Raw genomic sequence first — 72,089 nt, forward strand, 5'->3', positions numbered from 1 at the left:
TGTATCTCTGTCTTTCTCTGTCTCTCTGTCTCTGTCTCTCTCTCACTCTGTCTCTCTCTTCCTCTGTGTCTCTCTCTGTGTCTCTGTCTCTCTGTCTCTTTGTTTCTCTCTTCCCGCCCCTGTGTGTGTGTGTGTGTGTGTGTGTGTGTGTGTGTGCTTTTTCTTTGTTTTCTGTTGGCATTTTTTTCTTGTCTTACCCCTCTTTTGCTAGTTTGTTGTGATTTGTGTGTGTGTGTGTGTGTGTGTGTGTGTGTGTGTGTCTTTAAGGTTTTTTTCCTTCCTTTTTTGTTTTTGTTTTGAAAGAAAGAAATACAAAGTACATAAAATTGGGCGGCAAGAGAGGTGGGAAGGATCTAGGAGAAGTTGGGGGAGAGGAAAATGATCAAAATACACTATATGAAAGAAAACTCTTAAAATTAAAAAAAAAATGGGATTAGTATCCTGTGCAGAAGTCAGTGCCATAGAAGGAAGATTATTGGCTCCTGTTCCTAGGGAGACCTAGCAGTTGGATTGAGACAGTGTAGAGAGAGAACAAAGTCACATGAAAGAAGTGACAACTTGTCACAGCCAGAAAGGAGTGACTGCTGATGAGTAATATCTGTCTCTACAGGAGGGCATAGCCCAGTGGTTAGTGGAAAGAGCAGGAAGAGTCACTAGTGGAGCGTCTCATGCACCTCAGCCCAGACGTTCTGCTGTGATTTTTTTTTGGGAACTGGAGTCACTGCTAGAAATTTGCATTTGATTCAGGGACCAGGCTATGTGGTTCCATGCAAGTGAAATTGAGCTAAATTCCCGCTAACTAGAAATTCTGTGTGATGTTAATGTCACAGAATGGTCACTCATGCATCTTAACAATGGCAATGAAGCACCTCAAAGACATGATAGCACATAAGGATTATATAAAGCATATAACACTTGATAATGGAAGATTATCACAGGTAAGTATTTATTATATGATGCTATACTGCATTATAATTGTCCTAATATTCATATTTTTTAAACAGTACTGTAAAGTCAAACATAACAGCACAAGCCTGCAGTCCTAGCACTTGGGAAGATGAAACAGGAGGACCATGAGTTCAATCAGCCTAGGCTGCTGAGGAAGACATTGTCTCTAAAAAGGAAGATTTACATATACTGAGTATCCTGTAGCATCTAGCTTTTCTTCTTCTTCTTCTTCTTCTTCTTCTTCTTCTTCTTCTTCTTCTTCTTCTTCTTCTTCTTCTTCCTTCTTCTTCTTCTTCTTCTTCTTCTTCTTCTTCTTCTTCTTCTTCTTCTTCTTCTTCTTCTTCTTCTCTTCCTCCTCCTCCTCCTCCTCCTTCTTTCTTTCTTTCTTTCTTTCTTTCTTTCGTGTACTCTATGATAACTGCACTGGGACAAAATTAGTTGAAAAGACATTTCTTACAAACATCATTGCTATATGGTGACAAGAATCTGCGATGTCATATTATTTTGAAGCTGGATTGACTCTGGAATACATGTGACCCAGCTTCTGCCTTCAAACACTTGGCAGCTGAGTCTTAGAGAAAAACTCCCATCCATTTAGATCTATAGCTCTTAGAACAACAGCTCGAAGAATATAAGTCAAAACTCTATAGACCAGAATACAGAGTAACTTGGAGACCTTGTTAAAATGCTAACTCTGATTCAGTGAATGTGAGACAGGACGAAGGATTATATATACATATTTGCCTCCCAGATGATGATGTCAATGCAGCTGGTCCACACCTGAGACAAAGGTCATTGGAAATTTAGATTCCATATAGCAAACTGTGAGGTAACATTAAAGCTAATCCCTTGAGAGTCATGAAGACAGCGTTCTCAGGAAGAACCTGCAGTGCAGGAGGCAACTGCATTGATGATACTTAAAAAAAAAAATGCTCACCCTGACCTCATTTTATATAATCATGTAAAATATCAAAGTATCACTATTCTCCAGCATACACTTTGCAGTGAATGCATAGGCAGTATTTCCTATTCATTTCTGACTGTGTCCAAACCTAAGTCCTGCACAAAGCCAGGACCAGGACGCCATTGTCTCCAGCGGTATAGCTACAGGTGAGGCCCCCATGCTCCAGGGAGTAGCTCTACACACATGTGCATGTGGATTGAACTCAGTGGGTCACAAATCTGGCAAACAAACAGAGCAAAGCAAAGCATAAAAGCAAAGGGGGAATTGTCAGGAGGGTACTGGACAGTTGGGAGTGAGCTAATGAGGAGGAGGAAGGGATGAGTATGGCCAAAATGCATTACATACTATATCTGAAATCATCAAAGAATCAGTTATAATAAAAAATACAGTTTATAATAATGTATGAGTCCCTGACAAATTTCAGCCAGAAGCCAAATGAAAGTCAATTCTGGAGAAATGTCTTTTCACCACACAGACATGCAGATGTAGGATGACCGAACGAGCCAGTCACGGGACCACATTGCTGGCAGCTCAAACCTCTGTCTTCATGGTGGCCATCTAACTCCTGGAACCTGCCCTTCTAAAACACAAACAGCGCAGTGTTTGTTCTCCCCTCCACTTTTCTGAAGTAAGGCTCCACATTCCGTTGGTACATCTGGCCTCTGGTCTTTGCAACACTTTGCCTGACAGCAGCCTTCCTGATTCACATGACTTGAGCGCCATGAACATGCTGTCTCTTGGCACCAGAACTCTGTGAAGGGGTGTGGGTGAAATCACGGTACAGGTTGCTCAGCTTAGGTTTTCATGAATTTGTTTCCACCTGGCCATCTTGGTATGCTGGATTGACAGTTCTCTATGGTAAGCGACAGGGTCGCTGGCAGTATCTCTCCTTTCTGCTCATCAATGGCAATGCATCGTCATCCCAATCATAATGAAAAGTATGTCAAGAACTATCCCAAAGTAGAGCCTGTAGCAGTATATTATCCTTGGTTAAGAATTATTAGTTCCCTATAATTGAGCTGCAGATATTAAAATTCTAGCTGTGCTTTTCAGCTGAGGACTGGGTCCTATCACCTGTCTCCACATGCCAGTTAGTTCACCCTCCGAAGATGAGCTGGCATACTGATAGTGTTAGTGTTAATACTGTTACTACCTTACAAGATTGATCACTGGGATTACGCACGTATCATTCCCAGAGCAGTGACCAGACAGAATAGAGACCTATCTGCAATGACTATTACCTGTTACTGAATGACACCCATCACTCAAACTGCAGAACTTGTGGGCCCAGTGTGCCAATTTTACAAATTTCAAGAGTACTCTGCCTTTATCTAAGAGCAGGGCAAGGGATCAGCATAGGAAATGTTTCCCTTTTAGGTTCAAAAGACACTGGGAGAAAGAGAGCATTAGGAGTGTGAGTTGAATTCCCAAGAAGTAGAATGTGGAAGCTTCCTCTTATACCTTAGGATTTTACCGTCTACTTTCCTAGAAACGTGGATGGATCAACTATCCCAGCTTCGCAGAGAAGCTGGATACATTTCTGTACTTTAAGCAGCAGTCTAGAGTTGAATGGGAACATCCACTTCCATTCCTGGAGTGAGGTAACCTGGTTTAGACCAGGAATCAGCAAGAGGTATTCAAAATGTTGCTCAAAGTGCTCCTTCTAGTCTCCCAACTCCAGTCTGTCTGTCTGTCTCTGGTACACACTGTATTTCAGGAGAAGCCAAGAGAAGAAATGATCTAGATCAGTGGCTTTCAATCTTCCTAATGCTGTGACCTTATGCTGAAACCCCCAAACATAAAATTATGTCTGTTGCTACTTTATAACTCTAACTTTGCTACAGTTATGAATAGTAATGTCAATATCCATGGTTTTTGATGGAAGGTCCTAGGTCACCCCTGTGAGATGGTTGTTGTATCCCAAAGGCGTGGCCATGGGTTGAGAACCTCTGGTCTAAATCCTTGTTTGTTTTGCTAACCCTATCACTGATCTAAGAAGCCAGACTTTATCAGTTGGTTTTGAAGTTTCGAAGTAATTTTTAGTTTTTCATGAATTTGTTTAGAATCAGTGCCAGTCATGAGAGGCAGGGTGCTAGTGTTTGGGACAGTCTCATAGCTAGAAGACATTCGTGAGGCTCAGCCCTAAGGTTCTCCTCCCTCAGTGCAGAAGCTGTAACGTAACTGATGATGCTATGTTCCCAACAGAAGTTCCAGAAGGGAGTATCTCCTTCTATTGCATGCGGTGTAACCCAGCCCAGTTTAGAGCAGGGAACTAGGGACTGAAAGATGACACTAGAAACACTGTCTGTCAGCATTTCCATCACAAGGCAAGATGGAAAGCCAGGGGTATCTCAAAGGAGGCTGGAAAAAAGGAACACAATGACTGAATGTATTTTTTAGATGGGTAGAGAAAAAATAAAAAAAAAACAGGTTTAAGGATGATAATGGCCTGGGAATCCATATCAACACAATAAAAAAGAGATTGCCAAACTTGCATTGCAGGTTGGAGGTTAGGCAAATTCTTATACATAACAAACAAGCAATTTACATGTCTCATGGACAGTCTCTGAGGCACCATTTGAAGTACCACCTTGAATTTATTTTGCAGCAGTTGCCATGCCAACAGGAGGGCTGTATTCCAAAGGGTGAATGGACATTGCAATCCCATGTACCTTGCAACCCTCTGGCTCTATCTGCTTCCTGGGCGTGCCTTGTCTCTGCTCACTCTCTGAATATTGTCCCACCTTATCTCTAGGGTGAAATAGCCTATGCACTGTATCCTTCCTGATTTTGAACATTCTTTTGAATATCCCATCTTGAGGCAGATTGTATCTCCTCATTCTCGAATGCTAGGGAGTTTCAGTTAGCCCTCAAGTGTAGTCCACCGACTGAATACAGAAGATGGCATGAAAAATTGAGATGTGAATATAAAACAGACCCTCCTACATCACAGCTAATGTACTCTGGGGCTTTCCGGACATTGTTAACACATTGTGTGAGCCATCTGTCCATCAATAGAGTCTGGTTAGTGTGTGCTGGTAAACATTCAAAAGCCCATTTCCCAAAGGTGTCTCTGGTTACCTGTATATATAAGTTTTTCACAGCTTTTATTGATAGAAAAGATATGCAGCCTGTAGCATAGGGACAATAATGAAATAAACAAAAATCTTTAAGCTCTGATTCTCACAGAATGGTTTCCTTGTGTCTGTACAGGTTAACTAGAGTTCTAGCGAAAAGGCCATGTCAAAGTGTAAAAGCCGCATTGTAAATATTGAGTGCATCAAGTTCCAAGCCTTAGGCTTTGTCGTTTCCCTGATGTAAATACTCTCATCACAGCCCAGTCCAGGCCAGGAAAAGAATGTCAATGATTAAGAAATTGAGATTTGGCAGTGGTATAATAACTTATAGAACACCATACTTCAGCACAGAACATACATTTCATAAAATAGTCTACAGTATAGTAAATAAAGATGGATTTAAGTATACTCTCCATATAATAATATTTATAGCCAACATTTGTAGATTAAGTTATTTCTAAGTTCGGTTTCAAAGTAAAGCCATATTAAACAGGCTAATCACCTGCCTCAGTTTCAGTGTGGGCATCTGGAGGAGCCAGTTATACCACACTGGTACACCAGTGCTTGGGAGAGAAGTGGCTATCTGTCCCACTGCTCCATTTCCTTCGCCAAGGGACACTGGAAAGAGTGGATTCTCTTTTTTGACATCTCCTCACCTATCTGACCACACCCACTCCTTCCTCTTGCTTATCTATTCGTGTCCCCTCTCTTTTTCTTTTCTTCCTTTTCACTTCTTTTGTCACGCTGGAAGCCTGTGTCTTTGTGACCCACTCCTTGGATCACCTGAAGAACCCTTAAATTATCGTTATTTTTACTTCGACTCTTCTTTATGTCCTTCTCACTTTGCTTCCCAAATCCATTCTCATCACATGTTCTTTTGAGTCAGATTTTTTTTTTTTAATTTAAAACCTTCACTGGTCCTTTAATAGCATCAGAATTCAGTTTTGAATCCTTGGAAATTCTGAATAGGGGTGGTGACAATGGCTTGCAGGGCATAAAGATATGACTGATACCACAGAACTACATCCTTTAAAAGGACATGGAAACTTTTAGGCTAGGCATGTTTTACTGGAATTTTTACAAGTCATCAAAAAAGACAACCAAGGCCACAAAAAGTCTGCCCTGTCTTTGATTTCTTTCATTACTCATATTACCACTGACAAGTTATCCTCACTGCCATAAACTGAATGTTCCAACCCTGAGTCCACAAGCAGGAGTCTAATCTCCAAGGGATGATATCAGGAGGCAGGCTGATAGGGCCTTGCCACTGAGTCCTCATGCATGGGATTCAAGCACTTTGTGAAAGGCTTTAGAGAGCTGCCCCGCCTTTCTGCTATGTGAGAACACAGCCAGAAGATGTAGTCACTCCATGAACCAGGACACAGGCTCTCTTCAGAGGCTGACTTGGACTCTCCACACTTTCGAACTAGGAGAGAACAAATTGATCTCTATTGTTTAGACATTTTTTGTCATTAACTGTAGACAGCTACACTTAACTTTATAAAGTAAATAATATTAACACTACCATTTTGCTAATCAGAAAGCTAAGGAATAAATATCCAAGGAGGAACACATCTTATAGAATATTGATATGATACTGCAGAACTAGCAGATATAATAACTTGGCCAACACCACATCTCTTAGGCACCTCTCTATCCCAGAGCCAGGACGAGGATAAGTGATAAACTACTCCTTGAGTACAAATTTAAAGCCGAGGAAAATAACAGTGCATAGCAATATCTTAACAATTGGTTCTGACCAATGCTTTAACAATATGATATTGAATGACACGTCAAATTTTCAGAAAGGACAGGGTACGGCCCTCTCTTTTTTTCCTCATTTACGGCTGTCTCCTTCACAGCACCATCATGTTGAGCTGGACAACTACTGAACCCTCTCCTTCATCAAAGCAGCCTGGAGCCGCAGCCTTTAGCTTGCCATGCAGAGTTCTTAAAATATGCTTCCATAATACAATTTATTTTTTAATTAATTTAATCTATTTTTAATTAATCCTATTTTACTTCACAAATCATGCTGCCATTACATCTTGAAATCCATTGCAATGTTTTGGGATGTGTATGTATATAGAATGATGAACTCAAATATGTTTCATATTAATTAAGAATATCATTTATCATAATCACTGAATTTCTTAGAATCTTCTTATATTCTGTGTTGAGAACAAATATCTCCCTTCTCCCACCTTAGTCCTGGCCATAATACTGTCATCCAGGGAGGAAGGCCAATGTCAACCATTGACAAAGTCATAGCATCTCCTGCTGACCACCAGCCACCTTATGTAGGTACTGATGTTAATCATCTTATCAGTTTTCTCACGGGGAAATGGGGCTATTTGGGTACATGAGAAAATTATTTTAATATTATATAGCATTTATTTATTTGAGTGTGTGTGTTATGTATGCTGTATATGTGTAGGGGTCAGAGAACAGCTTGTGGAAATTGGTTCTTTTCTCTACCATATAAATCCTAGGGATTGAACTTAGATCTTCAGGCTTGGATGCAAATGCCTTTACCTGCTCAGCCATATCACCAGACCAAAGAGAACTTTTTTCAAAGGGGTGGGGTGGTATTTTGCCATTGTACTGCAATAGAACATTTCTAGAAGTTTATATATAATATAAAAAATGTTTTTTATAGCTTAAAGGTTATTGAGGAGTCTGGTTATCATTACAGTACTAGTAAAAGGTTTTGGCCTTTCTAACCAGTTTTTAGAAGAAAATGACAGTATCTACCGCTTAGATACTCTGCAAACATTAGCTCAACCATGATATATCCTTATTTATTCCTGAAGATTTAATCATTGGCTCCCAGTACTGATTAAATTGTAGAAACAGTGATAGTTATTCAATGTCTTATATTCCGAATAATCTGGAGACATTCTTAGCAAGGATCGTCTTTTGGATTATTTGGTGTTAAAATAAATCCTTGTGAGAAATTAATTTTTATATTTTGAGATGACCAAAAAATACCAAACATACGGACATACCTGGAATTCAAAACAACTTATTAAATAAATAAACTAGGGACCATGAATTTATTGTTACTTTACCAAAAGGTCAAAAATTATAGTTGTAACATTAAATTAGTTCGAGGCTCAGAGGTTTGAATAAGCAATTTTCCTGATCAGGTATCCGGTCCAAATTAACATGGGGTTAAGGAACCTCAGCATAGGAAATCAACCTGAAAACAAGCAAAAGAAAGTAGAAGAGAATGCAATATTCTCTACTGATAGCTTTGCAATACATGCAAGTCACGAGAAGGAAAGTTCCCAGATGAGGAAGTGAGCACAGTGCAGGACAGAGAGTCTGACAGAGTCTCGGGGATCCCACTGTCTTGCCTTAATAACGGGCATATGTTTTGCTTACAGAAACATTATCTGAGATGTAGTTCATCCCTGTACTCAGTCTTCAGAACGCTAAATGGAAATGTTTAAATATGAAAATAATGAATGAATGAAAGAAAAAAGAAAAGAAGAAACTGTTTACTATACTGCTCATATTCATAAGGTCTTTCTTCTTCATGAATTTTCTGATGTTTTCTAAGACCTGAGCAACAGTAAAGGGTTTGTTACTGTCAATACACTGAAAACTGTGTCTACAGTTTGAATTCTACAATGTCTTTTAAAGATCTCTAATATATAATTTGTTTCCCAGCACACTCATGGAACTACATGACATATTTTTATACCCAGTTCTCCAAACCCCGGAGACAGTATTTTGCCAACAGTGAAGCCAGGCCAGGGATGGTGCTAGTTTTCTCACTTACAAGAAATAAAATGATAACATTTCTAAAAACAAAATAAACAAGCAAACAAACAAACTAACAAAAACAAATTTAAACTCCTAATATACAGGAAATCCGGGGCTCAAGGCACAGTACTGAAAAAAGAAAGGAAAATAATTTTCTAGTGTGATGTTTCCTTCTTGCAACCCCAGCATTATAATATGCATTTATTTTCACAGATTCCAGTGATAAAAGACATAAAAGATTTGCAAAAAATGTCTCCAATCCTAGTCCCAACTCCAGTGACAAAGCCATTTTTAATAAGATTATTTGTACTGGCCAACAAAGTGCCAAGATAGAAAACCCAAGGATGTAACAGACAAGATAATTAGCATCTCCAGAACTATAAATATTCTCACTGAAGCTATGAAATAAATGTGCTTAAATTGCCAAAGATAAGAAGGTCATAAAAGTCCTAGAAAGGGATTAGAACATTATTTTTAAAAGACCATGAGGATTTGTAAGAGAACCAGGTATAATATTGACAATAGAATATGTAGTCAAGCACTGTGAATTCTATCAGCTGGTTGAACAAAACATATCAGATACATTTCCACAAAAAGCAGTTAGCTGGATTTGATGAAACTACCCACAATGCAGCACAAAGGGACAACTCTAAAGCAGTTAGGAGAGACTGACAAGCATAGGTCTACACTTAATTAATGCTCTAGAAGGGGATTCCAGGGAAGGGCAGTTTTCAACTACAAAGCTAATAATAATATTCTAGAGTGAACACACACATTTAATGTGTGAATATATGATCAGATCAATTCAACCTGGATAATTTTTTGCTTGGTTGACTTTTTGAAAAATTATTGTAAGAAAACCTTTTCCACCCTTGGCTGAGTATCTAGGATAAAGCCCAAGTTTGCATCTGTAACAGTGACCATCTTTCTTCATAGCAGCTTAAACCTAAAGGGCAGGACCCCAAGAGAAATAGAATCAACTGTGATTAATCTGTAGGCACAAAAAAAAAACATATTCAAGAAGGCACAACATTAATGTTAACACCAACTTGTTTTTAAAGTGCTGTTCAAGGAAGCATCTCATAAAACGCAAACCTGTATATAAAAATCAGAGGGGCTACTTTCCCAATGGCTTAACAACTAAGAATTATATTATTAGCATGCCTATAGTTGTGCTAAGCATGCTATAATCCTGTCTCCATTTAATCTTTATCTTCTTTTAAGAAGGGTGTATTTAAATATCTATGTCAAATATTGTTGATTAAATGAAGACTTAGAAAATGAGAGTATTTTGCCCAGGGTCTAAGTGAATATTGGAATGGGAATGTAAGTCAGATATTTGTGGTCATTTAAATGACTTCAACATTCCAAAGAAAGTAGATTAAGACATTGCTAGCATGTACAATACATGATATAATTCTGGAACAATCCATGTTACCTGTGAACATGGCCACTCTGAATCAAGCAGGGCATCTAGTGAAGGCTGGCCTTGCTGATGGTCAGTGACCTGGATTTGGGGGTCCGAGTAGATTTCTGAGAGCTAAAGACAGAGCCTTTGAAAGGAGAGAACAAAGGAGCTCCCGAGGCAGGACAATTGCTTGGCTGTGCAAACATATTAGCAAGCCTATTTCGAAGGTTCGTAAATATTGTTCAGCTATGAAAGGGAAAGACAAGTTGTTTATTCTGTGCAGGAAATCCGTTACATTCATTTTTTAAAAATGTCAGGCATATGTAAGATGTGCTTGTTTTTCTAGCAATATGCTTTTCACAGACAACAAGGAATTAAAAATAAATTTCTAATGGTGCCACAAGTGAATGAATCAGAAACAGAGTCAAGAAAATTAATGACACTGAGGCTTAGCAAATCTTAACTCACCGCTCCCCCAGAAGAGTCCCAAAGTTTAATACAAGCCAAAGAGGGCTTCTCAGTACTGGCAGTGCCGGGCACTTTCCCCCCAATAGTCTCTCTCCAAATATACAATAAGGACCATTTTGAAGTTAGTGCTTTTAGCAAGCCTCCTATTTTTCACTGTAGAAAAACCCAATTTATTCTTTGTTCAAAGTGAAAGCAGAATCGTAGCTATCTCTGAGAGAACTGATGAAAACATTGGCAAAAACTTTCAGATAAAAAAGATCAAATTGTTTTCCAAGAATGAATATATATATATATATATATATATATATATATATATGTATATGTTTCCATTTTATTTTCTCTAACAGATGCTTTGAGAAAACTGAGTGGGGGTAGGGTGAGAAGAGGTCCTCTCACTTTTTTTTTTCTTAGAGTGGGTAAACCTTTTTAAAAAGCAATTCAGCGTTTTAATCATCATACTGGGTTGTCTGAAGCAAAGTGTTTAACTTTCAGTTTGATTTTTCATTTCCTCCGTCATTCCATATAGTTCTGGTTCCTGTGCTGACAGAAACATATTTCTGGCCCTCCAAAAACCCTCAGGCATTCAAGGCCACATTCTGGCTTGCCCTTTGGGGGTAACATAATCAATGTTTTTAAAGCTCTCTCCTTTTGTGAGGGGCACCCACATGCTTGGGTGAGGATTATATTTTAAACTCCAGTGAAAGTAATTGGATTAGTTTGCCCTTACATTTCTGGTCAATACCTCTGTCTGTGGATTTGGGCTTCCCACTGGAGACTTTCCTAATGTGGCTTCAAGTGTACTCAGAAGGAAGGACAATAAATTACCAGTTTGGAGGAAAATGGGAGCAGACAAAAAATTTAAATGCCACTCTTAAGGTTTCTCTTCAACTTAAATTTCTAAAGAAATGTCAAGGGCTCTGCACCCACTCCCAGTTATCACATGCCACTATTTCTCAGTTCACCATGACCTCTGCTTTCATTCCAAAGGAAGTTTTTAGTATACAGTGCTTAGAATTTTGATTTTTCATTACCAGCAAATGATTATAGCAGGAAGCTGTAGTCTAATGAGGAAGGAGGCAAGAGATTTCCTCTGGTGCCCAGGGCATTTAAATTGCCCTTTTATGAAGTCACTTGATCTGGCAAAGGCAGATGTAAAACAGCTCAGCTCTTCATGGATGAGGCAACCAGCCCATTACCTCCTAAAAAGCCACCAGGATTTGATCAGACCACATGGCAAACCATGGCACATGTGAGACAACAATCAATCAAACATTACCACCCTCTAGTCTCTTCTCCAGTGACTGGAGACTGGACCTCCAGTGCTTTTCTGCTGTGTTCTCTGCACTTCTGTCCAGTAGGATTAAGGAAGCTTGCTCATTCCTCTCTGAAGGGTTCTCCTCCCCACTAGTTTTTTCTTTACCTTAAAAGGTGCCTATAGGTTTATAGTGGGGAAGGTCTACAATGGAGAGTGAGTGACTGGCCCAGTACCCCTACTCTGCCATCAGCTAAGTGTGTTTTCCTTGGCCAAATCATGTGCCTTTGTCTCAGCTCCAGGATCTTAAACCCAGAGTGAGTAGCTTGTGTTTGTTAAGAAGATATCAATTATGACTCAAGAACCCTCATCAAAGCCACAATAAGGCCTTGAGACCATGGCACTTGTTTTGTTTAAATGTTCACTGAGTCGTATGTGTAACTAGTTCCCCAAAATAGATGAAAGCAACAGCACGGAATAAAAGACAACTTTACCTAAAATCTCTGTAAAATTGATAGCATTTTCCACTATGTTGTCAACAGATACACCACATAAAATGGTATCCTTTGTCTTAGTTAGGATGCTTCTATTGCTGTAACAAAACAGCATGACCAAAAGTCAAGAGGAGGAGGGAAGGGTGTTTTCAGATTACATCTCCACCTCACTGAGGGAAGGCAGGTCTGGAACTCAAGCACGAGAGGATCCTGGAAAGACAAGCTGATGGACAGGCCATGGAGGACTGCTGCTTGCTAGCTTGTTTTGAAGGGCTTACTCAGTCTGCTTTTGTATAGAACCCAGGATCAGTAGCCCAGGGAAGGCCCAACCTACCATGGGCTGGGCACTCCCCCATTGTTCACTAATTGAGAAAATGCCCTTTAGTTGGAACTCATGGAGGCACCTTTTCCAAGGAGGCTTCCTCTCTGATGATTCTAATTTGTGTCAAGATGACACCTAAAACCAGTCAGTTCATTCTTTATCACCTCACGTCTCAAAATTTTCATCTGCTAAAAGAATAAACAAAAATACAAAGACTGTATTATGAGACTTGTGGGGAAAGCAGTTAAGACCAAGTAAGAAAGAGCCTGGCACAGGCCCCGAATGGCCCTGAAGTCAGGGTTCCACAAGCCAAATAGGGGTGTAAGACATACCTGGCAGTAGACAGAGGAGTATGTTACTTGGCCCGGGCACATTCTCTGCTTTCTCCCTTGGATAAGGAGGCTGAAGACTTCTTCAGACACTCTTGAATTAAACACTCAGGTAGTTTGAAGGCATAGTTTGAGAGTTGTAGCAATGACGTTATAAAAGTCCTAGCATTTCCTTAACTCCACAAGGACTATAGTTTCCTCTCCACCATCCTGTGGGTACGTTGTTTTCAGGCAGCTTCCATATTATTGGCTTCATAAAGTGAAATTTTATCTCTCAGGCTACATCTCTTTTAAAAAGAAGCTGTGTGACAATGACATGGGAGTGTTGTGTTCTATTATTAGTGAGGGCTCTACATTTTAAATTGTTTTCTATATTTTGGTTTGGGTTTTTTTTTTGTTTTGTTTTGTTTTTGTCTGTTTGTTTGTTTGTTTGTTTGTTTGTTTGTTTGTTTTTTGCACATACACGTAGGCAAGGTTGCCATGGTACCTGTGTGGAGGCCAGAGGACAATTTGCTTGCAGAAATTTGTTCTCTTCTTCTACGATCTGGGTCCTAGGAATCGAACTGAGGGCACCCAGCTTAGCAGCAAGTGCCTATTCTTGCCAAACTACTTCAGTTGCTCTAAACTTTCCAGCTTTTCAAAGGTTGGAAATCACAGGGGCAAATAGGATGTTTCTTCAAGTTCTACAGTATGACTTTAAAGTTAGGTATAGGCTTTATCCAAACAATGATTCCCAAGAGATCAGAGAACTGATGTGTCTTTCTGGTGAGGAAGCTGTGCCTCTTTACTTTGTTGTCACTAATCTTCATAATTAGGGTCACACATAGTGAGCATGCAAGGCTAGGACAGGCAGAGTAGGAATAGGCAGAGGGACTTTGTCATGGAAGTCAAGGCCCACCAGCTTTTCATCATGGCTACATGAATTGATTATCAATCCCTTTATATTGCTTCTAAGATTCATTACTCCCTTCCCATCCAAGCTCAAGCCCTATGCTATCACTATTCATCTTTCCAAGCCATTTTACAGTTTGCACACACACACACAAATCCATTTTAGTTCCAAGTGCTTAATGTCAATTTCCTTGAGATCATCCCAGCAGTGGGATATATACCGCAGTCCACACCACAAGTACACATGAGTTCTGTCCCACCTCATCCATGTATCTTGGTCCCTCTTTCTCCTTGGCATGTTGTATTTTGCCACGCAGGACACACCAAGATCTTTCCTAACTCTGCATATATTTTTGTAGAACTTCTCTCTGCCTGTAGTCACCTCTCCATCCACAGTTCTAGTCCACCTTCTTAGATATCCCTTCCCACCTCTTATAGAACTCAACTGTCTTACTACTTACTCTGTGACTCCTTCAAAACAGTGATTACCACTATAACCACTGATTATTTCCTCCACACAGAATCGCTTCTGCACATTAGAAGCACAGGACATGCCAAGGCTTTTATCACAGTGTTATCTTCATAACCCAGCAACGGTCTAACATCTAGAATGCTCTCAAGAAATACCTCCTCTCGGCTCAATAGATCTAATAGTATACTCTTTATTTCCATGGAGGAACAAACTTTATTGTAGGTTTTCACACACCATCTTTCCCACTAAAGAGGCTCTAAATGCCACATCACTTATACACTGACCAAAGGCTATCTCAATGATCACAAGAAGGTCTGTGGAGTAGTGGCACTGTGGTCATGACTCCTCCTGGAAGAAGTGATCTAATGACTTACTTGATTGACTCCTACTTCTAACACAGTAAGGAATAACATGGCTCTTCCTTGAGTTTGTATGTGGTTATTCTCCAGCATGAAATAATTTTATGTGAAGTCTCCATGGAGCTTGGCTTACCTGGTGAGAAATTGTGATTGACACAGAGAGTGAGCCTCCCACTGAGACATTTGAAAAACAGGAGGCACTCCATTCAACAGAGTTCTTTTTACTGCAGCTACAAAAGTCTTGTGGGAAATGCTAATCTTTTATTACTAGACTATTGTTTAATATTTATCCAGTACCAAAAGCTATGCTGAGGGTACACACTGAAGCTCATGTTGGGCTGCCTTTGGGGACATCCCATTTAATTAGACAGATGGGGAAAAAGTCTCCAAGTGTGGTTTCCAATCATATTTATGAACAATAAGCTGGATGTCTGCTTCTGGCAGGATGTCCTGCTGACAAGAAGAGGCAACGTATGTGCTACACGTCAAGTCCCTGGCAGTGTGGCCCAAGCCCCACTCACAGTCTGCTTGTAGCTCACCATCTCTTGTATACATGCAGTTTAGCGTTTAAGATTTCTGCTCCTGCTGAGATCTTCTTGCCCTGCCACTTTCCTCCTGATTTGATTTGATTTTTTTGCTCACTTCCCTTACAGTGGGGTGTAGTGATCACTGACCCTGTCTGAATATCAACTGGTCAACCTTGGAGGAACTGTGATCTCTTCTTTGTCAAGAGAGAGAAATGTCCTTAGAACCACAGGAATCAGAGGCCACTTTGCAGTATGGTGGGCTCCATGCACCATTTCGTCATCCTTGGAAGCTTCTAAGCATCTGTGTCTTTTCTCCAAAGAACCTCTTCAGTGCATCTACAGTAAGCTATGGACCTTTTCCATTTTAAGAGCTTGCTGTAACCAAATGCATATACTGTAAAGTTCATACACCTCATGCACACACACACACACACACACACACACACACACACACAAACACAAACACAAACACATGCAAACACACCAGAAACACACATACATATAGATACACACACATACAAACACATGCACAAACATCAAACACACCACACACACACACACACACACACACACACACACACACACACAAAACCTTACTGATACATGGAGAATTACATATCCTATCATCACAACCTGACTTTGGGATTAAAAAATCCTACATGTCCCTTTCAGTCAGTCCTCATACCCACCGTTGACGTAGTTAAGATTGGGCTGCTGACCCTTGTTGAGCCCCTGGTCCTGAATCCCCCTATTGATGGATCTGTCTTTTGGAGTGTTCTACACAGAGGGAATCCCATCACACATTGCTGTGTAGCTTACTTCACAAGTGACTTTGAGATTTATACCCGTCATTATAGATCAATACTCTGCTGGCTTTTGTCACACCACCTCATACTACTGCATGGGCTGGTTCACACTCCTTTCACAGAAAAAATGCCAATCGCATCAAAGTTCTCACTAAGAACTGTTTTGTGTCTTATTTACTTGTAGGAATCTCAGCTACTTTGTGTACGTGGTTGGGCGCATGTGTATACAGATTTGCATGTGGAGGCCAGAGGTCAATATCTTGTTCTGCTTTTTAAAATTTTGGGACAAGGTCTCGCACTTGGTCTGGAAGTTACCAACTAGGCTAGAGTGGCTGGCAAAGGAAACAGTGTTATCCCAGCACTCCTCTGGGAGATCCTTGACTCTTAAAGGTTCTATACAACCCTCCCCACCCCACGCAAAGAACCCTGCTGGCTGGGGAATAAACATCCAAAGGATGACCTTTTGGGGACATTTCAAATCCAGACCATAACGCCGGGTTATTTTTAATCTAAATCGGAAATATTTATAGGGAAAAATGGATTGATGAGGTTGGAGGATAAGGCTGAGCCTTTAGGATCTGCTTGCCTCCGCCTCCCCAGCACTGGGGTGACAAACCTGGCATTTCTTCTGCTCTGGCTTCATCGGTTGTCTGGTGTTTGCTGATACATAACAGCGTTTTCCTGGGAGGGATTATGCTAACCCAGACAGGAATGATCACTGTCAATAATGTCAGTCTCAATAAATGACTCTCTTTAGCCACAAATGACAGTGAATCTGGCATCAATAAGGTGTTAGAGTTTGCAATGACAGCATAAAAGATGGTACTTTCTCCGTCTCCAGGCATGTAGAATATGGATGGTGGTGTGGGTTATTTGTGATTACAAGGCCATGGGCTATCCTGTTCTGGAGAAGGAGGTTGGGTGCTAGGCTATCTCCATGGACTGTTTCCTGCCTTAATGGAGGAGACTACTTTCAGACCTCTTCCTAATTCTCTACTCTTCTCTGCCCTTTGCCTATATCTCCTACTAGAATCTTTCTTCCCGTCTGACTCCCATCTCATGAGGCTAGAGATGATCCTTACTGTGTTCTCAGCCTCATCAATTCATTTTCCCCTATAAATATTTCCAATTTAGCGTAAAAGAACACACCCTGCGTTATGGTGTGAACTTGATATATCCCCCAGAGGTCATGATTCTTTCTTTATTCCTCAGCTGGCAGGGTTGTTTTGGAGGGATGGAGCCTTGGAGCGTCAGGCGCTGCACTGAGGGATTCTGGGATAGTCCCCATGGTTCTAGTCACTATTTTCGCATACACTGTGGTGTGAGGCGCCCCTACCACATATCCCTACTCAGCTGTTCTGTCCTTCTTGTCCTGACACACAGAAGCACTCATAACCCACAATCATCTGATAATCCTCCCTCCTTTTCCTCTGTCAGCTCTTTTGGACTATGGTAATGCAGAAATGATGAATGTACTCCTTAAACAGGCTCTTGTCTGGATAAAACATCCCACTTTTCTTCTTCTTTCATGTAAGTGATGACTATGTAAATATTTGGGAGATAATGCCATTCACTCTGAACAAGAGAGTCCCACTATTTCTCCACAGTGCATATGCATACTTACGTGGTAGGGCAGCACTAGACAACACAGCATGTACGTGCAGGCTCTTTTCTGATCCAGCACGGCTGCTGACCCTGATCCTAAGGACAACTATTTGGGTTCTAATTCTAATTATCTCTTATTATTTACATGGATTAGTGAGCGCAGTTCACTGGACTCCAGGCAATTCTGCCCCACACTATACTTGACCTGCAAATCCTGAATCTTTTGAAACTGCCATTCTTTTACCACATTAGAGGAGGGTTGTTGCGGTTGGTCTGATGCTACTATGTATTCAAATGCTAAATTCTGGAGCCTAAGACCTGGCTGCCCCAAGAGAAGTGAATTCTCGGGTACACCAGCTTTTGTTGTGTAAACCTTGCGCCCCAGGTTAACTGGTCAATAAAAGGCTCCAGCCTGTGATTAGATTGTAGTCAGAGGAAGACAGGACTTTCTGGGAGGGAGAAAGAAACTCTGGGAAGAAGGTCTTTTTGCCAGGAGACTTGAGGGGAGACAGATGTGACTATAAGCCTGAAAGGTTCAGCTAGCCATGTGGCTGGATAGGACTAGGTGATCGGGTTAGCTTATATGAACTAATTGAGAGTTTGCCCAGCTCAGACCTAAGCCTTGAAATCCTAAAAGGCCTCTGTGAGTTTATTTGGAGTACTAGCTTGTTAAGAAATAACTGTTACCTTATTAATCTCCAGCTTTAGTTTGTACAGAAAATTAATTATTGTTTTACAGTGGGGAAGCTGAGATTTATGCTAAGCAACCTTGGTAAGGTTCCACAGTTAGTAGATGGTGGAGATAGGGTTTGAGATGAAGTTCCTTCTGATTCTAAAGGCACAACTGTTCCTGTAACTGCTTCTCAGGTAATCATTTATGTCATTTATGTCATGTACATCGAGATTCAAACTCCATTCCTGAAAGCCAGCAGGCCTTCCAGCCATGCAGCCAGATTGGTCACATCACTCAAATCAATCAACTAACCTTTCAAAATATACCTGATTGTCAGGAAAATGGGTGTGTCCTGAGGGATAGGAGAGGCTCACAGGTCAGTGTTTTACTGCCTTCACACCCCAGTCCTCTGTATATGCTGATTCTTAAAGCAAGCTGCCACAGACACTGAGGTTTCTGACGTCAGCTGTGGGCCTCACTTTAAGGAAGACAAAAAGAACCACCAGTGAGTCCTGGGTACCTGTCTTAGTTAGGGTTTTACTGCTGTGAAAAGACATTATAACCAAGGCAAGTCTTATAAGGACAACACTTAATTGGGTCTGGCTTACAGGTTCAGAGGTTCAGTCCATTATCATCAAGGCAGGAGCGTGGCAGCATCCAGGCAGGCATGGTGCAGGAGGAGCTGAGAGTTCTACATCTTCATCTGAAGGCTGCTAGCAGAATACTGGCTTCCAGGAAGCTAGGATGAGGGTCTTAAAGTCCACACCCATAGTGACACGTATACTCCAACAAGGCCACACCTACTCTAACAGGGCCACACCTTCTAATAGTGCCACTCCCTGGGCCGAGCATAAATAAACCATCTCAGTACCTCAGTTGTGTACCTCTTCAGAGCTTCTGTGGATGTCTCCCAAGTGCCCAGCCATTACTGGGCTGGCTCTCCCTGGTCACTCTGATAAGCAGCTTTTGCCCTGCCATGAGGAAAGCAAGGGTGACAGAGAAATCAGGAATGTGGCTTCACTGGAGAAGAGGCCCACAGGCACTGACAGGTGCTGAGGGGAACTGGGAGGGTCTGCCATGCTCAGTGGGAACTTCAGGAATAGCCAATAAAGAAACAGAAGGCAGAGCTACCTGGAGTTCGCCTGTGGCATGCCCATTCCCTCATCGTGCCACCACACCCTGCTCTCCTCTTCCAAGTCCCCAGTGCTATGAGCCCTTCCCAGTCAAGGATCCACAGGAGTTTCTAACCCTTTGTAAGGAAGGAGCTTAATCTCCTTTGCCTTACCTGGGTGCTCTGAGAAGCCACTCACATCTTTTGTGTCTGTTCCAGATAGGAGGCAGGGAACCCACTGGCTTGTCCTGTGGTAATAATGAACTCCTTCACAGAGCCTTGCATGTCTGAGAGTAGCTGTTCCTACAGCAGCTGCTATTTGCTATCTGGCTTCCTACTTCTTCTTCCACGGTTAAAGACCTCAGGTGACTGCTAATAATTGTCACATTTAATGGGTTGAACCAGGCTCACTGAGTCCCATAAACACTCTTTGTCATATGTTGTCACCACCACTCATGGACACCCTGAACACTTGACGTATCTACAAAATTCAACATCCTGCCCCTCCTCCTGCTTTCAGGTTTTTTTCATTTCTTTAAAAAAAAATGCCCTGTGAGTGCCCTGTGGGACTTAGCTTGCTGGGTTTCTGTCACCGTGGACTTCTGTCCCCTCCAGGTGTCTAGGGACTGTCTGAATGGTGTCAGGCTTCTGATGCTAACCATCACGATTATGGATGTGACCTCAAGCCCAGATCTCCTGCTACCCTGAATTAGCCTGAACAGGCACCAAGCAGCTGGCCCTGTGGGAATGTCACAGGCTGGCTTTTCCTGTTTCTGCCCATGGCCTTTGTAGTCTGAGTTCAGGAGTGCAGCTTCCTGTGGTTTGTGAGAAGTTCTACATGGGGGTTGGGGTGGGGGCAACCTTTTTGCCAGCTGTCTCATCCTTTAAGACACTCTCAGGGTCCTTCTACCATCCCTACTCTAAGGCTGCTGCAGAGTGTCACTGGGACTGACTTTTGAAAGGTTTGTACCTAACTTGCTTGACCTTCCTCTAAAGCAGCCTTCCTGCCTCTGACACTAAAGGTGAACCCTATTTTAATCACCTTCCCAGCTGGGAGGACACCCCTTACTTCAGGAGCTTCTTGCTTTTAACGGCTTGTTTAATATCCCTAGAATAAGATGTTGACCTCCAGAGAAGATACAGTGTTGAAAACGGCATCAGGAACTAAAAATAAACATAGTGCAGGAAGCGCCACGCATGCTGAACAGATTACTTCAACACCCTTCAGACCCGATTCATGAAAACCCAGTCCTTTCCTATGAGGAGACAATAAACCATTTACATAGAGACCTCAGCTATGAATGAAGGCTAGGAACCATAGAAACTGCCCATCAACTGGACCACAGAAGGCAGAAAAAAATCTGTGCTTTCTAGAAAGATCCTGATTCTGTAAGTGGAGTCCTTAAAACATATGTATGACAAGGAACAAGTCGTCTTATTCTCAAAATACATAGTAGCATGTAACATTAAAAAATCATATATACATGTGTGTGTGTGTGTGTGTGTGTGTGTGTGTGTGTGTGTGTGTGTGTGTGTGTGTGTTACCTAACAGCATAAGTTCCCAGTGGCCAAATTCTAACCAGCATCTGGGAAGGCAATGGTTAGTCTCTAACCTGCCAGGAAAATGGACTGAATGTCCCACCTGTATCTGATTTCACACTTTCATTGCAATTTCCACCATGAAAATGAACTAATTCTGAGGCAGTTTCCATTGTGATTAAATATTTTTTTTTCCTGTGATGCTGTCAAGATTGTAAAACACCTATTAGGGCAGTTAATTATAATAGCATGAACCGCTTTAACCTTCACAATTATCTGTGTTTGCAGAGGCTGACCCCTTTCCTAGTTATCGCTTACAGGGTTAGCAATGCTTAGGGCAGGGCAGAGGATGGACGGAGCAGTAAATCAAACCAGAGAGCACTGAAGAGGTCAGAACTGAGTGATCAGAATGTCACGGAAAGGCATGACTGCTGGGAACTCTTCTGGGTTTAGTGACCAGTCATGCAGCCACTACACAGTTCTCCCCAGAGTGAGCTCAGGCCTGGAGAGAAGCTGTAGGGCTACAGCGGTACTAGATAACCCACCAAAGCCTATCCAGGAAGATCAATGATTAGGTGTCCCTTCTCACTGCATTTGCCACTTTCTCCATGGCAGGTATCCTGGGGTTACAACAGCAGTGTCTTAGGTACAGTTTCCATTGCTGTGAGAAGACACCATGACGAGGCAACTCTTATAACGGAAAACATTTAGGTTGGCATACAGTTTTAGAGATTCAGTCTATTGTCATTATGATAGGAAGCAGGGCAGCTGGCAGGCAGACATGGTGCTGGTGGAGCTCAGAGTTTTACATCTTGATCTGAAGGAGGCCAAAAGGAGACTCTTTCTTCTGTCTTGAGTGGAGCTTGAGTGCTAGGAACCCTCAAAGCCTGCCTACATGGTGACCCACTTCCTCCAACAAGGTCACACCTATTACAACAAGGCCACACCTCCTAATCATACCACTCCCCATACCCAAGCATATTCAAACCACCACAAGCAGTGACAATATCAGATATCAGGTTCTCTGTAGGTCCTATTAAGACAGCATATAACTCAGTTTCCCCTAGTCTCTTCTTGACATGACTCTAGTCTTTTATATAAGGAGTGCTGAAGTTCAAAAAGGTTTAAAAAATGTTTCCTGTCATACCTACTAGCTGTAGCATAGTATTCTACACAAGAGACCTGATTCCGCATGATCTCCCAATCAACACTGTGTGGAGTATTATGGGCAGTTTACTTAGCAACTAAATGGACCTTTGTGTATTTTTTTTTCTCCCCACCCCCAACCCCTTTGTGTATTTTTACTTCCTTCTGCAGAAACAAACTAAAGTTGTCCCTGCTCATAATAAGCATCTTAGAGATGCCTTCCTGCTCTTCCTTGTAAGAAGACCGTCATAAAATAAAACCATGCACTCTGTGACAGTTACCAGCAAAGGGCGGATGTTCCTCTGAAGGGGTCGGTTAAAAACACTGGCTGGTTCTCAAATAGGCAGGTTTCTTCATTTTCTGTATAATGGCATATAATCTTCTGCAGAAGTTGTGGGCAGGGAAGAGGCAAGGTGAGGGTGGATTGAAGGACATGGGGGTTCATGAGGCCGTAAGAAAGATTTTTCTAGTCATGCTAATGAAGGGCAATTGTGATGACACAGTAACTGTGTACCAAGTACCTTGAAATGCACTATCATCTATGTATGTATGTATGTATGTATGTATGTATGTATGTATGTATGTATCCTTCTATCTATCTATCTGCATTTAACTACCTATTTATATATGCATATATGTGTGTGAAGTGTATACATATTTTCATTTAATAGTCTCCTAAATGTTATGAGTTAGGTGTTAATATTATTAATACTGTATAGAAAATCGAACAAAGACAAGCACTGAGCAGATTGTTACTTGCCCTAAATGGCCCAAGTGGAAGAGACAGTGAGGGTGCTAGCAAGTGATTTACAATTTGCTTGCAGGGATGGGGAGCAAATGGTACAGCAGTGCTTTCTATGTAGATCCCATTTTCCAGAGCACAAATAGCCCCACTTTGGCCAGACTTCAAGCTCCAGATCAGCCTTGTCAGGGAGAATCATCCTCAAGACGATGGGTAGCGGAAAGCATGTCACTGACCCATCAGTGTCCCAATTGCTACATTCTCTCTCTCTCTCTCTCTCTCTCTCTCTCTCTCTCTCTCTCTCTTTCTCTCTCTCTCTCTCTCTCTGTCTCTCTCTCTGTCTCTCTCTCTCTCTCTCTCTCTCTCTCTGTGTGTGTGTGTGTGTGTGTGTGTGTGTGTGTGTGTGTGTGTGTGTGTCTGTTTTGCACGCTGTGATAGCTACTCTGGGTTTTTACCTTGACTACATCTAGAATGAACTACAATCCAGAAGTGAAATACACACCTGTGAGAAATTCTTGCTTGCTTGAAAGTGGGTAAATCCTCTTCTAGTCCAGTCCTTTGAGATGGGAGGATACACACCTTTAATTTAAATCTTGAGGTAGAAAGACACAGGCCTTTAATCCTGGATCTTGAGTAAGAAGACACAACTTTAATCTTAAGCCACACCTTCTGCCAGAAGGCCATATAAGGATGTAGAAGGAAGTTCTTGCTCTTTGCCTGCTTCCCCTTGCCTTGATAGCCATCCACTCCTTCGCTGGCATTGGAGCCTACTTCAGGATTCCAGAATATATAGAAAGCCAGTTGAGACATCCAGACATCCAGCCTTGTGGATTGAGCAATGAGATTCTTGGACTTTTCATTTACAGCCAGCCATTGTCAAATTAGGTGGACTGCAGACTGTAAGTCATTCCAATAAACCCTCTTCATATGTGTGTATACATGTATTCATCTGTGCAAGTATATATAGAGAAAGAGAGAGATTCATTCTATAACTTCTGTTACTCTAAAGAACCCTGAATAATAGACATGTACTTGTGCAGACAAAGATAAGAGGAGGAGGTGTCTGGTGCTCTTTTCCTTTTCTTCTCTGTCTTACTGCACTGAGACAGGGTCTCTCATTGTAGGGAAGATTGCCATTTTGGCCAGGTTTCTGTCCTCCAGCACATTCCATTTCCTGAGTTATAGATTAGTTAGTTAACCCCAAGTGCATACCCTGTTGCTTCCTTTACCATATTCTTGATTTGCTAATATCAGAAAGTATCTAGCCGAGCACAACAAACTTGATCAACTATAGGTTCTAATTCAATTAGAATATAGACTCTAGGCTTTCTTATGCTTGAGAGCTGAGGACTACTTAGCAGCAGTTTTATTTAAGAGTTCTTTAAAAATGTACCCAATTAAATCATAAACGGAGTGGGCGTACAGGTGGGTCCTGGCTCCTTTATTTAGTACATAGGCATTTTGAGACGACTCATTAATGGCTGTGGGACTTGCCTCACCATAAACTGGGGTAAACAAAGCTGCTACCTGTGTTGGTATATGCTGCAAAGATGATTGCATGCATGAGTATAATTAAGAGCTAACTATGGTTTTCCCTGTTATGTGACATTCCTAACAAACACTAAAAGAAAAGCTTTTTATTTTCCTATTGATAAGACTTGGTAGAAACAATGTGTTGTAAGCCCCAGGAACCCCCTTTACTTGGAGAACACTGAGAGTGGAATGTCTACCATCTCATCTCTCAAACACACAACCTCTAATTCCAGGCACGCCCCTTGGCCAACCAAGGGACTTTCATATCTGAATTCTAATTTAACATTTGTTTAGATGGGTGCTTTTAGAGTACATTTAAAAAAAAAAATTCCACAGAACCTACCATTCCTCATTGCAAGAAACTGAATATTTTCAGGCTCTTGCCTGAAACAATACATCAGAAGATTAAGCATGTTTCTGATTAGATGCGAGCATCTTCAGGTACTGGTCAAAATGAAGAATTTGCATTTAAATGGAAAGATTAATGACTAGTACACAAAGCCCATATTTAATCACAATTTCTTTAACACACATAATTTATATTTTTATTCAGATCATCCACCTTAATTCAGTAATAAAAATGATAGGTGTAGTATTTTATAAAACAACTTTCGTGCCACCAATCATGCATCTCAGTTATAAATACTTCTGAGGCTGCTGCTTTCACACCGTTTCTTGGGAATGATCTAGATGTTGGTACAGTAATTCGGGTGTAACTATATATCAGAAGGTGTGAGTCTCACCTCATAGAAATAGCTCAAGCTGAAAGGAAAAAAATAATCACTTGGAAGTGACTTACTATGCAGGCCCGCTCATTTGCTCATTTCTGCTCAAATCTTGGCTAAGCATGAGTTGGTCTCTGCTCCAATTTTAAGCAGTCCTTAAAGAGGGTAAGCCCAGATTTCCCTCTTCAGGTGAATCTAGTAGTGAAAATACAAAGGAGATATATTTTCCTCCAAACTAAAATGCAAAGAAAAATTCTGGAAAAAAACAAAAAACCAATCTCATTCCTAGTAACCTTAGTCTACCCTCGTGGTGTGTTGTCCGTTGAAGGCCACAATGAATACGTTTTGGTCTAATGAGTTCAAGCCAAGAAGTATCTGACTTAAACTGGCTATAGTGGTTCATGGTTATAATTTGAGAACTCAAGAAACAGAGGTAGGAAGATTACAAGTTACAGTCCATTCTGGATTGCATAGTGAGTTCTATGTTATTCTGGACTATGTAGTGAGATCTTGTCTCAAAAAGCTAAAATCCAAACAATGAACAAACAAAAAAGTATGTCGCATTGTAAATGTCACAAACCATTTTGTTTTGTAAGCAACATCTACTCTCAATATTTATCCCATGTCCAAAGCAAAGCCCATGAATAGAGAGGACACTCAAATCTGGGACCACTTTCCTGACCTATACTGAGCCTATATAGGACTTACACAGAATAATAGCACTAAACAGCTTTGCCTTGGGAAAGATGCCTGAAAAAAGAGAAGATGTTCCCAGGCACTGAATGGTTTCTGTTCTCTGCCTGTGGCTTTGGGCTCAATGCTGAGCAAATTTAAAATTTGATTTGCATTAGTGAAGAACTGTAATGAAATGACAAATTTGAATTAAATAATCTTTCTCAGTAGGGAGCAGGCCATTACAAAGTCAGCAATGTAGACCTTGTCAGGCAATTCAAAGTTACTAGATGGCATTCATTCATTCTTGGGGGCCTGATCATTTATGATGCTGTTCAACCTCTTTCCTCCTCACCTCCCCCAGTTCTCCTTCACTTACATTCCTTTCCTTTCTCCACTCCTATCCAGAAGAAGCAAGAAAAAAATGCATTTAGTAAACAAGACAGTGATAAAATATGGAAAACTGGAAAGAATAACCAATTAGACCTTTTGTTCACTTCTTCTTACAGGCTCGATTTAATTCTAGAGTTTGACTTGATGTTTTAAAATTAACAGCTCTCCCTCAGTGGGCCTCTCCACGTCCTATTGATCCTTCTGACTGCTGGCCAGTAAATTTAGCTCTGCATCCTTCACCATTAAGAGGACAGAGGGAAATGCAGCTTTCCTCAGAAAAGCCTGGTACCTGGTAAGGAGACAATGTAATCTGTAAAGCACTTGTATAAACCTGAGATCTGGGTTCAATTCTCAGCAGTCACATAAAAGGTCAGGCAAGGCCATGCACCTCATAATCCTAGCACTGGGAAGGCAGGAGCCAAAAGAGCCCTGGGGTTTACTGACCAAGCAGCTTAGCCTAATTAGAAAGTTCTAGGTCAGTGAGAAACCTGGTCTTAAAAACCAAGATGTATGTTTCCTAAGGAAAGACACCCAGGGTTGAGCTCTAACCTCTACACATACACATACTCCATGCACATACTTACCCCCCCCACACACACACAAAATAATAAATCTATAATAAGGTAACTTTAAAATAATAAATAAAACTAAAAAATATCATATGAAGAAAGATATCATGCACTCAGAAAGATAGAAATTGCTTGTCCTCCCTCACATGTGGATCCTAACTTTTAATGTTTGCATGGATGCTAATCAGGGGACATATGGGTGGTTACAGACTACAGATAAAATGGGAGACTGACAGGGAGCAGAGGAGATATAAAAGAAGGGAGGGGGCAAAAGGCACTCAGGACATAAAAACCAGAGTGTACAGGAAGAGGTAAGAATGGGAGGGAGCAATAAACACAGATCTTTCATTTTTAAGAATTTCATGATGAAGCCTATTATTTTTGTTAATAATAACAACAGCTTACTAACTAAATGAGTAATGCTGAAGCCCTAACCAGCTTCAGACTACTCCCTGCAAAAGGAGATCTGACCAGAGCTGACCTACATAAAATACGACAGTAGCTAAGGTAAATCTTAACAATATACAGTGACTCTTGCTTCTAAAAATGGGATTCTACCTGGTTGAGAAGAAAAGAGAATTGAAGAATGAAGGTCTAATGGGCCTTCTGGTCTCAGCCAGTGGCTGTGTCAGGGCCATTCTGTTGTCCAATGATCCCCGATGTATAATAGAGAAAGACGTGGTCCAGTAGCTAATGAAACCAGAACAGTACAAAGAACACATATACCTTAATTTATAGGCCCTCTGTTGCTTCTGGATTCTTATCCAAAAGACCTTTTAATTAAGCTCCCTCAGGTGGGACGCGGTCCACATTTTCCCTATCACATGAGTAATATGAAAAGCCAAACAAGGTCTTTGTTTCTGGCTGGCACTCTGTTCACTAATCATCTTTCTCCTATTCTGCTCAGGCTTCCGCCAGAGTTCATCTTCATCAGCATTGCTGTGGTCCCTCTCATATTTCAAACAGCAATTGGAAAGCAGATATTTAATCAGAAAAGTTTGGGATTCATTTTTTCGGATACCCAATCTGTCTTTAGAGGCTTTCAGACAGACTAGACTGCTGTTGACTACAAAAGAAAAAAAAAAAAAAAAAAAAAACCAGAAATCTGTGTCCTTGAGAAATGCTGAAGTTGAAGTCCTGGAGGGAGATCACAGGCTTTAGAGCCAGGACAAGTTCCAGCTCAGTCATTCTTAACTGCCTGACCTTGGATGACTCATGTAATCCTGAACCTCAATTTTCTTGCCTGAGAAATGGAATTAGCTCTCCAAAGCGTGTTCTTGGAAGAATGCTATATGCTGAGGTCCCAAGACAACGGAGAAAAGGCATTCTTGGGTAAAGTCAGCTAAGAGGGGTTCTCTCATAAAAATAAAGTTGAGGCCCCAGAAACAGGGTATCTAGGGTTTAATCTTCAAAAATAAAGAAAAGGGATACCACTCTAACGAATGGGACAAACCTACCTGTGCTGTCACCCGACATTGTAGCCAAGATCAGAAATCCAGCCTCAGGAAAGTTGAAACTGCACAGTGTTGGCAGCCAGGACCTCATCCTGTCCTCTCTGCCCACCTATTGCTTCTTGGTGTTTATAAATTTATGTTATTCCCACTCTCCATGAGGCCACCGACTCAGTCCTCTCCACCTTAGCAGAACACAGCTTCACCAGATTCTAGGTATCAACATTTTGCGACTAGCTACATATAGACATATTCTCTACTAGCTGTTGAGAACAAGTCTAAATTTAGGAGAAGGTTTTTTGTCAGCCTGCACAGAATGTTATGTGGGATCAGTTTAATATGATGAGGATGCGGTATTGGGGCTTGTGGTGTGGAACAGCTGCTGAGAATTCATCAGTTTCATAACGAGGCCAGCTAAAGACAGACTTATGACTTGAAAAGACACGCTATACTTACTACAAAAGTTTTAGACACACACACACACACACACACACACACACACACACACATATTCGTAGCTTTTTATGTGAAGCGCCAATTGTGAGACTGTCAATGAATAGACTCAAAATGTCAACCAAGGAGAATGTTAGGGGAGAGCAGGAGCCGGAGGCATGTCTGACAGTTCTGTGTTTACAGAAGCCACAGGGCTCTTGCAAGAATCATTGGGTTGCTGTCCTGAAGTCAAATGAACAACCCTGAGACCGAGACAAGGACTCTAAGTCTGCGCCTTTTCCTCATCATTACGGGCTCATTTCGTGTCCTCTAGGCTCTTCCTTATTTATCCGGAATTCCTTTTATCAAAAATGATCCTACAATGGAACATGAACCCCCTGTTCCGATTTCAGCTAGTGAAGGGGACTCATGTGCTCCTCTAGGATCAATACAGCAGTCCCCAGGGTGTAGAGACATTTACACTAGAGCCTACACTAGAGCTCCCAGTTGTGGTTGCTTCTCAGACTTTCTTGACAAGCATCAAGACTTCAGAGGTGAAAAGCACAGCCCCTGAAGCAATGCTATGCCATCTCTGAGGTACCATGCTGTGAAGCTAGCTATGATTCTTCCTCCTGTGTTTCATTTGTCTTCCTCCTCCACGCCCCTTTCACCCTTTCTCTGAATTTCTCTTTGCTGTCTGTTTTCAAAACTCCTCATAACTGAGGACCAATAGGGACAGGCTCTCCAGTACTCACCAATGAGGGCAGTCAAGACAAGCTCAGTGTTACTTCTCAGGAACCATGATTTAAAAACAAACAAAACAAAAAACAAAATACCATCATCTCCAAAGGAATATATTCCTCTTCTCCAGAGGAAAAATACTTCCTGACTTTTGAATCCCTCAGAACTGAGGTTACAGAGGGACTGGCAAAAAATGGAATGAGATTAGTGAGCACTGGGGTGTCTATAAGTCCCCACTCACTGTTTATAGAGGATCAAGGCTCAAGTCTAGAAGGGCTTCAAGAGGGAGCCAATGTGTGATATATATTTTCTATATTTAAAGGGCCCACAGATAAGAATCTGCCTCTTGCTTGAGACATTGGTTAGGGGTGAGTTAAACAGATGTAACATGTTTCTTTGGCTTCCTTTTATTCCCAGAATATACAAAGGTAACTGGTTGTATGATTGTGCTGTGGGAGGAGTGGAGATGAGGCCTTCTAAGACTGCATGATAGGACAAAGGAACCCAGGAAACTTGACTGTGAGAATACAAGCAAAGCTTGGAAAAGCCCAAGGGCCTGGGGACAAGGGAAAATGATAGATACGGGGGTGGGGGTAGTGGTGGTGGTGGTGGATGACTCATGGCACAAGGGACATTGTATACTGCAGGTTTTTATCTCTAAATGTGTTGAAACCTGCTCCTCTGTGTGATAGCATTTGGAGGAGAGTCATTTGAGAGGGAATTAGATAATGCAGGAAGAGTACTTACTAATGGAACTCAAGCCATAGTAAAAGTTATTATACCCCTTCCCCATAGCAGAATGGGTCACCAAGTCCTTGGACACCAAGTCTGATGCTTTCACATGTCTAAAGACAAACTGAGTAACTCTCCTTTGCTCAGTTCTTACAGGTCATTTCTCATTCTCTTCCTCCTCCTCCTCCTCCTCCTCCCCCTCTTCCTCCTCCTCCTCCTCCTCCTCCTCCTCCTCATAACAACATCAACTTCCTCTTGGACTGCTATGACTCAGAACATTTTCATGGTTCCTTATATGGTAGGTGCCTAGACATAGTGGTTGGTTGATGGGCTGATGGACAGTGAAACCACATCTTAGAAGTGATTCATATCAACTCCTGCCTGTTTCCGTTGACCTGTGAATTTCTGCTTCTTGCCTGAAGGCTGACCTAGAATCCTAATGAGGGGAATTCAGGGTGATCTTGCTTCTCTGGTTCTCGATACTTTGCCTGGCTATTTATTGACCCTTTGTATCACAATTGACAATTTTTAGCCTTGACAAGAGACATGGATTGCCAACTTCGCTGATGTTTTTGTAATATATGTTCTTCTAAAATCCACGAGAAGCAAATCTTCGTTTCATAAAACATTAATTATGTACATCCATGAACCATATAAGCAACCGCTCTGTGGTATGTTCAGCCCATAAAGCTAAGGTGTTTAGGGGTCCATTCAATTTTAGAGACCAAATAAATGACGATAATTCCTATATGATATTCACATGACTTATAGATGGCTCTATGCCTAGGTTAATGAGGTTGTAGGATTTTAACCAACATGAATGTACCCAAACTGTTATGCTCTGTGTCATCATAGCTCTTCTGAGGACAATACCATGAGTCACCTTAGAAGGATAACAATTTAGTGTGTTTCCAATTGTCAAGGAAACCAATCCCCAGATAATCAAAAATATAGTAATAACAATAATAACAACAAAAACTCCTTCACTCGTCACTGTCGAGACCAGGAGTGCATTTGCACAATGCCCTGTTTCTCAACATTGTGATTTTTGCTTTCCCTTTTCTTCCTTGCCTGCCTAAGACCTCCTATTTGTGTCAGCCTTCCTTTGTACCTATTCCGGTGGTTCTACATTGTTTTTTCCTCTACCTCAAGATATCAATTCCCTCCTCCTTCTAGTCAGTATTGCAGAATCTGCTTTCACTGGAAGGGAAGGAACCAGCACAATAATATCTAAGGGAAGATTCAATTCTTTAACTCAGGGATTTGAACCTATAACACAAGGGGGTCAATTACAGAGCCTGTGTCAGGTACATGACACATGGACTTCAAATCTCTGTGTTACAGGGTTCCTGGGATTCTTCTTAAACTTAACTCTTTTCTAACACTATAAAATTGTGCATACCAGTATCTGTTAGAATTATTAAGAGTTTAACATATTGAGTATTCGCTGGGATTAAACTCCCGATCCTTATAAAACTTTGGCAAAGTAAGTTGTCTAACACTGTTTAAAAGATGAAAAGAATCTCTAAGAGACACTGTCACTTAAAAGCAGGGTTAGTGGGTAGGAAGCTGACATACAGACCCAAGTTGGTGTCTTTCACCCCAATTTCCTCATTCCCCCACAAATAAGTGACAAATGTCTTTCATTTATAACATAGAAAAAAAAACTATATTAGGCCCTCAGGAAGGCTGCAAATATCAGGAAATCCAATTGTTGTCAACAACTCTGCATATAGGAAATGCTAAATCAAGCTAAATTAAATCCAGCAGAGTTCTAGACAGTTAGCAAGCTTTTATTAACCCCCCGCTGTGTTGGACACCCAGCCGTGACTTGGGTTAAGCTTAATACCACTTAATTTATGAAAATGTTGTTATAATTATTCTGTTTCTAAAAGTTAGGCTCCCTGAAAAAGGAAGTGGATCGCACAATTAAAATATACATCCGTGATCTCAGTTCTCTTTCTGTTCAGCCCACACTTATGAATATCTAGTACTATAGATATATCTTGGGTGGAGGGTTTGCCTAAGGGGATGCTTATTCCTCTTCTCCTAAATTCCTCCAGCTCCAATGGATGCTTCTAGCTAATCTGCAAGTGGCATAGGAAAGACTACACTTTCAATCCAGACCTCTAAGAGACTTCCCTAAGCCACATCTTCACACAGATCTAAGGGGGACCCATTAGTGTTTCTTTTCACGTGGTAAAAGGATACGTCATTCTCTAACTTTAATTAATTATAGACAATTTGAAAAACACTATCAATAAAACAGAGTGTTGGGTACTAGTGGGAAAAGAAATGAGATGGAAAAAAAAATATATAGCTTGGCCCATTATTCATTTGTATCGATCTAGATGTTCAAGCCAATATATCACAATTTGACAAAAGGTTAAATATTAACAGAAGAATCATTAATCTAACAAAACAAATTAGCATAACAGTGGCTCTCCTGGTTGGTGTTCTGTGTAAGAGTCTGGATAGACTGTGGAACCCTTCAGTCTGAGGTTTATTACCAATCTTTACAGACCCAGACATGGCCAGATATCAAAGCAAAGAGGCTGCTTTGGTGGACAGCAGAGGTCTTACTGTAAGCATCCCCCACTTAAACATACATGCCTCTTAACAAGGAAGGACTCTGAGACAGAGTCTAGCCTGGTGCTTGGCACATCTTTTCAAATTATTTTTCAAATACTTCAATGTATGGTAGGACTTCAGCATAGCCCTTTCATCCTTGAATTTCAGATGCAGAGATGGCCTTTCGAGCTTTGTCTCCTGCTGTGAGCAGTCCCTTTGATGTTGGTCAGTGCTATCAGTTGACTCCTCTCTGACCAACAGGAGGATATTTTTCTGGATGTGAAACATGACTTTAAGTAGATTACAGGGAGTCAGAGGCCACACTCCAAACACCACCACCAGCTTTTATTCTTTTAAAAAATGGAGTGCGGGACAGTGATCTTACAAAGGGTAGGTTCCTAGTAAACTGCCCTGCCCGCATGGCCCTTCAGATGGCCTCTGAGTCTCAGAACACCAACACTTTCACTTTCCAGCATCACATTCTCAAGATATGGTAAGGTATCACTGACCTTTTCTCATTTAAAAAAAATTGTATTTGTTTGTTTGTTCACTTGAGATCGGGTCTCACTGTGTAGCCCAGCTTCGTTTTAGCCTTCTAAATACTGGGACCAAAGACCTGTGCCGCCATGACTAGCTAAAAGTATGATTTTCCTTATAGTACTAAAAACCAAGTTCCATATAGTAGTTCCCCTGAGAAGAGAAATATTTCCTTTTTCACTTTTAGTTTCTCCAGTTTTAGGTCAGTACCTTTTCCTTATGTTGGTTTTATTTTTATTCATTTTTTATAAATGTATATTGTCTTGCGTGTCTTTCTACCTTCCCTTCAGTCATGAACCTATGTGATCTAGACATGGGCTGTTTTCACCTGTATACCCACTACCACATCTATGTGCATGCTCTTATACATCCACTCGTGTGCCACCATGAGCCCACTCACCCATTTCTCTCCATTTGGCATCTGAGGAGTCAGGAGATGACTTGCTAGGTTTAGGGGAGAAGGAGAAGTGGAAGCCTAGAAGTGTTCAACATAAATTATTGAGTCAGTTACAAGCATAACTAGAAACTTTGATTAGAACTTTGAGAGTTCCTGTCATTTTTATTACTTTAGGATTATAAATTAAAAACCACCAGGATTATGAGTACTTTCAACAATTATAATATTTTAATAGCTTAAGTGGCAATTTGTGTTTCCCTAGGAATTAAAGAGCAATTGGAAATTTTGGTAAAATAAAGTAAGAAGACACTGATTTTTCCATGGCAGGATAGGGAAAGAGAAGATTGTTTTCCATAAAAATATTTCATTATAATCACCAAACCCATTTGTCTGAGAAAAGATAACACTTCCCTTTACACGTCATGCTGAGCAGCCCTGATCAATCCCAGAGACACTCTACTTTGTAAACACATTATATTTTTAATGATCGATGGATTTCATTTTATACCCTCCTTAAAATTAATGCCCTCGTCAAGCCTAATTGTCTCCTTCAAGTGGACAAGCAAACAAGTGCACATGCCAACGTCTAGAAGATACTATTTTGTTATTTGTACCATAAAAGTGGTAGGCATAGAGGCACCATTTCCAAGAGTGATCTGGCTATGTGAGTTTTCTAAAACCTCTCCTCCTCATGCTCAAATGATCTGAAAGAGTTCCATTCAGCAACATGGGATCCTTCTGAGCTTAAACGTGGCTCAGTAGCATTTAAACAACTCTTAAAAACTGCCTTCGTCCACAAAATTTTGGAAGCTACAGAACATGGTTTCCCTACCTTCCTCTTTCCAGGATCTGTGGTAGATATTTCCTTTAGAGTACTGAACATTCTGTGGTCTTTACTGATGCTCGTTAGTGTTACACACTCACTCATTCACTGTTCATTCACAGCGAATTGCATAGCACTTGAAATTCTCCAGGATAGCTAGAGACAGGAAACGTGCTAGCTTCATAATGCATCAAAAGACACCTTTTTGAAGTCAAAATTAAGAATTGAGATAGTGTTAACATTGGACGCGCATGGGTTCACAGACTGACAAAGAAGAGATTTAAAAATTCATTGAGAAATTTAAAGGGAGAAAATGGGGTCAATTCCAAGCCTTCTAGGAAAGAAAAGTTTTGTTGGAATCTGAGTGTGCTAGTAGTTACTTTCCGATCTCTAATCTATAAAGGCCCATTTTTGCTTGGCTTTTTACTCTGTGTGGCACTGGCCAACATCAAAGACTGATGAAATCTGAGAGTGGTATTAGATCTAACATCATTTCCAAGATGGGCTTTAAGCTGAGCGAGAGTGAGTTGGACAGGAAGGGAAATAGAAAGGAAGAAAACAGGTCTACAGATGGAATGTTTAGCCTTATAGGAAATCGAAATATTTTTCAATCTCTTTAGCGATCTCTGGTGTGGTTTAGGCTACTCTGAAATCATGCTGTTTCTTAGGATGGCATTAGATGAAAGGTATCACAGAGTGAGATGGATTGTAATTTATGTGTCCCAATTAGCATGAGGGATTTCCCGGAAGCAGCTCCACTCTCTGAGCTGGCTCCCTGCTTCCTTGGGCTTCACAAAACTGAGAACACAGTTCTGTTGGGTCAGCATCTCAGAAATGAGTTTCTGCATCATGCTTAGCTGCCTGATCCAAGGGCCTAGCTCAGAATACTAGTGACTGTTTCAGTGGTTTCACTCCTTGTCCTCATCAAAAACATCTTAAAACTACGATTGTAAGTTGATAAACAAAATCTTGGTAAAATGAGAGATGCAAAATATGATCAAAAGCAAAAATGTGTAGAAGAATTGAGAGTCGTCACGGGAAAGGATAAAGTTTAAAATATGGCATGTCTAGTAAGCCAAAAATTAAGATCCAATATAAATTCTCGGTAATATGCTTATGTAGCCACCCTATGTCATTTTTATATAGCTTTATGTTAGGTTAGAAACGAGAAAGACTGGACGGGCAAGATGGCTTGGAGGGTAAAGGTGTCTGTTCCTAAGCCTGATGACCTGAGTCCAAGTCATCGAAGACATCCTCTGCCTTCCACATGTGTGCTCTGACATGCACACTCATTAACATACGTATCACAAAGTAAATATGTAATTAAAATTAGTAATGTCTTCTCAGAAAGATTTCTTTAAAAAGGAAACAAAATTACTAACAGAAATAACCATCATAATTCCTAAACAACACTAGAACTAAAGCTCGCACTTCTTAATAGACATTTTGAAGTTATCACTTGGATGCATACCCTATTTTAAAGTATCATACTGGGTACTTCATGTGGTGGAGTCCTTAGACCTGCATCAGTGCTCAGATTTAACTATTGATTAAGCATCTTGTATAATTTGCTTAATTCAAGGTTAAGTGAGGATACAGTTCACTATGTCATAGGGTTGCTATGAAGTCTAGACATGACACATGTAAGGTTCTTATTACAGAGACAGAATAGGCTTCCCATAAATAATAGTTTTCTCTATCACTGTCATGAGCCAAACCCTCAAATCTTTTCTAGATTTTTGTCATGCAACCAAATTTTGAAATAATACCAGAAGTTTAAAGGTAGAACTGTCAATCCGTCTCCACGTTCTGCGTCTGCAAGTTTCACCCACCCACAGAGCAGACACACTTGGGAAATCCATTTTTATAATGAATGTGGACAGACTTTTCTGTTAACTGTTGCCTAAAATATACAATTTAAGAGCTATGTACATGTCATTTACATTGTACTAGGGATCATATGTGACCTGGAGAGGATACAAAAGGCATGGGGAACATGCCTAGGATATGTCCAATTTTATACTATATTATCTACAGGGCTGAAGAGTAAGGTGGGAAGCCACCCAATGAACACTGAGACTGATTGGATCTCCTGTAACTCATCTGCAATGGGAGATGTGCTCTTAGCTGGGATTGTGTCCTTCCTGTAAATATTTCCCCCCTACTGCATACCTTTTAAGGGCTGTATTTCTGGATATGAGGAAGCTTCTTATGTCCTGGGAATTTGTTGCAAACTGATAGCCACATCCAGAGGCTTGGTCACACTCAGTTAGATCCCATTTCCGAAGCTGATGTCTGCAATGTGCTATTTCAACTGGAGACACCTCGTGTTTTACTTTGGTCCTTCTGAACGTAACAGTCATTAAGCCTCATGCTTGAATACCCCAGATGCTTATAACAGTTTTAGTTCAACTTTGGGATTATAGGACTTATGCCCGTAATTTCCTACATTACACCCATGCACAGCAATGTATCACTGCTGTTCATTATTCATGAACGTACTTAAAATAGATTCAATTTTTTCTTTTGACCCCTGTGCTCTGATTTCCTGTTCACTATATGACCATGCCTGGTCTGTGTTATTAGATCACACAGCGGATCACTTAGTAGAATCTTTCCCCTTAGTCACAGAGGAGCTGCTCACAAGATACCCATGTTAATATTGGCCCACACACTGCTTGTCCCTTCTGTCATTTAAAGATGGTTTTCTAATAGATACTTTTAAAAATCAGAAAACAAAAAAGAAAAATTCACTCCAACCAAAACAACGACGACGACGACGATGACAACAGCACAACTCACAGGAAAACCGAGAGCGGAATTGTTACACACAGTCACTGTCTAGACACTGCATGCCGGAATACTTATTTTGGAGCCTATTAACTGGTTTCTCCAAATTCCAGTTCCTGTGAGTGGAACACACAAAATCTAGGTAGGAAAAGGTTCTTCATGTCCAGTGATACCAGCCGTTAAATGGTATACAGTAGGGGAAAATGTTTGCAGGAAGGAAACAGTCTCAGCCAATATCACATCTCCCGTTGCAGAAAAGTTGCAGAAAGGATGAGGTCCAAGCATCCTCCTCCTTCACAGGATGGCTCGCCATCTCACTCTGCCGCTCTGTCTCTTTGACGTTAAAGGCATGTTGTCAAGAAGTTTGATGAGACTTAACACATATGGTTTCCTTTACTAAACATTTATTTAAACATTTTACTGGAATGTCTCTAAATGTCAACTGACACTGAAAAATATGCCCTTCTCACTAAAAAAAAATTAATTTCAAGGAAAATTATAATTATATTTTTTTCAGATTTGCTCTGTTTCAGGAATTCTCTTTTTTCCGTGTTCAATCTTTTTTTTTTTAAACTCTTAACTTTAGTACTTGTCAATTTTGTATGATTTAGTTTTTTAAAATTCCTTTTCTTTTCCATCTTTTATTTTTCTGAAGAGCTTGCTTTCTGTTTTCAGATTCATTTACTCCTTCTAGTGTAGCTACTATTTCTAAAAAACACTGTGTTTTCTTTCTGCTTTGCAGACATTCGCATTTTCTTATGTTTTCTAGACTGTTTCAAAATAAAAGTCCCAATTTTGATGTGTATTTTAAATAATTTTTGCATGCTTTCATTCCCTGTAACCTTCTATTCTCATATTTTTATAAAAACTTTGTATAGGGTTAGACTAGTTATTTCTGGTTCCCTGACCCTAGATTTTTTTTTTTTTTTTTTTTTTTTTTTGGACTTTAACTAAGAAGCTTGATTCAAGAAATTGGTTTTTGTTGTTATTATTTAGTCTTCTTTTCTCCACAATACTTCTGTTTCTCTTGATTTCATGTAGCATTAGCAATAGAGAAGCCAGGTTTTAGGATCCCCCTTCACTGTTCATCTCCCCTCTGGACTAGCAAATATTACTGACTTCTCTCCCTGCCCTGTAGGACTTGGAAGGGCACCACTAATCCTTCCTACTACCATGACTGTTCAATTCCTTATGATTCCTTAAGGTCTCTGGACTACTTCCCTGTTAGGGGACATAGCTCAGCACTTGTGTAAGTTGTCATTTTTTATGTTGCTTGCCCAGTTCAGGTAAGGCCCGTTAACTCTACGAGATCGTCCTCTTCTCTGATTTGTGACTTACCCATTACTTTTTCCCCATCTTCTCTCATAGGTAGTGATTGATGGCTGTTTGCGGTGGCGCATTTAGATGTCCATATTCATTCCTTATAGCGTCCTGCTTTCTTTATCCCCTCCCCCATCTCTCCTTTCCTTCTCCTTTTCTCTCTTCTTTTTTCCTTCATTTCCTTCTTCTTTTCATTGGGATCAAACACAGTGATTGTGCAAATTAGTTAGGCAAGTGTCAGAACACAATCCAAAAATGGAGTTATGTGCAGTTTCTGAGTGCTTGTGACGAAAACAAGACGTGAGTCTTCTGACCTCAGTTTCTTCCAAAACATGGAATTGTTCTTGGGATGTGTCCGTCATAGGTGTAGTGGTTAGGAGTGACTTTACTTCAGATGCTTGTCCACCATGGGCGACTTGCCCATGTGATTGTCCATTTACTCATATGACTTCTCTTGACCCTCAGAGTAAAAATGTCCTTGTGTTCTGAATAAAGTTGACTACTGCATGAGACATTGGTCCACTTCCTTTCTCGACTCCATTCTTCCAGGTCCCACAGCCTCTAGAGCAGGAAACAGTCAAACACTCGTCCTCAGCTTTCTTCCAATTGTTTGGTCCCCACATCTTGGTTTTCCTAGGTTTCTCTTTCTCATCCTATGTGAAGATTCAGAGCCAGACTCATGGTCACTCTCTTATTTCCCAGATAGTCATTAATAGTTTTTTTTGTCCCCCCCCCTTTTTTTTTAAAAGATTTATTTATTTATTATATATGAGTACACTGTAGCTGTCTCCAGACACACCAGAAGAGGGCATCAGATCCCATTACAGATGGTTGTGAGCCACCATGTGGTTGCTGGGATTTGAACTCGGGACCTCTAGGAAGAGCAGTCAGTGCTCTTAACCACTGAGCCATCACTAATAGTTTTTAAAAGCAGGAACAGCTATTTGGTTTACTAGAACATGGGTCTGCCAAAGGACAAGAACACCTGAAAGAGGGAGCCTGTTTTTTTCGTCTAGACATAAGGACTCTGCGTTCCAGGGAAACAATGCCAGTTCCTGACTTTTAATGTTTTCAAAAACGATCTTTGGCAAACACAGGTGTGGATGTTTTAAGGAAGTTTTCATTATGCAGTGGTATTTACAATCGATTCCCTAGGCCTCTGTGTTGTTTCAACCCTATTTTCTTCCATGAACCTCAATCTGGTCGAGCACTTAGAATGCTGAGCTGGATCCCTGATGAGCCAAGGCCGCTCGCTGTGCTGTGGGCTGTGGTCGGTGAACTGCCAAACTGGGTGTATCTGCTGGCCTCATTTGTTCCCCACTCTGTGTCAGCAGGGGCGGGCTTTTCTTGAATGGGGAGCTTCTGGAGCTCTGTACAGGTGCAGGCAGGGTGAATCAAATCGGTTCCTAAAGGGGAAACTTAACGTCTAAACATTCCTTGATGTCTGTGGGAACTCCTTCCATGGCATGTGCATAGAGGTCAAACATTTGGCTTTCTTTCCATCATTTGGGTCCCCAGGATCTAAATCATGTTATAAGGACATCTCATTGGCCCAGAAAACAAATAAACAAAAAACCCAAAGAAACAAAGAAAATAAACACAAAATTCCACTCTCGGAGGGGATGGGGGGGTGGGGAATGGCTTGCCCTGCTGAGTTGGGGGAAGCAGAGAAGGGCAGAATTGAGCTAAACACACCTAGCTCATTTCCAAACAATAAGCTTTTTTTTGAAAAGTTTAAGACATTATTTACAGAGATTCCAAATGAACTATTTCTAATATGTAGAGCTATTATGTGAATGTATAGTTAATATAGATTGTTATATGTAGAGTTAGTATGTTAATATACAATTAATATACATAGTTGATATCTAGTTAATGTCAATACATACCTAATATATGTAGTTAATATATAGAGTTTGTGTGTTAATACACGTAGTTAATATGTACAGTTAGTATCTTAATCTATAATTAATATGTAGAGAGTTGCTAGTGCTTCCTATTTTTAGTAGTTCTGTGCAGTTATGTCATACAAATTCTTTCTAGCAGATTATAGTAGTTAGATACCAGTTCTAGGATTCAAGATTTCTCTTGTTTTCCTGAGGGTCTCCAAGCAGTGGCCCTATCTGAGCAACAGTATATGATATGTTTTTATCTTTTCATGTGCATGAGTCTGTCCATCCAGCTGGCCATGCAGACTCAAAGCTAATCAATAAGGAAGTGAACTTAATGGTATCAAAACACAAGGAAGGCAAAATTTTGTTCATTAAAAATGCTTTATGGAGATTATTAAATCTTGATGACTAATTTTTGGTCAGCTTGTCTAGGTAGGAAAGAAGAGTGAAAAGGGGGATCATAGAGTGAAACATTAGAACCATTTCTATATACAAATTTAGGTCTAACTCTTGTCTATTACAATGGAAGTGGATCTACTGGTCTACTGAAGAGCAAACCCCAAGCTGATCTGTATTCAAAGTTTCAAAAGAAAGGGCTGAGAATGTGGCTCAGTTGGTAGACTGATAGCTACCATGCAGGTGGGCACCTAATTCTAAGGAGATTGGCATGGTGGCATTGGCTATAATCCCAGCACTCTCAACACTAGGGAGGTGGAGGCAGGACCAAGTCAAGTCCTTAGCTATACAACAAAGTTTGAAAGTAGCCTAGGATACATGAGGCCCTGTCTCGAAATGAAAATAAAATGTTTTAGGTTGGGGTGAGGCCCTCAGAGAGCATGTACAAGTTCTACCTTTAATTCCCAGCACTGCATAAACAGGCATAGTACTGTGTACCTATAATGCCACACCTAAGAGGCTAAGATGGGTAGAGTGCCAAAAGTTTAAGTCTAGTCTGCGCTACAGCATAAGACCCTATTTTAAAACAAACAAACAACAGGTTAAAGAAAGGAGAAAATAATGTTGATCACTTCCACCCTGAGGCCACACCCAGATGAGCTGCCTTTTAGAATAAGATCCTAATCTAGAGCACCTCCCTCTTCAGCCAGGGAGCTCAGAGACAATGGAGCTGAGGGGGACCAGTTCACAGAAAAGCCAAGACACCAAGTTGTCAAAAGTTTTGCATCCTGCACGTACAGACTTCTAAATGGTTCTGGTTGGCTTTTATCTAGACCTCCCGATGACCCTTCTTCCTTATTTTAATTTCTGCAGAGTCCCAGATCTTCCCCAGCGTCTGCTCCGCTGCCAATCCAGCTCTTTCCTGATGGGGGGATGAGGCATGCCAAGGCACCATGATGAAGGGGGTCACTTAATTTCTGTTTGTAAAGCCAAATCTCCTGTGCTCCGTAATTACCAATCAATTTTACATAAATAGCAAAATGAAGTCCCATTATTCTCATTTACCACAAAATTAGAGGAATTAATTAAACATGGAAAAGGGGCCAATGCCTGCCAAATCACCACTTCGGAAAGATAGAAACAAATTCCACGCAGGCGGGAAGGAAACTGAGCGCCCTGTGTCCGGAGAGCGGGAAGGGATGTAACTGGAAGCAGACTGTGAGTGGAGCAAATATCTGACACCTACATAGCTCAGTGCTCCTGTCTCACTAAGATGACAAAGTAAACATAGTGTCCCCTACAGGCACGGCACAGGGCAGCATCATTCCCATCGTGATAACACCTGCGCACGGCTCCTTTCTGTTGTTTGAAGAAGGCGTAGCTTGTATTTGGTCTGGACAGATTGCTCAATTACTAAATTGCTTGCCTTGCAAACACGGAGACCTGACAACCTCCAATCCCAGGGCCCACAGACGGAAAGCCAGGCATGAAGATGTGCAGAGACACATCCAGAGGTGGAGCCAGGTAAGTCTCGGAGCTCACTAATGTCACCAAAGAACTCTGTGCCAGTGAAAGACTTGTCGGGGGAAAAAAAAAAGATGATCTGTGCCTGAAGAACACCTAAGGTTTCCCTTCTAGAAGATTCTTCTTTGATCTCATGTAGGCCTGCAAACACACCTGCACAGACTTGTACATCTGGACACACAACATGTACATGCAATCTCTCTCTCTCTCCCTCTCTCTCCCTCTCTCTCCCTCTCTCTCCCTCTCTCTCCCTCTCTCTCCCTCTCTCTCCCTCTCTCCCTCTCTCTCTCCCTCTCTCTCCCTCTCTTCTCCTCTCCTCTCCTCCCTTCCCTTCTTCTCTCTTCTTTCCTCTCCCTCCCTCTCCCCTCCTCTCCTTTTTCTCTCCCTCTCCCTATTCCCCTCCCTTTTCTTTCCCTCTCCTCCCTTCACCTCTTTCCCACCTTTTCCCCTTCTCTGTCCTCCATTCTTCCTTCTCCCTGCCCTCCCTTCTTCCCTCTCTTTTAATTTCCCACTTGCAATTCTTTAATAAAATGCTTCCTAATACTCATTGTCTGCGATTTAAGAATTTCATTCTACACATTTGTGAGACAAGAACACAAAGATCACTTGTACCAAAGATCTTTGTACTGTGTTTCTTTTAATTTAAAATAAAAAATGGCAATCTCAATCCAAATATTAGCCAGAGACAAGTCAGAGAAGAAGAGGGGGAGGAGGTGGAGGAAGAGGAGGAGGAAGAGGAGGAGGAGGAGGAGGAAGAAGAGGAGGGTAAAATGAAGAATTCACATTTATAAAATGTTTAATGCATTCTAAAATTATTTATAATGCACAGATGAGTTACATATACAAGACTTTCACTAAATTACTAAAACTACAGTGAGGAAGGAGACTATAAAGTTGTCAAGGAGACTGAGGGTGCAGGCTTGGGGTGGGATATCTCTGAGTACTAGCTAGGAGACCTTGAGCAATTCATTTGCTCTCCCTGCCCACACCTAGAGCCTGATGGTTCAGAGGACTGACTGAGATGGGCCCTGAAGGCCTGGGGACTTAGCACTAATCAGGTCCTAGGAGGGCTTGGTTATTTGGGGGCAACGACAATCTTTGCTATTATTTCCACTCTGTTACTATCTTCCAAGGATGCCTGAATTCCATCGTCCTTTTCTCTTTTGCCAGGGGGCAATTTAGCATTCGTGTTGGGGCAACTGTTAGGGTTGAAAGGAGAGGGTGATGGGCATGCCTCTCCCTGACACTGTGGGCTGAAGGCAAGGGATGATAGACCAAATCCTCTTGTCTTTTGCTTATCTTATTTTGATTTATTTGTGTATTCATTAACATGCAAGGTTTGGCAACACTGCAGTCCCTGGTAGAATCACAGTTTCTGGGATAAATGCAGAAGCTCTATTATTATCTTCAAGGGAACGGTGAAGTTCTAGCAACAAAATATTACACACATTGCAAAGAGAAGTTCTTATCATTATGCCTTGCTAGATGTATTCATCATCCCTGTGATAGAGATTCCAGAAGCCAACAGATTCAAACCCCTAGAGTTTCCAGGGCCAATATCTATGAGCTCCACACAGGTCCCCATCTTTGCCCATCAACTGATATGGTGAAGTAGAATAGGAAGGTAGGTCGGCAACTACAATTTACATATCCATCTGGGGGAAGGACGCAGTCACTATTAGATGAAATATCTGGATGGTTAGTTTTAATTGTGGGGCTAAGATGATGACATAATCATTTACTCTGTGGTATACATTTTTGTCATAATCACATCAAGAAACCTAAGAATGCTACCTTGAAGCTTATGGGTGGTTAGTAAAGTTAGTTGAATTTTTAACAAAGGGTTAGAAGTCTGTATATGCTTCCCACCAGGGCAGCCTTCTGCTGTCTTTGCTCTCTCTCTTCCTGTATCCATCTTTAGACAGAATTCCACCCACCTGCCCACCAGTTCCTTCAAAGTTCTCCCTCTGTGAACCAAATCACCTTTTCATCCAGTGCGAGAATACGCTTTTAGGACAGTGAGACTCCTGGCATGGGGAAACCAGAGGCAAATACACAAACCTCTTCTGTAGATTCTTGGTTGTAAGTAAAATTTCCTTTCTTTTAAAACATAGAGGGGGATCTTGTTTTAAATATTTAATCTCTTGAACACTTATTTTGGCATCTTGAAATTCCAAAACTATAGAAAATAAAAAATAAAAAAGGAAACCAACCAAACAACCAAAAACACCCATGCAGCTGACAAATATAGCGAACTCATGTGTTCTTTTTTGCAGATATACTTATCTTAAAATTTTATTTCTTGGGGTTGGGGATTTAGCTCAGTGGTAGAGCGCTTGCCTAGCAAGCGCAAGGCCCTGGGTTCGGTCCCCAGCTCCAGAAAAAAAAAAAAAGAAAAAAAGAAAAAATTTTATTTCTTGTCCATTCTATTATTTGTCTTTATAAGCCATTGGGAGTGGGTTGCAGCCTTCTCCCCTCTTTGTTATGATATCCTTCTGTGTATACTTTTTAAAAGTAAAGAGACTTTATTACATACCATGTCATTCAGGACAGGTAACTATGCTGGGTTGTTTTTGTTTACTCTTCAGTGTGTAGTTACAATGCCTTTTGGTAATTTACACTTTTCTAATGAAAAACATAGGAAAGCTTTTCTTCCATTTTATCTTCTTGTGATTTATTTTCTAAAACCCCAAAATATGACTGGAGCCCTTGTCTGCTCAGGGCATGATCTATTCCACTATCATCCATTCCTATCTCTTTTCATCAAGGGGGCATATCATTACTGTAAGAATGCTGTTCCCATGATAGCTCTCAGGATGGCAGCCTCCTAAGGACCAAGGTAGCATCATATCAGATGAGTACTTCCTGTTTATGTGTCTCCTGGCAGGATGACAAGGCAGCAACAGAAAGTTCCTAAGTTATTGAAGAAAGAGGAAAGGGAAGGGAAGCTAAGTGAGTCAGGAGATAAAACTATCAATTATCCAAAGACACTGGGACGGGGTTTCTGAAAACCAGTTCCTGTCCATTCCCCAGACCGTGACTGCCTCAATCCAGATTTCTGCTTTTGACCTTGGATAGCCCCACTAAAGGAAGACAGTTCTGGCTCCAGAACCTCAAGTAGCCCAAGGACAGGGATATATAATTCCCAGACCTAGGATATCCTACCCTAGTCACATCTGTTGCAGGTGTTAGCCCTGCCTCTTCTTGCAGGAGCCATCTTGATGGGAACATGCTGGTACCTTGCAGATTTCCCAGCATTGGGGACCTGTACAGACCACAGCCTTTTAGACCCTGGGCATGGGCTTTATTAGAACATTTTCATGCAGATACAAATGGAGGCATAGGTGAGCATCTGAATTAAAATTAGAATTGCTCAGATGACTGGGTCCCAAGGTTGTCATTGAGACAACCAGCGATGGCTTGTAGAATGAATGTATGATCCCCAAGTAAAGGCATGTGATGAGAGAGCTAGGGAGATGCTCAAGAGACAGTGTTGGGCTGTCTACACAAGGGCATGCGTAGTGTGGTTCTAATGCTAAGATCCTGTTCTCCAATTGGTTCTTGAACCACCAAAAAAGATGATAGCAGCCAATGAGCTGGGATAAATAGATGAGGCTTCCAGGTCTCCCCAGGCAAGCTAACAGACACAGAAGAGAGAGGAAAGAAGGTTTGTCTTTTGTTTGGCTTTATTTTGTTTGCCATACTTCATAAGGAGAAAAGCCAACTAGCCACATGAGATCTCAGGTGGAGCAGCCATATGGTACTTCTCTAGGTGGGAGGTTGGGGTGTTGACCTGGGACTGAAGGTGACTGAGCAACTGAAGCTAGAGCAGGTTGAGAGGAGATGAGCTAAGAGTATTGGGAAGGACATGCTAGCTTCCGTAGACTGGAGGCACCCATCAGTTGAGCCAAGAGGGCAGGTTGAAATTGAGCAATGTGTGTGTCTGTGTTTTTTAGCTGTAGATCCAATATTCTCTGGCCAGGGGCTGGTAGTGTAACCCATTCCCAGAGCTTAGGTGGGGTAGCAAAAGCTACATGTTACAGATGGCACTAAATGTAGGGAGAGAATCCATTATAAATTTAAGAAATTCTTGGATGGATTATACACACAAAGTGATATAAGTCTAGGAAGACGGGAGACTTAATTTCTCAGCTGAGCGGAGTGAGTCATGTGGCTCCAGCATAGGAAACCTGAACAAAGGAACACAGGGAAAGCCTTAGCTCAGAGATTCTGGGATTGCCTGCTATGAAAAGAGACAGGATGGCTGCTCTAAGCCAGAGAACCAGATAGTAAAACCTGCCTGCTTCCTACAAGTAGGTAACCAAATGGTAGATATTTTTTTTTTTAAATTGATTTTTAAGGATAGAAGTGAATACAGATTTTGCCAAAGTCACATGGGAATTTCTTCCTGTGGTTCAAAGCTGATACAAAGAGTTTAATATGAGAGCCAGAGAACCAGATGGCAATATCTGCCTGCTTCCTTCAAGCAGATAATCAACGGCTTTTAGGACAGTGAGATTCCTGGCATGGGGAAACCAGAGGCAAATGTACAAGCCCATTTTGTAGATTCTTGGATTGTAGGTAAATTTTCTTAAATAAAATCTTATTTAATGGTTTTTAAGGTAGAAAATAGTATAATGGCAATTGTTTAAATGTTCTTAAGAATACAGAAATATTAAGCTCAACAGAAGGGAGACGTTAGGGAGATTGAATATAAAAGTACTTTAGAAAAGATTTTTAAAAGTCTTGCTAGGAAAAATTTTCGAGATCTCTAAATATTGTCTACTCATGGGATTTCTGAGATTTCTTTGCCTGGTATGACAAATAGAGACTAGAAACAGGTTTATACGGTATGTAGACAGTTATTAAATAATTTAGGCTTTTATCTCATAAAGGTCGAAAAAAGAGACAACAGAAGCACTGTCTCATCGGTTAATGGTTAATGTTTTCTTAGATTGCTTTATTTGCCTTGAATTGTTTTATTTATCAAAGTGAGTGTCGTTTGGGGTTTGGTAGTTATATTAAAATCCCTCTCGGAGAGAGGTCAAGCTAAACGTTTAATGATTTCTGGTTACAGGACCAAGGACTTGTTATTTTGGAATAGAGGATCTATATCTGTGTTGACAGAAAAAAAGAAGAGGCTTTGGACCCCATCCAGAGTCATATGGATCAGATATGACAAGGGAAGAGCCCCTGAAGAACTAAAAAAATTCAAGAGAATCCAATAAAGATTCCTTGTGCTATCCTTCACATTGCATGAATAAAGACTTGTTACAATTGGTTATTAATAAAATTAACTCATAAAAAAACAGTTCTCATTTACCTGCTCAATCAAGGAACAAAATTTCATCCTTAACTGATCTGTGCACTCTTAATGGTACTAAAATTTTGGTTGTGATATTTATATATTACAGAATGTACAGTTTTGGAGAAATTCATCCTCAGAGATGTTAAACTGACCTACTTGGCCCCCCTGCTTTTGGTTGCTGCATAAAACTGCTTTGGGGATTGCGGCTGATTCCAGGTCATTTTGCCTCATCCAGCCTTTTAGATAGATCCAGTCAAGCCCTGAACCTTCGAAACATACAGAAATTAGATAACAGACGCCAAAAGTAGATATCTTAAGTCTAACTAATTTTTCTAATTTTCCTACCCCTGTCCAACCCTTTACTGAATTTCTCATCACCCATAACAGCAGGAAGTAGCTATGGAGAGTCATCAGACAATCCCCTGGATTTGGGTGTCTGGTTAATGGTTATTTTATAAATTATAGATAGTTGTCATTTTAAGGGATAACTTAGAAGTGGTCATAATTTTGAACAGGGAGGAAATAGATGGGATGAATTACTAAATTTTATCCTGGAACAAAACATTATGTAGCTATAATCATTTTTGATAAAAATATAATTGATACAAATTGAAGTTATACTTTCTTACATTGGTACAAAACTGTACAGATTTAAGGTTTTCATTGATGTGAATTTCTTATATTGATAAAAAACTTGAGATTAATATTGTTACTCTTAAATAGACTTTGTGCCTATACAAGTCATTTAAGAATATGAGATTTAGACCAGTCCTTCTAATTGCTGCTTTTAAAACTGTTTAAGATAATTAAACAACACCAGTTAAGGACCAGATAGCAATCTCATAGTTATATTAGATTCTAATTTAATTATAATAAAGTACCTTCAATTTACTCAAATAGAAATGGTTAAGAATAGCTAAGGTTTAACAGTTCAAGCTACTTCATCTTCAAAAACATCAAAAATCCACAGAATGTGACATTTAATGTTATTTAATCTTTTGACAATGAGGCATGTCTGCTCCAATTTCTCTATTCTCCTTCAAAGAAAAATTGAGAATCTTTACCTCCAGGCAAGATTACTTATGGTGGAAAGGGAGCCATGGGGCAGAAATTGCCTATTTCATGTGCAGACAAAATACTTTCCTGGAAAAGGACACAGGATATGGAATAGTCAACTGACAGTTCTGCCAAGACAGGGTAAACTGTCCTTCATAATCCTCCTTTGCAAAGCTTTGTCAGATGATTCTGGGCCAAAAGGCTAAAGATAGATGCTCCAACATTATAAGAAATTACAGTCACTATTGCTGTTGCCAAGAAGTGCTTGCTGACAGAGTTTGACATGGATGTCTCTTGAGAGACTCTGCCAGAGCCTTACTGATAAAGATGAGGATGCTTGCAACTAACCATCAGACTGAGCATGGGGACCCCAATGGAGGAATTAGAGAAAGGACTAAAGGAGCTGCAGGGGTTTGCAACCCTATAGGAAGAACAACATTATCAACCAACCAGACTCCCCAGAGCTCCCAGGGATTAAACCACCAACAAATGAGCACACATGGAGGGACTCATATCTCCAGCTGCATGTGTAGCAGAGGATGGCATTTTCTGGCATCAATAGGAAGAGAAGCCCTTGGTCCTGTGAAGGCTTGTTTCCCCAGTGTAGGGGAATGCCAGAGTGGTGAGGTAGAAGTAGGAGTGTGGGAGGGGGAGCATCCTCACAGAAACAGGGAAGGGAGAAGGGAGAGGGGGGAACTAGGAAAGGTGATAACATTTGAAATGTAAACACATAAAATATCCAATAAAAATGCCAAAAAAAGAGAAAGAAATTAGGAGGATTGTCCAGGTAGTCAGTTGTCTCTACAATTGTTTAAGTTTGAGAAGCTGTGTTTGGTGCTTCCCATATACCCAGGTAATGATTGAGTAGTTCTCAGATTTCTGACAGGGTTATAAACTAGTTATAGTCTCATAAACTCAAGTTATTTAACATCAAGAAACAGATTAAAGAGTGGAAGACATGGTTTTCACATGACATTGCAGGCTAAAATAAAAATGTAGTCTAGGGATAGAATCATAACTCTTTGAGTTAAGAATGAGGGTAAAGTACTTTATCTGATGGACAAATATGATGGACTGGATGTTAATTGTATAGCATACTTTGCAATTTACAGGATTATTATGGTTTTGTTCCATTTATGTCTTGGAGAAGAGGATATTTTTTGTTTGATATTTGGTTTTGGGGTTTTTTTCTTGTTACTTTTTTTGTTTGTTTATTTATTGGACAGAAAAGGTTAGATATAGGGGTAGTTCTGATGCTAAGGTCCTGTTCCCCAATTGGTTCTATATTCATCAATAAATATGTTAGCCCCCAGCATGCTAGGCAGAATAGGCATGACTTTTGGGTTCCCCCAGGCAGGCTAGCAAATACAGAAGGAAGAGAAAAGGAGTTTTCACCATGCCTCAGAGGGTGAAAAGCCAACCAGTCATGTGAGATATCAGGCAGAACAGTGATAGGACACTTCTCCAGCTCGGAAGTTGGGGTGTTGACCTGGGACTGAAGGTGGCTTAGCAACTGAAGCTAGAGCAGGTTGAGAGGAGATGAGCTAAGAGTATTGGGAAGGACATGCTAGCTGCAGTAGACTGGAGGCACCCCTCAGTTGAGCCAAGAAGGCAGGTTGAAATTGAGCAATGTGTGTGTCTGTGGTTTTCATCTGTGAATCCAAAATTCTCTTACTGGGAGCCTGGTAGCATGTCCTGTTTCCAGAGCTTTAGGCAGCGTAGCAAAAGCTACATGCAACATGCATGTGGTAAAACCTTGGGAACATGCTCCAAGAGCATTCTTCTAGCTAAGCTAACTGAGCCAAAAGCAGACCTGCCTGCCACATTACGTCTTGGCTCCAGGACTCAGTTTGGAAATTTCCACTCTCCAGAAAGGTGTTAGATAATGAGAATTACTCCCTATCATTAGGGCAAACCTCAAACATGAGAATGATGCCCCTAACAGGATAGCTTCTAGGCTCTAAGTTTTCATATGTGGGTAGAAAGATTGAAGGACTGTCCCACCCTAGTCAGGTTTTATAACTTTTAGGATCTGAGTGCAGACCACTGGTGGGAATGAGTGAGAGCAATGGAAATGAGGGCAAAGGCTTCAGCTTTAGAGCCAGCAGGATTTCTACCAGAGCTGCCAATTGGTTGTTTGACGATGTCAGGCTTCATGAAATAGAAATGTTTACAAGGTTTCAAAATAAACCCACAGAACAGAAGAGTCCTTGTGTATAGGAAGAGGTACTTTCAACATCCAAAGATTCAGAGCAGGATGCTCGACTCAGTTGGTAGAATGCATGAGGCCCAGATTCCATGTCCAGTACTGCATAAACCAGGAATATGGTGCACGTCTGTTTTCGCAGTAATTGGAAGGTGGAGGCAGGAAGATCAGGAGTTCAGGGTCATTCTCTGAGACAATAATGAATTCAGGGTAGCCCGGCTTACAAGAGACTCTGTCTCAAAAATTTAAACAAACAACAAAACACGCCCAGAAATAACAGCTACAATATGCAACACAAACTCATTCAAATGAAGTTTAATGCCATTTGCAAAGCTGTATAGATCTCCTCCAAATAGAAGCCCAAAGTCATGTTCACAAATAGAAACGAAGCTGCATAGGTGAGAGGAAGCTCCAGAAGGAGCTCTCTACTGAGATGGACATCTTGCATGCCCATTTGCACCGCCAAATAGTCAGTCTCTAATACTGTGGAAATATGGGAGGATCTTGGGATATTAAGTGTGTTTTTAGCATCAATCTGGACTAACCCACTGGGACTGCATTTTCAGTTCAGTGACAGCATGGGCATAGGCTCAGAAGCAAAACCCATTTGAAGGCAGAGAGGAGGCAGAGAACAGGCCACCCAGAAAATGCCCTACCAGGCAAAAATCCCAGGCTAATGAAGATGCCGCCATGAAACCAAGACATACACAGAAGTAAATTCAGTCAGGGAACCAAGGCAGGGAGAACAGGAGGGTGAGGACCATTAACAGGAGGGTGGCAGATATGAGTGCTGGAATTAGCGAATGACATTACTAAACTTCACTGGGCCTCATTTCTTTTACCAGTGACATGGCAATTAGGCAGAGTTCCTACCTACTAACACCATTGTAGATCTTAACTAACTAATTCTTCTTTTCCATTTGTGTGCGTGTATGTGTGCGTGTATGTGTGTGTGTGTGTGTGTGTGTGTGTGTGTGTGTGTGTGTGTGTGTGTGTATGTGGCCTGAGACCACACTGAGGCAGCGTCTCTCAGTCAGACCCACAGCTTTCCAATATGATTGGTTTCCTTAGCCAGCTTGTTCTGGGGAACCCTGTCACTGTCTTCTGAACCCTGCCTTACAAGCAGACTACCATCCCCAACTGACATCTCCATAGGTTCTGGGGATCTGAACCGTCATCCTCACACTTGTATAGCAAGGGCTTTGACCACAGAGCCATCTCCACAGCTCCCTGTTGTGGAATTTCAAAGCTTCTTTCAGCATAGCACCCAATGCACAGTAAGGACTGCCGGCATCATAGATGCTGTTGTTGTTAATTTACTGTGCAATCTGTCTTGTGTTAAGTTTATTTTTACCAGCTAACCAGGGTATGGAAAAATAGCAGAATTAACAGTTTAATGGGATGGCAATGATGCTTTTATTTAAGACAATGGCTTTTTCAGTAAACTAATCCTTAGTAGCTCTTTCCTCAGCACACCAAGCACATGGATACTAATTTAGCTTCAAGGTTTGGCTGTACAATCAGTGTGTATTCTGGCATCTAGTTTGTGTTGTGGGGCTAAAGCATGACAGTGCCCATAAAACTCTATTGTTTCTCATTATCAATATCATTAAAACAGTAATACAATACAATTCAATTTAAAATCTTCCGGGCAAACACAGAGGAGAGACTCAGCTGAAGCCATTTTCCAAAAGGAAAGTTAAAAATCAGTTTTCATCTTTTTCTTTTTTGGGGGGTGGGCTGTGATGATAAAATAAAAGGTTTGTAAATCGCAACGCATATTTCATCCCATGTCTACAAAAGGAAAGGTTTTAAAGATCTTTCAACTTACCGTCTCTAAAATATTTTGACCTCCACTTTTTATATTACCAGCAAAAGAGGCAATTTGTCTTTTCGATTTAAAGGGAGACACTGTCTGGAACACAGGGGAAACTATGCCATCTGCTGGCCGGAATGGAGAATTGCCAAGGAGCACACTTTCAGAAGAGGAGGTAGAACTGCTCAGTTTGCAAATGGAAAACCAAGCCACAGTTGGAGTCTCAGAAAGGTCACAGCTTGAATCACACTGCCCTGCTGCTTCTCCTGTGACAACGGGCTCTTGCTGGTCTCTAGGAACAGCATCCGCCTTTTCAACTCCGGAAGCAGGAAGCCATCCAGTGAAAGCCCGCTAGGAGTTCTGATAACTAGGTTCCTAGCTTTGTCCTTTGCCTGGCTGGGAATGCATCAGAGCCTGTGTTCCCTGGCCTGTACAGGGAGAGTATCAGACCATCACAGGGCTACAGAGCTCCTCTGCCTCTCCCTTCTTTTCTGTAAGGTTTCAGGTCTGTGTGATTGCAGCCCACAGAGAAAGCCAAAGAAGTAGCTGTTGGAGCTGAGTGAACAGGACATCATGCTGCCTGTCTTGTTTTGGGGTTCCAGCACTCCAAGGTGGAGAGCAGCTCAGGTGGCCTCACGTTAAACAATTTTCAAACACAGACAGTTTTACACACAATAGAAAGTTCCAGATACAAGGCAAGCTATATTTTTCAGACTGTTCCTGAACCATATATAGATTCTGGCTGTTCTGGCTGGTTTGGTGTGTCAACTTGACACAAGCTAAAGCCATCCATCAAGAGAGGATGGAGCCTTAGTTGAGAAAATGCCACCATGAGATCCAGCTGGAAGGCATATTCTCAATTAGTGATCAACGGAGGAGGGACCAACTCATGGTAGACGGTAATGATTCATGCAATTCTTTCAACAACCTTAGGAGGACGATTCTATTAAAATCATCATTTTAAAGACGAGGAAACTGAGGCAGACTGTGTTCATCTGGAAGATTTGAGGAGAAAAAACCACAGTCCCACGTCATCATGGCCAAATTAATTAAAGCAAGATTGTTTTGTTTTGTTTTCTAATTATGGACATGAGCTGGGCTGTCTCCCTCTTAAGGCAGGGCTCAAGAGATCAATACTTGATGAGGAAGATAAGATTTTTATAGCTCCAAGGGGTAGGGGATTTCTAAATGGAAGATTTGGCAGGCAAAATAGACAGGTTTACAGGAGCAGAATATAAGCATAACAAATTGGCCATAACATCCTCCTAAAACAAAACATGATTTCGAGGTGGTCATCATAAGCAGGTCATAACAAGGTAGGCACAACAACAGATGGTCACAATAACCTTTTGAAACGAAGGAACAGTTACCATTTCCTGGAACAGACAATCCAGAACCATTTGTAGTTAAGGTGGGGCATAGCCCAATCCTTGAGAAATAGCATTTTATTGGCATTTCCATTTAGGGGATTCAGGAGTCTCAAAAGCAAGTTTGTCAAGCTTCTGGTGCTGAAGCAAGGCTTAGAGGGAAGCCCTGAAGCTGTGGCATGCAGGAAGAGAGAGTGGCAAGCCCTGCGAGGCAGTCTGAAGAAGCTTCTCCCACTGCATCCTAAGGCAGTGGCAGACTCAGAAGGCTAAAGGTACTCTTCAAAGGCCTGTGTTACAAAGTAAATTTAGAAATGAGCCAGTTGTTGGAGTGCCTGCCTACTGTGGAGAAGATCTAGCTATGGTGGTGGCTCAGGTCTTTGATCCCAGCAAATAATGGTAGAGGCAGGATGATCTGAATTTCAAGATCATCCTCAGCTAGCTTGCACCACAGAAAATCATCTCTCAAAAACAAATAAGTTCTAATTTAAAAAAAAATAAAGTAGGGGAAAACAAAGGCCCCTTGTTGGCTGAAGCCACCCTGAAGCTTTTCTTGATTCTTGCAGGTATCAAGTCTGAAATGAGACCCTGACTGACAGGATGCTAAGTCAACTGGCAGACTGTGCAGCTCCCACTTCTCTGCCTTTATGGGATTGTGGGTGGCCAAGAGCTAAGCCCTGGGTGTCCCAGTGTCTGCAATCCCTAGCTGTTTCCCTGAGCTTCTGTGGACTGTGAGGACAGTGCACATTTCTGCCTGTGCTGACACAAGGCACTTTAGTCTAGTTTTGCTGCAGACTTTTTCTCCCCATCTACTGGGTATAAACTGAGGATTGACTCGAGTCATCACTAGAGGCAAAGAAAGAACCTGCCTGTTTGGAGGACTCTGGTCTCTCCCCGAAGAGATGAACATATGTTGAAACTGTATTCGAACATAAAATATATGTCAGAGTATTTCTTGTCTTCACCCCTCCCCAAATAAAGCAACTAAATTACTTTTTACTTTCTATCATAACATTCTGGCTATCTTAACATGTTTCTCAGCCTAAAATAATTTAAACATACATATTTATTTTATTTTAATAATCATGTGTATTCATGATCCATGTTGAGTCAGGGAAAGGGGTGGATGGGTAATTATACAGCTTCATAAAGTTTCTTTAGAAGCCAGAGGTGTTCCATCAGTCTTCTCCTGGACATTGTCTAAAAATCACTGGTCTCCACTGTGGACTGACTTATCTAATGATTGGCTTACCACATTATCAAAATCCATAACACTCAAAGAAATCCTCTGACAGCCCCTCATTGATGAGTTTCTCCAGCCTCACAATCGTTTTGACTCAATGATTTATATAGGAAGTCATCCATAGCACTACCGTGGACCTACTAGGGACCTCTCAATGCCAGACAAATTATACAAGTTACTACTGTAGACACAATCCTGCTTCCAAGGGGTTGACAGTGAGAAAGATTGAGAGTCACAAGTCTTATTTATAAAGATCCCATTTGCTACCTTAAACTTTCACCATCTATATAGTCAGTACATTTAAAAATTCTACTGAGAGGTGATTCCACATCTTGGCCACTGTGAGAATTACATTAAACATGGGAGTGTTGGGGTCTTTTCCATGTAGGCTTCATTTCCTGTATCTGTCAATAGCAGGTTCAGAAGGAACGTGGCCCTGCTGACACACTGATTTTCAGACTTCAGACCTTGATAATGGTGACATGGTAAAGTAATCTATCTTGAAGCTGGCAAAGTGCAGAGACTTGCTTGCTATGGAGGGGACAACAGTCAGAGATGGCTGGGCCAATTCACAACTCAACAGAAAATCAAAGCATGTGCTAGAGAAATATTTTGAAAGGAGAATCCAAAGAACTTGGGGATGGTTAGATACAGGAAAGTGAAGGTGGTGACCATGTGGAGGTGAGCAGGCTCACACAGCCATTGGTATGAGGACCTTTCCCAAGACAGCAGGGAATTCAGCTAATGAAAAAGACCAGAGACATGTTCTTTAAGGTCAGTCCCCTGCCTCCTGTGCTGTGTTACTACTTTCATGCTGACAATGACAGAAAAGTCAGTTGGGAACAAAAGGAAGGGGGAAAGTCAGCCACACATATCTAGAAACTTCTGCAGGAGACAGACCTCAGGACATTCGGGGAGGTTGCGTAGGGATGAGATGGGAACCTGTTGAGATGGACATTTCATACAAGGCACAGGAATGGTCATGGATGATGGTGAATCTGCTTTAGGAAAGAAGGAGTCTGCTAGGTTCAAATAAAGAACACAGAAATGGATATTACAAAAACACAGAGCTATCTGAGGACAGTGAGATCAACATGGGTGCCCAGAGCAAGGTCTTAAGTCTCCACCTGCTGTAATCACAAGCTCTGTACTTGTCTGGGCAAGCCAGGCTGCAGCAGGGGTTGCCCTTCCGAGCAATGTGTAAGCATTGGGTATTTCCTTTAGAGGAATCACACCACAGCAGAATAAAAGGTTGGATGTTATTTTAATTGAATTTGTTTTCAATTTATTTTCTGCTATCTGGGGAAAAGCCTTTTACACTCACATCATCTGATTCCTTTTATAACTTTGTGCCCATTATCCCCATGATGAGCTTTTAACACATTAACACAGCCCTGTTTGTTGAAGAGTGATTCACACTGGTAAAATCAATAAGTAGCAAAAGCGTAACAATGCACTAAACCAAGACACTGACCCAAAGTGTAAATGGAAAACCAGGGTTCTACTTCCTCAAAAGGTGCTTCAACCTGGTGCTCTCCCAAATATCTGGTTTCAGGATGACTATGCCGAGATGCTGTATTCTAACCTTCATTTCCCCAGGAGCATCAACCAGCAGAGAAAGCTGTAGGAAGCCTAGAAGTTCCTCTGCCTGTAATGACCCTTGTTCTCTGGGTCCCTACCCAGGGAAATGCTGGGAAGGAAGCAATATGGTATCTTCCTACAAACATGTCTACAAGGAAAGAGAAATATTAAACATGAACTCATGTTTCTTTTTTTTTAAGTTACAAAGGAAGTAAAGAATAGAAAGTTTTGATATCTATACTTGGTGATGGTGGTGGTGTGGGGATGGTAATGGTGGTAGTGGTGATGGTGGTAGTGATGCTGATGGTGATGATGTTGGTGGTGTAGTGCTGGTGATGTTTGTTGTAGTGGTAGTGGTGGTGGTGGTAGTGTGTTAAAAAATTCCTATGTACATGATAATTATGGTCAATTTTACAGTGGCTTATCAGGTTTACTAAAATTTAAACTGCTTTCCAGATTATTAACAGAAATGTCTCTGTGAATGTGTAACATGTTCTAGTTCAAACAAGGTACAGGAATGGCATTGGTGTAACCCAACATTGACAGGGAGCTTTGGGCTTCAGTTAATCTAGAACTTGTTCCTGTCTGGTTTGTTATAATCAGATATAATCAAAACCTGGGTATTTTATAAAGATTTATAGCAGTCAGAGTCCCTGGGGATGGAAGGTTGAGGTTGCATCCCTGCTAAGACCTTTTCTCCTGAAATGATTAAGGAAGTCTCATGGTGAGAACAGGGCATACAAGAGACAGCCAAGACAGCTTTTATGAGCCACAGACTCACTGGCAACAAACCATTAACTGACTCATATAAATGGATTGATGATCATGGGGTAGAACTCTTAAGGATATCTATGAAAGGTCCCACCTATTACCACTGCTTAACCCTTCACATAGGGAATACATTTCAACAAGAGTTTTGGTAGAGTCATGCAAGCCATAGTTCTACAGCTACATGGGTCTGCGCCACAATCAATTAAGATGCTGGGAAGGATCTGAGGTGCAATTTCCCCACCCTGCCCCTCTTTAGAATGCTGCATTGCTAAAGTGTCACCAAGTATTCTGAGAACAATCCCATCTGTGCTTCAGGACTTTGGGAGTCTAACCAACTTCACTTTATATCCCTCTTGGTCAGTATGTAAATGTACTTATGCCTTAGATAGTGTGTGGAGAGCTATAGGAAAGAACTTTTTTACTTAAAAAAATACAGATTTTTTTTGGTATATTTATATTCAGTGTGTGTGTTGGTGCATGTGTTGTGTGTGGAGGACTGAGGATGACCTCAGATGTTTTTCTTCCAATGCCATTTGCTTTTTGTTATTATTGCTGCTGCTTCTGCTGCTGTTGTTACTGCAATGTTTGCTGGTATCCTTGTTGCTGTTGTTGCTGCTGCTTCTGCTGCTGTTCTTGCTCCCGTGGTTGTTGCTATCCTTGTTGCTGTTGTTGCTCTTGCTCTTGCTGCTGCTGTTGTTGGTCCCATGGTTGTTGCTATCATTGTTAATGCTGTTGCTGTTTCTCTTGTTGCTGCTACTGCTGCTGTTGTTGCTCCGATGGTTGTGGCTATCCTTGTTGCTGTTGTTGTTGCTGTTCCTGCTGCTTCTGCTGCTGTTCTTGCTCTCATCATTGCTGTTGCTCTTGTTGCTGCTACTGTTGCTTACTGCTGTTGTTGTTATTGCTATTGTTGTTGCTTCCATGGTTGTTATTGCTACTGTTGTTGTTGCTGCTGCAGCAGCTGCTGCTGCTGTTGTTGTTGCTATTGTTATAGCTGCTGCTGCTGCTGTTGTTGGAAGGTCAGGTCTCTCACTAGCTAGGCTGGCTGGCCAAGCAACCTCATGGATCTGTCTGTTTTTGCCTTCCTATCGCTGACATTACAAGTGGATCCCCCCTTGCCCAGCAGATTGGGTTCTAGGATTCTAGGACATGGGTTCTAGGAGTTGGATTCAGAACTGACTGACTTATAAGATTTTGCTTACTTAATTAAATTAAAATTATTTGAATGAAAACACTAGACCTCATTGTAGAATACAAAGAAAGCTGTCCATCTTAATAATGGTTTTAGGGAAACAACCGCATTCCAAGCTGAACCACCTTTTGATATTGGCAACTGTGTGAACAGCCTCCTGAATGAAACATCACAATTGTTTTCATCTCCCCTGTGGTGCATGCAGAAAATCTGGACTTTTGTATCCAAAACACAAGTGTTTATCATCCACGTGTGGAAAAAGAAACAATATTCAAAACTCATTTTATCACAAAAGAAAAAAGCCCCAGATCAAACCAGCCTAAGAAAACAGGTGTTTACTGAAGAGCAAAGTGGGGATGCAGCCCTCACAAGGTACCCCAGAGAAGACACAGAGAAGGCTGCTCCTTGGCCTACTTCAAACCCAAAGGCATTGCTTACAAATGTCAAGCACCTTACTGGGTCTTCACAAAAATGCCTCCATGTTTTCTGCCAATAAATCTCTACATTAAGCACAGAGAATGGAGGAGGTGTCTGTGGCTCAGACATCCAAGGAATCCAGTTTCTGGACTCTAGTCTTGCTCTTCGCTCTGACTACCTCTTATTTCTTTCTATACCTTATCTTTGTTCTCCCAAATGGCTACATCTTAAAAACAGGTGAGAATGCAATTGGCCTGGGTCATGACCTAAGCCCACTATGGTTGGGCTTATTCTTGAAGGAGTACCTAAATTGCAGCTGCATTTGAATCCACACATGGAGAACACAGGCCCTCTGGTTTCCCAAAGAAAGAAGAAAGCAACATTTGCAAGGAGGAAGGTGAGGATCCGATGCAAGTATAAAGAAGCAACCCGAGCATTTTTCCTTGTCCTCCATGCTCTTCGGATTCATCCAGACTCTTGAGAAAGTTGTTTGGGAGCAAAGTGTCCCACTGGGATCAGTGCTGCCCTGTGTCTGGGTAGCTCAGGAGAGAGGAGCCCAGGAGAAAGGCTAATTGCTTAGCAAATCCACGGTGTCACTGGCGATTCTCCACCTAATCTTCATTATGCCGCTTATGTCTTTTCATAAGTGGAGAAAATTATGCTATCATGGGAGAGATGCGCCCTCTTGTTTTCTCGAGAAGTTCTTTGATGCCCAGACAAAGGGGCTTTAAGTTTGTCATCTTCCTTTTTGCCATCCTTCATTTTACAGGATGCATTAATCATGCATTCATTGTGCAAATCAATTACAGATGTTTTATTGGTGGGTTAATTTAATTAGCTCTTTGGTTGTTCTTCATATTTATTTAATAATAATGGGATGCATTAATGTAAGTCATGAGCGTGTTGACTTCTAATCAATGACTATAAAAAGAGTTGAGGAAGAACATAAGTTGCCTTTTGTTATCTAGCTGCCCGTTACCTTCCTTGGACACATTTACCCTTTCAGCCATTCACTTATCTATCCACCAGTCAACCTTTCTGCCTGCCTACCTTCCTGTCTACCAGCCAACAAAGCTTTTTAAATGTTGGGGGTCTTTTCTAAATAGATAGATCCTATAATCGTAGCCCTGTAATAGACTAGCTTTCCACATCAACCGTACCCAGAAGATCTATAGTCCTAAAATGTGGGGGGTTTTGAGAACCTGGACTTGCTTTCTCCACTCTGCCTTACCCAATGGCCTGAACACAGATTGGGGCTTTCCACCATAACCCAATCTGCAAAGGCAGATCCACAGTTCAGATGTAGGTTGACTGACCTAAAGGATCATTCCCTAAGAGTCTCCAAAATGAAGGCCATGATTCGAACTGGCCTCTTTGCCCAGATAATCACCCCGATGCACTAAGTACCAGCGTTGCAAGGAGCTGTAGCGGGACCCTCATGTCTCGCAAAGCCCCCAACTCTTATTTTTGCATTTTTCTCCCAACTCCGTCTCTGGAATTGGGTCATGTCTGCAACACACAGTAACAAGAGAGTGTTACGTTAGGGTCTCTAATAATCTCCCAATGTAATATATTTTATAGCTAAAACTCCTATACAAATGTTCTGCTTGACCCAAGACGCAAGCACTTAGCTATCATCTCTTCCCTTCACCACATCTCTCTTGCAGCTAACTCTCCCAGCACTGTTTTTGATGGTATTGCAACATTGTTTCTTGATAGTCAGAATAGGCAGAACATAGGTGTGCTCTATGACCCATGTAACCCACTTCCTATGATTTTGAAGGTTCTAATTGTTTCCAATAGCAGCACCCCATCCTATAAAATACAACAAGTAGGTATCCAAAGGAGTCTATCTTTAGAAGAGACTTCACTCAAGTGTCTGGATATAATTTCCTTGGCTACACAACGTGGAGACCAATATTCAGCAGTTGATTTTCTAGAATCACTAGCTGTGTGCTGGGATCTGAGTTTTAAGGGTGGAGAATAGTAACAGTAAATTCAGTCTGTGTGCTAACTCAGAGCCATGAGGGTGTGTCAGGGTGCTGCACAGAGGTAAGGACTCAAGTCCAATGTTCAGAGGCTTCTGAAATAGTCGACTCTTCCACGGAAATGTAATAATGAACAGCAGTCAAAGGTATGGTGGTAGACGGTCAAGGGCGTGGTGTTGACGGTGGCAGAGAAATTAAGGAAGAGGACTTGGAAGGGGTATAGTTACAATGTTATGTTTCTGAGAACAGAACAAAAACAGACTGCCAATAAAAACTTATGGCAAAAAAAAGGTGAGAGGTGAGAGAGAAGAACTCAGGTAGAGATGGCATAAGAGTGGAAGAGGTGGTCTTGGAAGGAACATAGTGAAAGAGAAATTGAGAACATTGCTGGTGGCAGCTTTACGAGCTAATCTTTCAATAAACCTGTGAAACACATTCTGAGCAGAGATTCAGTTGCTAAGGAGTTTGCTGCTTGCTTGCACCTGATTTCAGATCTCCACCATCTACATAAAGAGCCAGACACGGCAGCCATCTACCTGTTACCTCAGTGCTGAGGAGGTAGAGACGGGAGGATCCCTGGTGCTTGCTGGGCAGCCAGTCTAGCTGGATCAGTGATCTCTAGATTTAGTGAGAAACATTGTCCCCACAATCTAATGGGGTGATTGAAGAAGACACCTCATACATGTGCACATACATGTGTGCACACACATGATAGGTAGATACATGAGCATATGAACACAATTACACACACACACACACACACACACACACACACACACACCTTCCTCATGGGCTATGTATTCGCTGGGAAATCCACCTATGGGAAGTAGATTGGAATGCAAAGGAGATGCACTAGACTGGAGATGGAGTAGACAGTGTCAGAGCGGCACACAGCTGGAGTAAGATCAAAGGCAGGGAGTGGAAGCATAGCATTCGGTGACAGGTTGAACTTGGAATGGGAAGAGTAAAGGAGGGAAAGAAAGAGATGGAGGAAGGAGTTAAGAGAGGAAAGGAGAAGCCAGCAGAAGCAGCAACAGCAAGGCAGGGCCTTGGTTTCTTGAATCCCTCAGAACATAGACAAGGGAGGCAACTTGGAGACAGGACGTGTACCTGGGAGTGGTGGGTCCTCACATAAGTTTGAGTGTATGGGGTCCCACTCTCAACAGTGAGACCCTTGGGTCTAATATAACTGAGGCAGTAGGCGGAGTAATCCCAACCACAGAGGTGGCTCACATTGCATGGCCTCATCAGCAGGCTATGGTTCTAGCCCAGATCTTCACCCTCGAATATTCCCTGATTTGACCATATAGTGTATCCTCCCTAGCTGATGTATTGGAGGCTTGGTCTTCAGATAGGGAAAGGGGTGATTGGATCATGATATCTTCATCAACGAGGCCAGGACACCAATGAGTTTATTTTAAATGTGCTACCTGCAGGTGGGGTGTGGCCAGAAGTGTGTTCCACGATCTTCTCTCTCCATTCTCCCACATCCTTCCTCCTGGCTACCAAAGGGTAAAAGCTCTAGTCAGAGGCAAAGGAAGTCCTGAGTGGATATGTTTGATGACATGAGCTAGCCACATCAAGGACCAAAGCCTCAGGTCTCTAGGAAACTGACAAAGTCTGTCCACATCCTGGGTAAAGCTCAGGGAGATGACAAGGCTTGCCTTTTGTCTGAACATGACTACTGTGTGTGCAGATGTCCACTGTGATTTCTTCCCTAGACATTTATGACCTAAGACTGCTTCCTTACAAAGACTACTCCTACCACAAGCCAGCTCTTTACCACAAACCCTGCCTCCCTGTTAAAGTCTAAGTAAACACATTGAGCTTCCAGGGTGCTCTCTGCTCCTCTCAGAAAGCCCCGACCACCTGACCCCAGCTTTTCAGTGTCCGAATGTTTATTTTTATTTCATTCCTTCACAGCCCCAGTCAAGTCAATCCCTGGGTCCTTGCAAGGATGCAGCAAGCTCTTCTCTCCCATGCCCATCTGCCAGGATCCAATATACACCACAGCACAATAGTCAGCTGAACATGGACTGGAATATCAGAAACCAGGAACTAAAATGAGTTTTCCCTTCAAGTTGCCCTTATGTTGTACCTTGTCACAGAAGCACTGAGTTTCTACATGAAGTACTGCCCAGTCCCCAGTGAAAAAACTCTTCAGAGACCTGTCTCTGTCAATCACTTGCTAAAACAATATAAAGATTATCTGATAGAGATGAATGCAACTTTTGTTAGTATCACTGCATACAGACAACATTGCTCTGTAAACACTTTGGGTGACTAAAAACCATTCAAAGCCAACGTGAAAGCAATCACTGGCTTCTCAATTCTGATTTGGCAAAGCAACAAGCATGGTGGCACTTTGGGACTCTTTTACATGAGACAAGTGGGAGTCATCAAGATAGTTCAATGGGTACAAGATTGACCACCTGAGTTTGAACTCACAAACCTATATAAATGTGAAACTGACTACACATGCACGTGTGTGTGGGCATGTGCGCTCTCTCTCTCTCTCTCTCTCTCTCTCTCTCTCACACACACACACACACACACACCAGCTTTTAAAATTGTAATGAGAGAAATAGAAAGTTGAAAAGGCTGTATGACATCACACCAATATGATGTGGTGCCAAGCCAGGACCTGCTTTAAATTTGAGGTTTTCTTTTGCAAAATGGAGGAGTTAGACAGAAAGGCTTTTAAGATGTCCATTTCTGATCTCTGAGCCTGAGGCTGAAGTTCTAGCTGGTCAAGCCTCGTACCTTTTCTGTTTCAAAGGCATGGGTCTCTGATTGCCAATTCAGAAGGGGTTGCCTGGGCCCTAAGATTCTCAAGGAGGTACCTTGTCTCCACCTCTGAATTCATAGCTGCTGAGAAGGTCTGACTTCTCTCTTTAGTCCTGTCTGTTGTCTGGCGTTAGGGACAAGTGTCTGGTGCTTAGCCTGCTTCTTAATTCTTCCCGTGGAAAGGACCCATGTTAACTTTAATTCAGCTTATCACCTTATAAAACCATGAGGGAGGCTAGAGGCTGAGCACGCGGAGTCCCCTCACCCCACAGTCCCAAGTTGTCATACTTTATTTAACAGCCCTTCATCCAGGCTGATTTAGCAGCCATGGCTGCCACCGTACCCTCAATTTTCATTTCTGTCCCCTGCTGTTCCTCTTGTGAACAGTGATGCATTACAATTTCCAGGTGCCTCGGGCTGCACATCCTTTCAAGATATAATCAGCTGAAAATAAGATTTTTTTTCCCCCATCGGAGGCTGAGTCCAACATCACTACCCACCTATTACCAAGCCCGTATAATTAAAATAAGCATCTCTCTCTCTCTCTCTCTCTCTCTCTCACACACACACACACACACACACACACACACACACACACACACAAAACCATCATCTTGATGCAAAAATAATTTCAGGATTAAAATTTCAAAGGATCACTGACTACAGTGAAAATGTAAGTTGCAACAGTATTGTCAGAGACGAAAGAGGGGAAACAGGAGGGTTCCTCAGAAAATACCTGGGTAACATAGCCTGTTGACTTGAAAGCCATTTCATAGAGTACAATCCAGTTTCCTGGTTAATCTGTTGGGACTGTGTTTGTGTAAACATATAAACATTTTGAGTAACATCTAATCATGAAGACTATTTCAAAGCTCCTGGCTGAGGGTAGGTATCGGTATTGTGCTGTGTTACACTCAGCAAATATTGCACTGTCACTGTAGAACTCAGCTCTAGGTCTCTTCCTGGTTACATTATTCCCTGAGTTGTGGATTTTGCCTCTCATCTATTGAATATGATCAAAGGTGATGTGATGTCACCCCCATAAGTATGTTTCCTATAGTGTCCTACCTTGCTGGGGGATGCCCTTCGTTTAAAGCGTTTGTAGCAAATTTTTTTTTTTGATCTAGTAGTAGAAAACTAACACATACCCCAAAGTGATTTGAGGAGGGGAGAGCTGGTGAGAAATTTCTTTCATAAAATTCATACTTATGGGCAAGTGGGATGCTTGTGAACTATCATATAATGAGCTTCAACTGCCTGGATCCACCTGTGTTGTAATTGCTCTGTGTATTTTTGGCACCTCGGTCTGGTCTGCTAAGAGCACCAGCATAGACTGGTGTCAGCTCATTTTCCTCAGTAAAACACAGTGTCGAACTTATGATTTGCTAATATCCTCTGTTGTGATAAATACTAAGCTCCAGCCCCCCACGTCCCAGTGAGGCCTTCCACACTTTCCACGCATTCACAACGAATCAGAAAAGTAACGTCTGCCCCCATCCTGCCAGCCCTAGCTGCAGATAGGAAGACATTTTGAATTTCCCACCACAAAACATCCGTGTTGCCAAGGCCAAAAGCTGCAGGTCTGAAGACGTGATTTCACATGCAGCAGCCTCAGTATTGTGTTTGGGAAGAACTAAAAGCCGCATGCCTGTATGCAACACATAGCCAGAAAAAGTTAAACACAGCTCCAGAAAGGGTTAATGTTGTTCTAGTGAAAGCGTGGGGAGAGCAGCCTGCGTGGGAGTGAATGGGCTCCAGCCTCACTTCCATGAACTCAACATGGGATGTAGAGAAGACCTTAAGAGGAGCGAGAAAGAAGAGGCTTCAAAGTGAGACAACTAACACATATCTGGTGGCTCAATGTAGTTCCCAAGGGAAGAAAAGAAGGGACGTACCATCGGGGGGGGGCACATGCAAGCATGATACTGTCCAACAGCAGTTCACAACCTGTAATGCATGACCCCTTTGGAGGGTCTACTTTCTCAGGGTTTGCATAACCGATATCCTGAGTAACCAATATTTACTTTATGATTTATAATAATAGCAAAAATATAATCATGAAGTAGCAGTGAAAATAATTTGATGATTGTGGGGTCACCATAACATGAGGAACTGTTTTCATGGGTCAAAGCATTGGGAAGGTTGAGAAACTCTTGTAGGAGACTCAAAAGACAGAAAAGTGGTTTGAAAACTTGATCTGCAGTAAAATATTCTTCTTAAAAAGGATATTTCACCATCCTTCTTTAGTAAAAAAGCTTCAACAGAAAATATAATTAAAATATAAAGGAATGCCAGAGGTCATAAATTCAGGCTGAATTTTTATATAGATGTCTAATAATAATGACTTTACTCCAAGACAGGTTAAGCAGTGTGGGTAAGATCTCAAGTAGGTGTGTTGTAGAGGAAGGAGTTTAGACAAAATCTCAAGTCCAGGTATTAGGGACTTGACCTTGAACAAGTGACAGTGCTCAAAGATGGTGAAACTTTAAGCAGAAGAACCTAAATTCTGATGGGGTATCAGAGACATTAGGACCTGGCCCTTTCTTGCCTGTGTCCCTATTTTCTTCCTAGCTGCCATGATATTAGCAAGTTGCTTTTGTACATACTCTGAACCATGCAGCACTGCTCTGACACAAGCCCTAGCCAGGAGAATACATGGTGGACTAGAACCTCTAAATCTATAAGACAAATAAACTTTCCCACACTTTAAACTAATTACCCTAGGCATTTTGTTACAGTAACAGAAAGCAACAACATAGCTGGTAATTTAAGAACCATAAGAGTTATCTCAATTTATAGGATTATCTGTGTTTAGATGGATCCATAGAGAAATCTGCTGAAATTCAAAGTAAACAAATATTAAAGTATGTTTTTTTATATTTACATAGTAGCTATAATCCTGGAAAATATATTATCTAATAAAAATATTTATACCTAGTGTATAAGTTAGTTCCAGGTCCAAGCAGGCATAAATGTGTTTTCACTGTTTTGCATGTTACAGGAAACAAGACTTTTCAGTGTAAAGAACTTTCTAGAACATTTGGCATCTCAAACATTTGCTATACATCACAAGTTAGTGGACCTTTAATGACATTACATCACACAACTGCCCAGAGGTTTCTAACAAGCTTTCCAGGGAATGGCACCATTGATACCAAGGAAACCATGCTTCTCTTTGTTGGTCTGTCTCTCTCTGTCTCTCTGTCTGTCTCTTTGTGTCTCTGCCTGTCTATCTCTCTCTCTGTCTCTCTGTCTGTCTGTCTCTCTCCTCCATGCATTTTTTTCAAGACCCCATTTATTATTGTAGTTCTGGCTGTCATGGACCAGACTGGCCTCAAACCCAGAGATTCATCTGCCTCTGCCTTTTGAGTACTGGGATTAAAGACACGCACACCACTACTACTGTGCCTGGAATCCTTAAGGACTATGTTCTCAGGGAAGAGAATGGAATCTTCTGGAAGAGTCTTAGCAGAGGAAATTGGAGTTCACACGTGGGATAAAGGCTCAGCATGCCGGGAGGATCAAGGATCACAAGCAATCAATCACCATTCAGAGACCTGATTGCCAATGCTGTAGACTAGGGTCAGACAGAAGTAGATGTTCTGACCCTGCATATATGCACTGCTTCCTGCTTCAGACTTACTGTGGGGAAGTACACAATGGCTACTTAGCATCCCTGAGATTGGAGTTCTTAAACTTTAGTAAGTGTTTCAATATGGACGTCTCAGGGTTATATCACACAGGAGATCTGTGTTACAGAATCTAGTGTAATGCCCCACAGGAAGGTCTATTGCCAGGTCCATCACCATTCCCTTATTCTTGCAGTCTGTAGTCTTATTGGAAGAGTATAGGCAAGCCATGATCACTTCAAACAAGCTCACATAATTCCCAGTCTTCATTCTTGTCCAGTGAGAAGCACAAGAGGCTAGCATCCTAAACATCAAGTCTCTCAGGACCAATTTCCCCTCAGTCACATAGGATCTCCTCAGTAGATTTGTCTTCTCTGACACTCACTGCCCTCTTCAGTAAACACTCTCCAGCCAGCGGCATCCATCTGTGGTCATTCTAAGGAAAACCAGTAAAAAATAACTCATAAAAAACACATAGTAACTATTTTACTATCAGGGTTACAGAAACCCATAGATGACGGCCATGCAACAGTACTATTTTTGCCACTTAATTAATAAATGCTATCATGTAATTATTCCTGCTAACAGAGATTCCACACAGAATAGTGATTAAATGGGTCTGCCCGGTGGCCAGTTTTCTGTTTGGCTGTGCACTTCTGGGGTCATTTTAGATACCAGGTGTGAGTTTCTAACTCTGTTTCTTCAACTTGACAACTTTTAGACAGAACAGTTGCTGAAGAGTGTTGTTCTGGAAGGTAGCTTCACATTATCTGTTGGAGCAAGCCTTTATCTCCAATATGAGTAAATGGTACAAACCTCTGCTGATATTTAATTGTTTATTTAATAACTTAATTAATTATAATAGTGTCAAGTGGCTGTGATATATGGGTGTCTATAATGTGTGAGCTTTCCTGATAGAAAATGAATGGGACCTCAGAGTTCCAGGAAACTCTCATCATGTGGAAGCCTTGATTTGGGCTTCGCCTGGACCCCGAGGATTTTGTATAAGTGCAGTAGATAGTATATGTGTATCAGAAAAGTTTTGTTAGCCACATTTCCAATTTTATTTTTGAAGTGGTAGTAAGACTTTATGAGAAATATATACTCATCTTTATGTTAGAAGTCAATATATTGGTGGTTAAGAAATTTGCATCTTTCATACGTTTTGAGAATTAACAGTTTTCCTCATGCAATGCAGAATCTCTCCACAGGACTCAGCTTCCTTGGGGGAACTGTTAATACTTTTTAGCCACCATAGAAGGCAAAAGTCAGGCTGGTATGAAATGTGCATGTTTCTGCATTCTTGTTTCCCTTTGCTCACAGAGCACCAGTTGGATGAAATCATAGCTATTCAGCTGGTCATTCCCCTATGACTGCAAGTTGCTCGGTGCTTACAAAAGCCAGTATCGACTATGTGTAGAAATATCTGCAATGAGATGCTTCATGGCTGACATCTCTCATTCATAATTATTGCAAAGTCAGTCTTCTTGGGCATAGTCAATAGCCAGTCAATATTTCTATTATAAACTGGAACATGGTAAATGACTAGGGCAGAAACACACAACAGAAATATATACTCAATGGAGCACATAGATGAGGGCATTAGAGTTGGACAGAAATATGAAATGATGAACCAACCAAAGGCAAACAGAGAGCACTGCTTTCTGAACTCTGTTTGCCATGGCTGGAAACAAAGCTACTTTACAATGATTCAGTCGTGGGTCATCTGCATTGTCAACTTAACTGGATTTATAATCACCCAAGAGACAAACCTCTGGGAACATCGTCTCTACACAGGATTGAGTGAGACTGCATTAACTCCAGTCTCTCAAAGTCCCTACTGAATATAAAGGAGAGAGTGGACTGAACAACCACTCACCTTTCTGCCTCCTGATTGTGGACATGATGTGACCCATTGCCTCATGGTCCCACTGCCATAGCTAGAGCCCGAGGGACGGCCTCAGAACCATGCCTCCCCCACCACAATGAATCATGCCTTCAGACTGTCACCATAAATGAACCCTTCCTTCTTAGCTAATTCTGTCAGGTGTTTCGTCATAGAAATGAGAAAAGTAACTAATGCAGATGGGGTGCTGCTGAACAGCCTCACTGGAGCATAATCTATACAGAGCATATCAAAGCTCCAACCTGCAGCAGTTGGCTTAGCGCCATGATGATTGCCCATATCCTCACAGGAGATCACAGTTTAAATGGGCCTGAGCAGCATAGGTAGCATGTATGTGTCTGCATGTGTATGTCAGCATGTATACATGTGTGTGTATACATGGATATGTCTGTGCATGCTTGTGTGTGTGTGTGTGTGTGTGTGTGTGTGTGTGTGTGTGTGTTCCCATATACCCTGTAAGTCAGCCAGTGCTTAATTCTGTGCACATGCTACTGCAGGGAGTTTTCTTGTTAAATCAACATACATGGGTGGGTCTAAGCAATGCAAGTTAGCAAACAAGAGCACAGAAAAGAGAACCGAGGTTTTAGCACTGCTATGGTGACCCTCCTCGGCAACAGAGAGATGCTCTCAGAGCTGGATGATGAAGCAGCTCAGTAACCTCAGACATCAGGTTAGCTTAGGATCAGTCACCTGTGTGGGATTTCCTTGCACTGTGTACAAGTGCAAGCACAGCAATGTGAGCATTACCAGAAGGTTCCCATACACCTTGTAAGTCAGACAATGGTTAACGTTTTGCGCACACTTTACTGGGGGGGGGGGCAGTTCCTTGTTAAATCAACATTTGGTAAATATTTCTTCACAGTAAATAACCAAACAAGGACATTAGGGAATCTCGGTTTGGTGAATATCCTTTATACTCAGAGTTTCACAGAAAATGCTTCTAGATGCCATTACTCACAGCATGATGGATGTCACTACTGAGCTTAATTTAGGTAATTTTCCTGCTGCTTTAGTGTACTAGCACAGAAATGAGTATTAATTTACTGTGCTAATCTTTAATTAGAAATGAACTTGGTCTGAAATAGCTGATACTGAAAGCTCAGCGACTCTTGCAAAATAAAAGGTACTTATCGACATATGTGCACACACACACAGACATGCATATTCACATGTACGCATACACATACAGACACATCTATGCAGACACACACTTGCAGACACATACATTGGCATACACATCCACATCCACATGCACACACACAGGCATACACACAAAAATGTGTGTATATACACGCAGGCACACACACATATAAACACATACAGGCACATAAACATTCATGAAGACACACTTACATACACATCCTACCCCTCACCTACCTTATACACCCCTGTGTATGCCTCACATTTCTCACGTGTGACCCCACAAACACACACACACACACATCTGCACCTCCTACTTCCTCCCTACACCTTCATCTCTCTATCACTTTCATCACTGGATATTTACTATATGGATGGATATCAATTTGAATATGCTACTAGCAAACATAACTGATACCATAATGTGGCAGCTTATTTCATAAGCAAACAGACTTAGAGATGAATAGACGGTTGAAGAGATCCTCAGAAAATACTCTAAGGGTTTTGTAGGTAGAGCAAGCTCAAGTGCATTGGATTTCTGCAACAATAGAATCAGTGGGTTGTTCTTAACAACAGGCTTGCTTGAAGAATGACTTGAATGGTGTTTTCCATAACACCTCCTGCTACCGAGGAGTCAGGGTTTAGAAATGTTTGCTTACCCATCTAAGAGGCATTCATTCACTCTAAAAATATTGACTGTCTGCTGTAGGACAGCTCTCTTCTAGGGGGGAGGATGCTGTGATGGCAGAACAAAGCTCTTCCCACAAAGGAGTTTAGTTCAAGAGAAATATAAGAGCTCATGCAGACAGACCTGAAGACATGGGCCTATAATCCTAGCTCCTCCTAGGGAAGCTGAGGTAGAAAAGTACAGTTTGGTCAACTTAGTCAGACCCTGTCGCCAAATGAAGGGTTAAAAAAAAGGCTGGGGTTGTAACTTAGCACAAGAATATTTGCTCAGCATGTGGAAGGCCTGGGAATCTATCTCCCTAGACAAACAAAAACTACTGTGATGGTGGAAAAAAGAATGGCCTCATGGGCTAGCAGATGTGAATGCTTCATAGCACTGAAGAATTAGGAGGTGTGGCCTTGTTGGAGGTAGTGGGCTTTGAGGCTTTGAAAAGCCCAGGCCAGGTCCAATGCCTCCCTTCTGCTGGATGTACATCTGGAACTCTGTTACTTTTCCATCACATGTTTATCTGCATGTCATCATGCTTCCCACCACGATGACAATGGACAAACTCTGAAACTGTAAACATGCCCCAATTAAATGTTTTCTCTTACAGCAG

General features: G+C 41.4%; 2 long non-coding RNA genes across 2 annotated transcripts; one reads left to right on the forward strand and one right to left on the reverse strand.

Moving 5' to 3' along the window:
* Positions 1 to 5,888: 5,888 nt before the first annotated feature.
* Positions 5,889 to 19,960, reverse strand: LOC134482085 (uncharacterized). Its single transcript, XR_015638673.1, has 3 exons — positions 19,652 to 19,960; positions 18,975 to 19,337; positions 5,889 to 6,415 (listed from the first exon to the last, which is right to left on the reverse strand). It is a non-coding gene; the product is annotated as an uncharacterized LOC134482085 (long non-coding RNA).
* Positions 19,961 to 23,715: 3,755 nt separating this feature from the next.
* On the forward strand, positions 23,716 to 47,703 carry LOC120096926 (uncharacterized). The gene is made up of 4 exons (XR_015639104.1): positions 23,716 to 23,803; positions 26,390 to 26,519; positions 42,182 to 42,402; positions 47,480 to 47,703. It is a non-coding gene; the product is annotated as an uncharacterized LOC120096926 (long non-coding RNA).
* Positions 47,704 to 72,089: the final 24,386 nt, after the last annotated feature.

This window comes from Rattus norvegicus, chromosome 15 (genome assembly GCF_021556685.1).
Source record: "Rattus norvegicus strain SHRSP/BbbUtx chromosome 15, alternate assembly SHRSP_T2T, whole genome shotgun sequence".
NCBI classification, from domain to species: Eukaryota; Metazoa; Chordata; class Mammalia; order Rodentia; family Muridae; genus Rattus; species Rattus norvegicus.